Consider the following 72,089-nt stretch of genomic DNA (forward strand, 5'->3'; position numbering starts at 1 on the left):
ACTGTAGGATCTTGTAAATAACAACTTACAAAATTACATAATACATATAATGTTGTAGAAGTTCAAAAAAAGAAATAGTTGAATGGCATGGAGAGGGAGGAAAATCTTCACAGGGAGTGTGGGCTTAAGACAGACCTTTACATAGAGTAAACCTTGTGCTTACAGAGCAAACATCTGACCTGTGACCAGGGATGTGAACTCTTCCTTTGGATGCTGGAGAATAGTGACAAGTCAGCTGGGACTTTGAGAGGGAATAGAAGCTGCACACCTGGCCAAAGACCATCAACGGTCAAAACATAGAACATTTAGTGGCTTTGTTTGTTTTTCTTCTAGATGGGCATCCACAGAAGAAAGAGCATTATAAATATTAGTAAATAAAATGGAAATATTTTATCTCATAAAGAGGAAGAGAGCAAAAATGAAATGCAGCCTATAGAATGATGGAAGTGAGTTTCTCTTAAAAACTGTTTCTTTTTTTTAAATTTGTTTTTGTTGTCTGGTTGGTGATATCACAATGTAATGTGCCCATTAGAGGACAACACAAAAATAGGAAGATGGGACAAATATCATGTATGTCTCACTGCCCCCAAAGGAATTGCTTTGAACATTTCAATGAGTTTTTTCTAGGTGCCAGTTTCATTCTTATTAAACCCCAAGCAACTTGCTTCAATAAATGTTTCACATTTTTCCCTTTTCTCTTATGTTGTTTCCCCTACTCTCTCTAAACAGGATGTACAAAAAGATAAAATTATTTTGATTTGAAATATGGAATGTTAGGCTTTTAGTAACAAGATTTAAAATAATGCATGAATTTTGAAATACATGATATTGAGAAAAAATGCTCTTTCTCACCACTTATGTGATGTATGAAATGTATATTGCAGATGACTTATGGACAAAAAATATGACTAAGTGAAAAATAGATGTTGCAAATGATTGACAGGCATGGGAGTCATGAATTACAGCAAGACCTTGGTTCTTGGTATTCAGCGGAGCTGAGGGAGGGCCGTCCTCCAGGACCAGCAATATAGTTGGGTATTTAGTCAGTCACCGCCCCCCCCCCCCCCAATACCTTGTCCTGGTCTGATTATACCCTTACTACCTTGGGGCAGAGGGGCAAAAAAAGCGAAACTAGGAGGGTTAGTCTCCAAGACCTAGGTGTAGGGAAGGAGCTGCTGGATGAGTGACAGGATTTCATGAATCAACAGGTCCAACCTGATACATTTCAGAGTTACCTCATGGATAAATAACCACAAGGCATGAATGATCACTCTGCTATGCCACACATTTCCCAACTACACATTCTGTGTGCCCCAGATTGTGACACACTGTAGTAGTCACTTGGCCCTTTGTGCCTTGCTACACCTGACACACAATCCCCTTCTCACACATGTACACTTTGTTATACTTTTCTGGTATGTGTCTCTCTCCAGTTGAATGGGTTCCTACCTTTTTACCATCATGCCTACTGGGTTACTTGGCAATTTTAGACACTCAATAAATGTTGGTGGAATGAACGCAAGAATGAATGTTGTACAGGCAGCTCACTACTGAGAAAGAGGCACCAAGAAGAAATAAATTGATATAGTTACAGTTAGCCTTTGGGAAGGGAATTGCCTTAAGGTATGACAAGGGTGTTGAGCTTAGTCTGGGTGTGTCCTTGACAGGTTTATAGAGTGAGACTTAAGCATGAGGGTACATCCCACACATACTAAATGCCTAGAGTCCAGCCCAAATATAACTAAATCCGGAATTTGGGGAAAAAAAACCCAACATGTCTTAAATACTCTTCAGGTGATTCTGACCTTCATTCTTGACTAAACACCAGCATGCAAGTATCTGTTAACATGTTACTTAATTTTAAGATTTAGGCTAATTAAAGAGCAACAAAAGCTTTAGGTGTAATTAACTAATTGAGCATGATGTTTTATTTGTACAAATAAGCTAAAGGAGGTATAGATTGTAAAATAGCACTTGGCATTTCCCCACATGCCAAATTGTGAAAGTGTCATAAATGGGCACTTTATAAAATGTCTATCCTACCCTACAATGGCTTCATACTTTTCTACACAGTTTGACAGGGAAAAAAATGTGTTATTTTAACATTCCTGTCTTTTTGGAAATGAACGCACTTCTCACTTGCCATTTCTATATGTTTTTCTTACACTACTGTAGGTCTGTTATTTCAGAGATGGGGTATTCATGGGCAATGCTGAAGTTCACCTAGGTGGGTACATAGTTAGGATACCTTCAGTTTCAAGGGAAATAACTCACTTTTAAACAAAAGGGATATCTTTTGACTTGTTTCTTTATTTAGCTATTCAACAGATACTGATTGAGCACCTAGTACGCGCCGAGAATTGATGGTGCAGTGGCAAATAAGACAATCTCTGCCTTAGGACACTCAGGGAACTTGCTTCAGGCACAGTTGTTTTCTGAGGCTCAGAGAATGTTGTCAAATTCTGTCTCTCTCTTCTCTCATCTCTGTTTCTCCTTGTTCATTGGTCTTGTTCTTACCTGTTACAGAAAGATTCCCTCCGACTTGTGTGAAAGATACCCTACAACTGACAACCTCCATTCCAAAAAAAAAAGAAAAAAAAAAAAAAAGGGGGCGCCTGGGTGGCGCAGTCGGTTAACCGTCCGACTTCAGCCAGGTCACAATCTCGCGGTCCGTGAGTTCGAGCCCCGTGTCAGGGTTTGGGCTGATGGCTCAGAGCCTGTTTCCGATTCTGTGTCTCCCTCTCTCTCTGCCCCTCCCCCGTTCATGCTCTGTCTCTCTCTGTCCCAAAAATAAATAAAAAACGTTGAAAAAAAAATTAAAAAAAAAAAAAAAAAAGAGCCAGAGGATTGCACCCCACCCCAGCATTCTTGTCTCATGCTTCATGGAAGGATTCTCACTTACTGTTTTGCCTTCGTCTTTCATGTTCCTGACCCTTAATGCCAGCGTAGGAGCAGAGGTACTACGATTGGTTAGACTAGGGCCAGAGGCCAATTCCTGTGGTCAGGGGATGGGCAGAAGTCCCACAAGACCATACTGGGATGGGTGAGAGGCCATTCCCCAACATCAAAAGGGATTTTAGGCCACAAAACCAGTGTCATCCACCATACCATGATCTTATAGGGAGTAGAACATTTGAGAAGTATAAACTTTTTTCTATCATGATTTATCTCATCTCACTTAATGTTAGATTATCAAAACATTGTTTCTGAAGTGCCAGAAATTCAGTAGCTTCTGTGAAATAATTTGAAATCAATTGGGGAAGTCAAGTGTGAGTTTCCTTCCTAATCTGATGTTACCTTCACAAGGTGCATAGCACAAGATTATAAATAAAACGGTAGCCCTTTTATGATTGACTGGGGTGAGTGTCAGATATTTGAGTACAGTCACTTCCTTGAGGCAGTGGGTAGGGTCAAAGTTCAGAGGAGAGAGCTTGAAGGCAGTAGAAGAGAAGGGGCTGAATCATCTTTTTCTGGAGATCATTCTGGAAAAGTCCCAATTACTGATTTGGGTGAGAGTACAGTGGGTGGTGGTGAGGAAAAACAAAATTTTATTGTGAAGCCAAGCACTAATTTGGTAGCAAAACTTGAGAGATATCAGACAGTGAGTGTAAGAGAAGGACAGTGAGGGTTACTCTTCTGTGGAGAACGTGAGAGGGGAAACCATGAGGACATGCCAAAGAGAAATTGCAAAGAAAGATAGTGCATAGGAAAGGAAAAGTGAATAAGAAAATATGGCAGAGCTAGGATAAGAGCTAACAATTATTGCTTAGTTATCCATGCCAGGGAATGGTTCTCATGTTTTCATCACATAGTTACTAAGACTTAGAGCTGAGATTGGAACTCAGGCAGTCTGAGTCCAGTGTTTGCATTCAGAGCTATATAAAGGTGAGAGAATTCATAGAAGAACTGTAGGAGAAAGAGAACATGGCTGGCATGGATTTGTCTTATGGCCAAAGATGTCTTTAAAGGTGGTGATGACTGGATATGGAACCAAACGCAGGGAGTCATAAGTCTACAGAAACCTGCATATTCTGAAAAGGATAAAAGATGTTGGTCTGTCATAGAGTCAGACAATGACTCAGTTATTCTAACTAAGGAGGAAGATTTGTGATCAGAATGAAAATTATAGTTTGCTTGTAACAACATAGGATATTTAAAATGACTTTGTGGTGGTTTTTTAAAATACTTTTTAATATTTATTTATTTTTGAGAGACAGAAAGAGACAGAGCACGAGTAGGGTAGGGACAGAGAGAGAGAGGGAAACACAGAATCCAAAGCGGGCTCCAGGCTCCAAGCTGTCAGCACAGAGCCCGATTCAGGGCTCTAACCCACAAAACTGTGAGATCATGACCTGAGCTGAAGTCGGATGCTTAACTGACCAAGCCACCCAGGCACCCCGACTTTGTGGTGTTTTAAATGTTATTATTTAGAAATCCTGATTATAATTCATCCAGTGTCCATTTGAGTTATTCCTAAAGACAACTCTTAAAAATGGACAAACAAAATACGCAATTCAAGAATTTTAAAGAAATACCGTTACATCAGAAACACCTGAATCTAGATGGATTGCATAAAAACAGCATAACTATTTAGGATCTATAAATATTTACTAAAACCATACAAAGTTCTATGTGCTGTGCTGAGTACTATAGGACTGATGGTGATTAGGAAAGCATGGAACACCTGGCTGGCTCAGTCGGTGGAGTGTGCGACTCTAGATCTCAGGGTTGTGATTTTGAGCCCCATGTTGGGTGTAAACATTACTTAAAAATAAAAAAATTAAATTAAAAAAAAAGGAAAGCATGGTTTCTGCCCTCATAGTGCTTATGGCCTAGACTCTAGACAGCATCTGTCCATGCTACTCTGGGATTTGGCAGGGATTTTTGTGTACGAAGCACTGTATGCCCTGGTGATACTGTGATTTATAAGAAATATATATTTGATTTTTGTCTCATTTCTGGCACAAAGCTCCTAAAATCCTCAGAGTTTCCTAAGGGATGAGAGTGATAAAGATGTCTTTTTTTATATTAATGAGATGATATTGGGACTAAACCTAAGGATGTGGACTAGCTGCCAGAAGAAGCAGCCATGTGATTAGAGGTTTGGAAGTTTCAGTCCCACCCCCTGACCTCCAGGGATGAGAGGGACTGGAGGTTGAATCAATCACCAGTAATCAATGAATTAATCAGCCATGGCTATGTAATGAAGCCTCCACAAAACCCCAAAGGGATAGGATTCGTTGGTGAACTGGAATCTTTCTCATGCCACCGAGCCAGGCCCCAGACTCTGTGAGGACAGAAGCTCCTTTGCTATGGATCTTGCCCTGTGGATCACTTCACCTGGCTGTTGACTAGTATCCTTTCATATCATTTGTAGTAAACCAGTAATCTAGTGAATAAAGTAGTTTCCTGAGTTCTGTAGCCACTCTGGCCAATTAATCAAATCCAAGGGGAGGATCACAGAATCCTCTGTTCATAGCCAATAAGTCAGAAGCACAGGTAACAGCATCTGAAGTTGGGCCAGTCTTAGTCTTAGTGGGGCTGAGCCCTTAACCTCTGGAATCAATCAATGCTGTCTCTGGGTAAATACAGTCAGAATTGGATTGAAATGTAGCATACCCAGCTGGTGTTGGAGAACTGCTCGGTGGTATGGGGAAAAACCTACACATTGGAATTGGGAGCATAGCCCTTAACACATATGTTTAACATGTATGTTAACATCAATGTACTAATTCAATTTCTTTATGCAATAAAACTCATCAAGCTGTACATTAAATGTGTATCAACAAATCTAACAAAATCCAATTCATATAGCTAAAATATATCGAAAGAACGCCGGTCTTAGAGTAAGAAGGAAAAAATATAGCCTTGAGCAAATCATTTAACCACTCTGAAGAAATTCTGACTTCACTGGATTTTGATGAGATTTAGAGATAATATGTGACAGAACTTTGTAACCCATAAAGATACAGATACACATTTCAGACATTATTATTATTTTTTGTAATTTTACAGAAAATTATGTTTTTATTCTTTTAGAGAAAATTTTCAGAAAATGATATAGTTTTATGAAATGTATTTATAATTAGATATAGTGATAAAATATGCTGTGAGATAGGATGTGGAAGTAGAATGGCTCTCTATCTAAAATCTGCATCATTTAGAAGAAGAATATTTGATATTACATTCATTGTATATGTATCCTGGAAGAGGCCAGAAGACATGAATTCTCTGAAATGCCTTCTTTCCATCCCTGCAAATTTAACTGCATTCCCTTCAGTTCTACATTCTTTCCTCGTATCTCAGCCTATGAAGGGAATTTCCATCTGACTAAGTCTCTTGCCTCAAGGAAGTTATCTGATCAATTAACCAAAAAAAAAAAAAAAAAAAAAAAAAAAAAAATGAGGCAAACTTTTCTTCAACTTTATATTTTCTCTTTAGCTACAGATTTTTCTTTTTCCTTCCCTTCACAGCTAAGCTTTTCTGTAGATTTATTTCTACATGGGTTTCCCCTTTGTCCCTTCCCACTCACTAAAATCTTGAAACTACTATATGGGGCTGCTCTTGGCAAAGGCAATCAATGGCCATCTTGCCACTAGAGTCTATGTACATTTTATGTTTACCTTGCTTGATTCTTTATAGAGTTCAAGGAGGGAATGAGTTTGGGGTACCTTTGGGACACTCAAATGGAGATGTGAGTAGGTATTTACATTTGCAGACCTAGAACTAAGCACAGAAGTCTGGGCTCCTTACATTTGGGAATCTTCAGTGAACCCATAGAACGTATTAAGGAGACAGAATACCAACATTTAGGAGTTCAGCAAAAGAAATCCAGTCCATGAAGAAACTTGAGAAGGTGAGTGTGGTGGTTTTAAAATATGTCTTTGATACTATTTGATACTTTGATACTCTTCCTTTTAATAGAAGGCTCTTAATTCCTCTCCCCTTGAGTGTGGGCTGGACTTAGTGAATCTCTCCTAAAGAATGTAACTCAAGAGTTACTACGTGACTTTTGTTGCTGGGTCATGAAAAGGGTAGCTTTTACCTTGTTCCTTCAGTTTCTGAATCTCTTGTTCTGGTTGAAGCCAGTCACCATGTTGTGAGGATATTCAAACAGCCCTGTGGAGAGGCCAGTGAGTGGAGAGGCCACAGGGGGAGGAACAAACTTGGCAGCTGGAGGAGTGAGCCACATTGAAACCAGAACCTTCTGCTTCCGTCAAAACTTCAGATGATCCCAGACCCCAGTCTTCAAGGCTTCCAACTGAGACCCCAGATAACATGAGGAAACAAACCATCCCTGCTGTTCCTTATTTTAATATTAGACCAACAGAAATAATAAATAATTATTGTTGTTTCAAACCACTAAGTTTTGGGGTGATTTATTATGCAGCAATAAATAATTAATACAGAGGAGCCAGAAAGGCAGGAGAGAAATTAAGAGAGTTTGATAAGAGAATTTGAATTTTAAAAACTCCAACTGTCTAATATCCAAAATATATAGGGAAGTTATACTACTCTAAATACTAAAAAAAAATCTGATTTAAAAATGGGCAGAAGATCTGAATAGACATCTTCCCAAAGAAGACACACAGAGATGGCAAATAGAACCATGAAAAGATGCTCAACATCACTAATCATCAGGGGAATGCAAATCGAAACCACCAGGAGATATCACTTTAACACCTGTTAGGATGGCTATTATCAAAAAGACAATAAATAACAAGTGTTGGCAAGGATGTGGAGAAAAAGGCATCCTTGTGCACTGTTGGTGAGAATGTAAATTGGTGCAGCCACTGTGGAAAACAGTATGGTTTCTCAAAAAATTAAAGATAGAAATAGCATATACTCCAGTAATTTCACTACTGGGTATTTACCCAAAGAAAACAAAAACACTAATTCAAAAAGATACATGCACTCCTCTTTATTGCAGCATTGTTTACAATAACTAAGATATGAGAGCAACCTAAGTGTCCATGGTTAGATGAATGGATAAAGAAGATGTGGTATATATATTACATTATAAGGGTATATGACTCAGCCAAAAAAAGAGAATGAAATCTTGCCATTTGTGACAACATGGATAGGCCTAGAGGATATTCTGTTGCCAACTCCATAATCCTTTTTTAAATTCAATAATCAAAGATTAGTTTTGCCTTTACAATTTTTTTATACAAATAGAATTATGCAGGGCATATTATTTTGTATCTGGTTTCTTTCTTTCAGTACACTCCTAGTGAAATTCATTCAGGTCATTGCTTACATAGTAGTTCATTCCCTCTTTTTTAAAAAGAGTTTAATTGAAGTATAATTAACATACAGTGAATAGTTCATTCCTTCTTATTGTCAAGTGGTATTCCATTGTATGAATGCACCACAACCATTCTCCCTGTACTCTGATGTAAAATACACTTAGTTATTTCTTCTTGACCATAGGCAGTGACAACATCAGAATTACATGGACAAAATTATATGTAGAAAAATTTGATATCATTATAAATAACATCAAAGAGGTGGAATGCATTAGAAAATGATAGTTATCATCTCTCCAGACTCTCTATAGAATGAGAAAGTTAGAAGTCTTCTGTTGACCATAAAGAGTATACTGCCCATATAACACTTAACCTGAAAATATAAACTGCAATGAAAAAAATCACAGATGGGTCAATTTTTTGAAAAAAAAAAAAAAAAAAAAGAACCAAAAGATATACTGAAAATTAATGACAAAGAAAAAAAGAGAATAGAAAAAAATGGGAGTTTTTAAAATTTCTTGTACACATAACAAATACACATGCACACACATACATATCAGCAATACCTGTAGTCATTTTATGTAGGGGCCAATGGTACTGCATATCACACATGAGTTTTCAGTTGCTCTCTGGGGAGTATTTGATACTTTTTTTAAATCAAATCTAATAGAAACTTAAAAAAAAAGAAATAAAGGGGTGCCTGTGTGGCTCAGTCGGTAAAGCGTCTGACTCTTGATCTTGGCTCAGGTCATGATCTCAGGGTTTGTGGGTTCAAGCCTGGAATTGGGCTCTGCAACAACAGTACAGAGCCTGTTTGGGATTCTGTCTCTCCCTCTCTCTGCCCCTCCCCCACTCATGTGCTGGTGTATGTGCTTTCTCTCTCTCTCTCAAAATAAATAAATAAACTTTAAAAATCTAAGTGAATTCTTTGATATATTTAACTACACATTAAAGACACTCAATGCAGGGGCGCCTGGGTGGCTCAGTCGGTTAAGCGGCCGACTTCGGCTCAGGTCATGATCTCACGGTCCGTGGGTTCGAGCCCCGCGTCAGGCTCTGTGCTGACAGCTCAGAGCCTGGAGCCTGTTTCAGATTCTGTGTCTCCCTCTCTCTCTGCCCCTCCCCTGTTCATGCTCTGTCTCTCTCTGTCTCAAAAATAAATAAATGTTAAAAAAAAATAAAAAAAAAAATAAAGACACTCAATGCAGACCTTGGAACTGTAATAATTTTTCTATGAAATCTCTTTTGTTCTTGGTAAATCTCATCTCATGTGTTCAGATATACTTTGGTTTAAAGATTTTTTCTAGGGGCACCTGGGTGATGCAGTCGGTTAAGTGTCCTCCTCTTGATCTCAGCTCAGGTCATGATCTCACGGTTTGCAACTTTGAACCCCGCATCAGGCTCTGCGGGATGGTGCAGTACCTGCTTGGGATTCTCTCTCTCCTTCTCTCTGCCTCTCCCCTGCTTGTGTGTGCATGTGCTCTCTCTCTCCCTCAAAATAAATAAACTTAAAAAAAAAGATATTTCTAGTTGGATTTCCTAAGGACATTTTGTTAATGATACTAGTTACAAAAAGAGTTATCATCTTCCCACTTCTGAACTTCTGAGGCATAAATACTTCACAATAATGTGGAATTGGGGACACAGCAAAGATACTAAGCTTAATTTTGTAACTTTCCCCAGAGGATCAAAATAACGTGTATCAACTTCTGTCCTGCAATTTCTACTTTACACTCTGTTAGTTTTGAGTTCTAAGAGCAGCCAGGAGAGTATCTGAAGACACTTTGTTTCTACTTTGCCTTTCTTCCCAGTAATATAAATATCTGAAAAGGTTATTGCTTAACCTATAAAACAGAGACATTCAAATTTATGAATACTAAAAACACCCTGTTCATTTCTGTTAAACGATGTGATGAGCTGGAAATGGTGATTTTTCTCAGTGGAAAGGACATGTCAAATAAAGGAAGAACTTTCCTTGTTGCATTCTTAACGACCCTCTGATTCCATTGTAGCCTTGATTATTCTTTATCACTAACCTTTTGACCACTTTTCTCACCCTCTTCTTTGCTTCTACTTCCCCATATTGGTAAGTCAAAATGCCATTCTCACCACCATCATCTCATGGTTATAGACCAGGCCTCCTCAAACACAGATTCAACCAAACAGTTGGGGATTTGAGCAGGCATATGGTTCCCTGTATCGCTGTTTCCTTCACTGGAAGCTGGAAATTGAAGTCAGTGGTTGTAATCAGACTAGAAGGATTACAATTCATCTAGGCTATTATTCACTGCTGCTGGTTTCATTTGTAACTTGTCTCTGCGAAGCGATTAAAAGGAAGCCGTTATTATAAGAATTTATGTACAACTGGCTTATGAATGTAAGCCACACTGGTTCTGAAACTTGTAAGACAAACCTACAGGAATATCCTATTATTTTAACTATTCTAACTTACATCTAATTTAAAGTTTTGAAGAAGATTTTATTTCTAAGACAGCATAGCCATATGGTCAGCAAATAGAGCCTGTGTCTAGTCACAAGTTAATAATAGAAATAACAGTTTCCATTGACTATTGTATATATCATGGTGGTGAATCAAGATATTTTTGTAAAGTACTCAAATAGCCTTAGGTTCAACGCTAACAGCTAATTCCATGATGTATAAAATACTACCTATGACCATTAAACTGTTTAAAATCACAAATGAGGGACACCTGAGTGGTTGTCGGTTAAGCATCTGACTTTGGTCAGGTCATGATGTCACAGTTTGTGAGTTTGAGCCCCGCATCAGGCTCTGTGCTGACAGCTCAGAGCCTGGAACTTGCTTCGTATTCTGTGTCTCCCTCTCTGTGCCCTTCTCCCACTTGTGCTCTGTCTCTCTCTCTCTCAAAAATAAACATTAAAAATTTTTTTTAAAACATCACAAATGATTTACACAGTCCACTTGTTTGCCTGTAGGAAATAATAAAATAAGTAATCCACAAGAGTTACCATTTGGCTCCCCTCACCTCCATCCCTAACTAACTAGGTGAGTGGCTTAATAATCTGGTTACTTGATAATTTTGATATTCATTTTTTCATATTTAAAGGGGAAACTATAATTATAAGGTGGTTGTGAGGAGTAACTGGCAAGTATGTAAAGCACCTGCCATGTACTTGACATAGAGCAGGTACTGAGTAATTGGATCTATATTATTCATAACAACAAATAATTAATTCTGTGTAATCAATTAGCTTCTTAAAAAACATTTACCATGTTTATGTAGAAAAACCATGTACAGTTTTGTCATTTGGGTTGTTCTCAGGTACCTTGGTGTAACACCACCTTTTTTTTTTGGTCTGTTCTCACTAGAGATGCTAGCCGTGTAGACGTCCCAAAGTTGACAATGACCTTGCCTCAGCTCCTGAGTTCCTCTTGTGAGAGAGCACTGTTTCTACTGCTTCTGGGCTGTGTGGTGTGGATTCTGCTTTGGGGGCTACTGCCTTTATTCCTTGGATCATATTTTTCTCAGTGATCCAGAAGGAAGGTATAAGAAAGCACTGAGGTTTATAAAATAAGTATGAATATATTTTATACTTCAAAGGTGCCTTTTTTGGGACTTGACAGTTTACAAGGAGAGTTGATGATGATTAGTTTATAATTCTAAGAAAACAAAGTGGGGAGTTAGACTTTCTTTAGATTAGCTGATAGGGAGCAATCTAGGAGTAGGCTTTATCTATCCTAGCAGCATACCAACATCATTTATTTTTTTTTAATACAGCTTTCCGAATGTTACAATGACCATCCCAAAGTAGATATAAATACTCCAAAGTGGTGGGAGCATTTCTTAGCGGTTTCACTGAAATTTTCTCTAAGTGCTACTGAGTAGAGATATGCAGGAATAAGAATCATCTGTTTTATTGATTTGTTTTGTGACTTTGGGCTGGGACTGAATCTATCTTGAACATTCTTATGTTGTAGCACAGGGTAGATGCTTTAAAAATACCCCAAATGGAGGGCACCTGGGTGGCTCAGTTGGTTAAGCTACCGACTTCCACTCAGGTCATGATCTCATGGTGGGAGAGTTCAAGCCCCGCATTGGGCTCTGTGCTGACAGCTCAGAGCCTGGAGCCTGCTTCTGATTCTGTGTCTCCCCCTCTCTCTACCCCTCCCCTGCTCACGCTCTGTGTGTCAGTAATAAATAAAACATTTTTTAAAAATACCCCAAATGGAGACGGAGTTGAACTGTCCGTGACCAAGTTCCCTAGCCACTGATGTGGAAATTAGTGAAGACTGATTGGGAAGTCCATATAGATGACTGAAAGAAGTTTTAAAACCAAATGCATTCGGGAGAGTGTATTAGTCCAGCATCTCCATAAACAGTGCTTTTAAAAGCACCTACTTCAACGGGAAAAGTGCCTTTGTCAGCCAGATTGCAGAACTTACAAAGAAAGAGAAGAGCCTGTTTCTTTGTTGGAAAATAAGAACAATTTAACTTCTGGAAATGACTTCACAGCTTGGAGCCTAGCAATGCCTACTTTGGATTAAACTGCCTATTAATTAAACTCAAATGATTAAACATTCATCACCTTGCATTGCACCTCTCAGAAAATAAAAACAAAACCAAAAAAAAAAAAAAAATCCTGGGGTTTTGAGTGAGGAAAACAGTCACACCACAGACAGACACACACACACACACACACACACACATGCAGCCTGTCTAAAGTGCACAGGGTTTACAAGGCCAAGGGACCCGCGCTGACTGCCGAGGGCGATTGACAAACCCTGCTCGCGGGCCCAGCAGGCGCTGCGTCCCGGCGCGTTGGCAGTTGGCGACCCCCCTTGACTCCCCCTCTGCGGCGGGGCTCCCGGTGGCCTTTGGAGGCTCGGCGAGTCGGCTCCAAATGTTTTCCATATTTGTTCAGCCTCCGTAATTCGAATACCAGGGCAGGCTCAGCCCGCCCAGCGCCGCGCTCCGGGGCCCAGCGCGCTGCACACGCACCCACCCACCCACGCAGCGGCCATGGGCAAGGACAAGCAGCCCCGCGGCCAGCGCAGGCAGGGGGGGGCCGGCCGCGGACGCCGCCGGACCCGACGACATGGGGCCGAAGACGGGCAAAAGGGCCCCCAAGGAGTGCGGGGAGGAGGAGGCCCGGACGTGCTGCGGCTGCCGGTTCCCGCTGCTGCTCGCGCTGCTGCAGCTGGCCCTGGGCATCGCCGTGACCGTGCTGGGCTTTCTCATGGCGAGCATCAGCTCCTCCCTGCTAGTCAGAGACACTCCATTTTGGGCTGGGATCATTGTAAGCATCAAGTCTGTTTTGCCTAAGCGCGTTTGCCAAACAGGAATGTACAGCAGCATGGTCGAGTCCAGACTAACCCAACTGCATGCGCCCTTCCCCAGCTCCACTCCTCTAACTCGCGCTCTGCTTGGTGACTGGTGCCTGCCACACTTGGTGTGCCTGGGGGCAAGGCTGGGCGCGGTGAGACTCGTGCCCCTCTTCCGCTTCTTGCTCCGACGGGCCTGCCTTTGACGTTCTGGAGCTGGCGAGGCGAGTCAGAGGCTGCTTATTTTGGTTAAGTTGGACATTCTCGATAACAACAGCAGATTCACTTCGGCTTTTTCCTCATCCTGGTCCCCCGGACCCCACCCTTCTCTCTAGATAAGTAACAGAAAGCGAAGTAAGTTCATCTCGTAAAAGCAGGTTTGGAGAAAGCCTGCGTTTGGGGTTGCCACGTTGGGTCGTATTGATTTAATTACTTTTATATTTTTACATTTGAGATTTCATGAGTAAGTTTTATAAAGAAATGTTTTAAGGCAGGATCTGTGAATACAGCAAGCACAGCCTTACTCTACTGGAGTCTAAACAGGGTAAACCCAGGGGCTGGCTGCCGCAGAAGTATATTTGGGACTCTGCTAATGGATGTACTGTTCTAAGCAGAACACTGGTCAGCTGTTGTGACTGAGTGTTGGAACGCACAGCATACTTGGCTTAATTAAATGGATTCTTTGATGTGAAATGGGTGCCATTTACTGAGCACCTAGTGCTGCCTGTCCTGCAAGGGGCCTTCCGTACTTTATTTCTAATCCCCACGTCATCCTTCTGAGACACTTACTATCATTTCATTTCTCAGATGAGAAAACCGAGGGCAGACTCACCCGGAGTCACGAGTTGGCAAATCAGCCAAGTTGATTCCTTCTTGCACCAGACCACACCTGCATTTTCCTCAGTGAGCCACGCTGCCACATTTAGTTTGTGATTTTAATATTGTTAGAGTGCCTTGAGGCTTACTCAGATCTCTTTCACGTGCAGTCTTTTCTTTCATCCGTGAAACAACACTTTGAGGTGGGAACTGTTACCCTTCTTTGGACAGGAGGGAGCAGGCTAAGAGAAGCGAAGTGACAATCTCTAGGCCCAGAGATTAAAAGTGGCACAGCCAGGCGACACTAGAATGGATACTTCTGGCTCCTAGTTTCATACTGCGTCATGACTGCTATTACTGACCACAGGAACTAGAACTCATAAAACTACCCTCAAAATAATTTTGTATCAGGGACAGATGTTAAAAACACCTAATAAATATGCATCGATGCAGGTATTTCCTAATTAAGATTATTTGAACTCACAAATTCTTGCAGAGTAATTTAAAACTTCTAATTTGTGTACTACAAATTCCCATGAAATTATCATGATTGGAGTTTTCTAAATCAAGTAATTTTAAAAATAGCTTTTCACTAAGATATACTGGGTATTTTAGTCACCTAAGTGACTGTCAACCAACTCAGGGGAAAAAGTCTGTCCTTTAAGGCTAGGTGAATTAAAAGAAAGAAGGAATGAGGCTCCTTCATTCAGTGGTTTTGATGTCATTTGTAAGTGTGTTTTCTATCCTTTCTCTATTTCAACTTTAAAAAGCTCAGCACTAAAAAACCAAATTAGACGCGAAAAAAGCGTCCCTATGTTTAAGGCACGGCCATGCGAATCGTGCAATTCTGAAGTTTCATGGGCTCTTATTAGAAGCATCACATGCTCCTAATTGCCTTGGAAGCTCCCTGGGTGTGATACAAAGAACGTTGTATATGGCCAGGTCTCTGTTCTTTCCAGTTTTCCGGTTTATAATCTAGGATCCATTTGAAGTTTGCTCGTAGTGTGTAGGCCTGATGATACCTGTAATCTTAGGCTTTCTTTCAACAGAGAATCTATAGAGAAAAAAGCAGTCAGTGGAGATGCCCTGAGACAAGTTGAGGAGGGTCTCCTGGAGTTAGGCGAGGAGAAACTCTCATCCTGGCTGGGCCAGAGTCCCGGGCTCCCACAGACACCGTGCTTATGAGCCTCATCTCCCTGTGTGTGGCTGGTCACGGGCACTCGTCCAGACTTTCAGGGAAGGGAAAAGACAGGGAGGCAAAAGTGTAAACACTGCTCCTGGTACTGAGCCCCAACTTGGCCATTATTTTCTAAATAACTTGGGGCAAGTTATTTAATCTCTCTAGGCTTCCATTTCTTCATTGAAATCAGAATGGTAACAATAATTCCTACCTCTTAGGGTTGTTGTGAGAATTAAACAAGTGAATACAAGTCCTAATACTTAGAGCAGTGCTGGCTAGTGGTAAGCATTCAGGAGTGAATTAGCTCTTTTTATTAGCAATCAGAGAAGCAATCACTGGTAGTGGGAATCACTTTTCAAATTAGAAGCGGCTCTATTTTATCTCCAGTCTTGTGGAACAGTTATTTTAGACTTGCTACATTTCCTAGACCAGTTGAACCCTGAAGGAGATGTCAATTTGATTCTCAAAATTTCTCTGTTCATAGCCAAGTTACTGTGAGCAATCTTATGGTATTAGATTAGTCAGTACTTTCTAGATCTCTCTGGAGGTTTATAACAATTAACCTGGAGGAAAAAGAGCTCCTCAGGGTCATTTTCCCTAGGGATATGGAGTGACTGTGGTCTGGGATATCCTCCAGGAAATACTGAAACATTTGCACACTTTAGGATATCTGCTAGACCAAAGCAATACAGGTCAATCCCTGGGGCTGAGGCAAAGTCAAACCCACTTCTATAATTTAGGCTGCATTCAAGCAGGGCACCCAGACTGTACACCCACCCCATCAACAGCTTTAATGCTTCACTCTTCTGTTTCTCTTTATACTGGTTGCGTCTCCTCTTACCATATAGTACTTACTTCATTTTACAAAGGTTACTATCGTATTACTTTAGGATTTGGCGACTGCCATTCTCATCGTAGAATCTGGGTAGGTAAGTGAATCCATTCAGATGACTTCTCATTGACCAATGTCTGGGTAACTTGATGAATATTCAGTGAACTTCTGGTTATAAACTGAAGTCTGTCGATCTAGGGTCAGAGATTTATGTCCAGTGGAATTTTAGGAAAACAAATAGGTCATTTCTTACCTACCCATAAATGTGACTTTCCTCATCCTCCATCAGAGAGATGACTGAAGTCTTTTTACTTCAGTTACAAAAGATTCCTGTAAAGGAAAAAAATGGAATGGAGCCACTATTGAGACTATGTAACCTGTAAAAGTGCCATTCTTCTCTCAAAATTCTTTATAAATGGTTGGAGGGTTGTAAGTCACACCACAATGAGAATACAAAGTGAAACAGGGTCTTTGAGGATGAACTTGGCTAAAGGCAGGGAATCCTAGGAAATAAAAGTTTGCTCTGCATTTTATTCTACTAATGGCTTGAGTAGTTGGGTCAAATAGGCATTCAGGTGTGTTCATCATTCCAGAATCCTTATTGATAAAAAAGAAAAAAAACCACATATGCATTGAAGGGATCTAAGAACTTTGAGGCCTTTACTTAACTTCTTACTCAAATGAACATAATTTGGCTTCAGTGAAGTGTAACATATTTGAACTTTGGCTTATTTTTCTTCATTCAGTAACATTTGTTGGAGGTGTCTGCTGTGCTAGGCATTGGTCTAAAAATAATAAATCATATACCAGGAGGAGATCTCTAGAGATCCTGATGGACATGTGCCCTTATCACATCTGACAGTAATGAATACTTCCGATTAGAAAATTTAACCTACACAAATATTTTTAAAGCCCATTTACCTTTCAAAGTATTTCACTTATGGTGATTTATTTGCTTTGGCATCTCTACGCCGAAGTCAATTTAAGAGCAAACTCTTGCCTCTCATCCCCAATGGGGATGCATAGTATTTGTTAGTCTCTTGGCCCTTGTAGGGAATATTCCCAAGGAAAGTGGGAATTTGCATTATTGTGGTTTTTAGCTTTCCTCACACCTTCTCCATTGTACCCATACCACACTCAGAATAAAAACCCTGAGATATATACCACATTAATCACATTGGAAAGTTTAAGGAAAGGGCTTAAAATGGAGGGAAGAATATTTCTTTTCTTTAATGTCATTCATAAAGCTCAGCGTATGAATCTGGAATGATTAAAAGTCCTGTCAAGAATTTCAATAGCAGTTTTCATATGTTAACTTACTCTAAGGAATTCAAAATGCAGGTGTATTCAGATTTTTAAAATCTATTTTTAACCCTTGCTTAATGGAATGGAAAATTAGGTGGTTATTTATTTTAAAACAGAATAGATCCTGAAATGTACAAGTAGATATATGACATATAGCAAGTAAGGAACAGATAATATTATCCGTAATTTATAAGTAGAAAAACTGAGACATGGTGATTTGGATAAATGATTTGATCATGGTTATAGGAGAAACTGAAGGTGAGGAAGGTTTGGCATTTGGATTTTGGACAGACCCTGAAAAAAATCAAGAAACTAAAAATGGTGTCAGTTTTCCATTTAAGTATATTGACATTTGAAAAATTTAATCTGAAATTATGTTTTTAAGAAAACATTACAGGGGCGCCTGGGTGGCTCAGTCGGTTAAGCACCGACTTCAGCTCAGGTCACGATCTCACGGTCTGTGAGTTCGAGCCCCGCATCGGGCTCTGGGCTGATGGCTAGATCCTGGAGCCTGCTTCCGGTTCTGTGTCTCCCTCTCTCTCTGCCCCTCCCCATTCATGCTCTGTCTCTCTCTGTCTCAAAAATAAATAAACGTTAAAAAAAATTAAAAAAAAAAAAAAGAAAGAAACCATTACATAATAATACATTGTTTTTCACATTGGAACTTGATATGCTTCCAAGATCTAATGTTGTACCTCTGGCACCACTGGGAAATAATTTTTATTATAGCAACTGTCATAGGATTGTTAGAAACTGAGGAATGATAATTACATGGCCTAACTCTGTTTCCACTGAGTGTATATAATAAATAATGGTAGGAAAATTATCTTCTAGGTATGTGAAGTTCTCCTAGTAAGTATGAAAAATGGAATACCACTGAATTAATTTGGCAAAAGAAATTAATTTAAGTATATGAAAATAATGGAATATTTGAGAATTTGGTGACCTGTTTCCTGAAAGGATCTTAGAATAAAGAATAAGGAAGGTTAAGATTGGACAGAATCATTAGGAGAAATATATTTTCAAGGCTGCAGCTAGCCTCATACTAAGCCACACATGCGAAGGCCAAGGAGGTGCGTATTTAATGAGGAAGTTACCCTGGATCTTCTTTCTTTTTTTAAAATAAGGAGGAGAAGTGATCGGTCCTGATATTTTTAAATCCTGTAGTGTGGATATATTCAACTTAGAAATTTAACCTCTGGAAACTTTTGAGGTATCAGTCATCATTTGGTTTTATTTTTTATGGCAGAAATACTAGTGCATAGGATTTGGGGGGTAATCAAATAAAAATAAAGCAGTTTATTCTCTTTAAGTATGGCGCATGTCCATGGGACTCCTACGTAGCATATCCCTAGACACAAGACGGGTACCCATTCAGTGTTGAATTGAACTCTGTCTATACCACACTTCCCATTATCATAGTTTCTGCTTAAACTTGTGAAAACACATTTTTTAAACCATGGTTTGAGGTATGATATATAGCTGTGTTTTACAGTACCAATTTAAGTTTATTGATAACACTTTGAAGAACGATGAGGTAATAATAAGGAATGTGTTATTCCTGCATTTTGGGCTCCTAGGTTCCAGAAATATCCAGGATACACTAACTTAGCATTACTGAGATGTTTAATTCTGTGTTATAAAATAACTACAGGATTAAAAAAAGAGGAAAAAGAGGTCGTTTGACTTATTTCACATTTCTTTAAGTAGAATAAATGACGACAAATTAGGATTGACGTGGCTGAATGCTGATGTCTTCCTTATACACAGAAAGCAATGGCATAGGTTTCCCCAATTTAGTCCAAGAGTTTTGTAGTTTGCCAGTATGATAATCCACTTTGAATTTGTTCTGAGTAAGTGGATGTTTTCTAGTTTTTCTCTTGCCTTTAGCCTTGTCTGTGCATTTCTACAAAGAGTATTCTATAACTGGGTCCACCTACCAGTGTTTCACCCTAAAGGGTTAGCATCAACATTAAAGGCTCTGTGAAGAGCTCACTATACATATATCTGTGTTGCTGGAGGAAAGGAATGGAATCTAGTCATTAAACTTTAATTAGATATCATTTTGTTGCAAACTACAGTTCATTTTTAGGGCCTAGATCCTGGCAAACTAGAGAAATCCTGATCAAAAGGGCCCATCAGAATCTAGACCTGGAGGGGACCTCATGATGTCATATTTTAACTCTAGTTATTTCTCGCTGTGAATATTTAAATCCAGGTTTGTTACTATGAGTTCATAAGCTCAAGGTGAATTTTTTTTTTTTAAGTGGATGTTGGTAACAGTGTTTATAACACAAACTATATAAAAGCCTATTTCAGAGGCACATCCTCTTTCAGATGTTTTGGATGCCACCTCACATCTCAGTGTATTGAGATAAAACTTGGCAGGAGTAGCAGATGCCTGAGCAATGCAGCTCACTGGATCACCCTGGTTAATTTTAACGTTTATTTATTTCTGAGACAGAGAGAGACAGAGCATGAATGGGGGAGGGGCAGAGAGAGAGGGAGACACAGAATCGGAAGCAGGCTCCAGGCTCTGAGCCATCAGCCCAGAGCCCGACGTGGGGCTCGAACTCGCGGACCGCGAGATCGTGACCTGAGCTGAAGTCGGATGCTTAACCAACTGAGCCACCCAGGCGCCCCCACCCTGGTTAATTTTAACATTCATATGTGTATACCTACATGTATGGCAATAACCAAAACACATTGTTCTTTCTGTCTTAGTCTGCTCCAGCAGCCTCTGTTCAGGTCTCTCTTCCTGGCTTGCAGACGGCAGCTTTCTCACTGTCTGCTTCCATAAGCTTCCCTCTGTGCCTGTGCCTGTGCCTGGAGAGAGAAAAAGATCTTTCTCTCTCTCTCTCTCTCTCTCTCTCTTCCTCTTATAAGACCACCAGTCCTATTGGATTAGGACCTCACCCTTATGACTTCACGTAACCTTAAGTACTTCCTAAAAGCCCTAGCTCCAAATTCAGTCCCCTTGGGGCTTAAACATAGGAATTTGGGGAGGACATAATTCAGCGGATAGCACTTTCAGTGAAGGATCAAAGTTCATACAAGCACCTCAGTGTTTTTTAATCTCATTTGCCAGCTTATTCATAATGGCCCTATGACTTCCACTGGAACAGACAGAAGTGTGAATGTTTCTGATGAGAATTCTGAGCCAGTAAACTGCTATGTGGTGGTGCAACAGGGTGGTGTGGCTCTGTGCGCATGCCAGGAGTGAGACATATGGAGGAGGTTGTTTTTTCTGCGTTTACAGATTGCTGCTTTTGTCAAATTTCTGTAGAAGTCAAGTGCAGTAGATTCAGCCAGTGCCTACAATTCTCAGGGTAGCTTAAGCATTTCATTTGCCACCAGCTCTTTAAAGCTTAGGAATCACTGTTTAGTAAATTTCTGCCTTACTTTTCTGTCCCAGGAGTGACTCGGTAGCAGGATCTAGCGAAAAGACACCTTGGCTTCAGAGGCAAGGAAATGAGGGTGGTTGGCGGAGCATTGGTCATTGTCCTCTGATGGGCAGTGAACTCATGCTCAGTGTTTCTAGAACCCAAGGGAAGTCACCTCTCAGGTCTTTATACTATGCAGCTGTTGTTTTCATTTTTTTTTTCTTTTTTTAAAAGTTTTAAAAATGTTTATTTATTTTTGAAAGAGACAGAGACAGAGACAGAGTGTGAGCTGGGGAGAGGCAGAGAGAGAGGGAGACACAGAATCCAAAGCAGGCTCCAGGCTCTGAGCTGTCAGCACAGAGCCTGACATGGGGCTGGAACCCATGATCCATGAGATCGGCATGACCTGAGACAAGTTGGACGCTCAATCAACTGAGCCACCCAGGTGCCCCTGTTGTTTTCATTTTTGACGATCGTTCTGAAAATTACCAGATTATCAGTGTTTGTTCTATGGAACAGGTCAGAATAAAACCAGGGAGATGTTTCCACCTTGGGTCTCCTGATGTAACAGTCTAGGAGCCTGTGTCTCCTTAGTAGATCCACCCCACCCAGGGGGGATACCTTGACATACCTTCTCATAGGATCCTATGTGTCTAGCTTAGAAATCCTAAACTAAGCTCTGCTTTTCTTTATCAAGTGCTGCACAACCCAAACCATCCCAGAGGGAAAGACGAGAGTAGACTACCTCGAACTGTCCGGTATGCCTCCTTTCAATAGTTGGTCCAATCCCAGGCCCAGATGAGGAGCACACACAAGGCACGGTCCTTGTTCCGGGGCCCCCCTGCAATATCTCAGCTTTGATCTTGGAGCCTATTTGAAGTTGACACCATTCTAACCTTGCTAGAGCCACGTCCCCTGCCTCACAGCCATGGGCGTGTTCCAGCGCTGTGTTCCCTGGGTGCCGGCAAAAAGCCAGTAAGTGACTGGACACTGGAAAGCAAAGTGTTTGCTCACAAACAGCATTCTCAGATGCTGCTGAAGTTCTGGTGGGGCCTGCTTCTATTGTTGCAGAAATGAGCAGCTCTCCGCCCTGGCTGGGAGAGGCTACGAGAAACATCAAGGATGCTGTTTTAGTGGCATCCCACTTAACTGTTGTTTTGAAAGTGTTTGATTCAGCATTCATTGTAACGAGCCAGTAAAAAACCCTTTAGGATAGGTTATTATCAAGGCCTCTCTCTTGTGCGGAAGATAATGACAGGTGACAAGAAAAGAGGGGGTATTGCTAATGTGCTAACTAGACCCTGACTAGGGAGAGAATTTTGGCTGTATTACTAGGGGCAAAAAAAAAATAACACCAGCTTCTTTCTAAAGTATCAGGTGTGGCACGCCTATCAGGCCGTTAGGCTCAGGCTGAATCTTATCTCACATTTAGCTGTGCCAGGAACGCTATGAAGGAAGGAGGCCTTTTCCAAGATAAGGGAAATAGCAGTTCAGTCTTCATCATTTCTGTTGGAGAGCAGAATGAGCTGCTCACTTAGGGAGAATCCGGAGTTTCCATCCCTCTCTCAGGGAAAGGGTGGAGTGTCTAAGGCAATGAAAAAGCAGATCGGGTCTCCATAAGGTGAAGACATTGTAATTGATGGAAAATACTTTCTCCAGGACTGCATATAGATGAATGGCAGAATCCAACCATTTTACTTTACAGGTTACACGTTCACTAAGTTTATGCGTTTCTCTCCTGCAGTCAGCTAGTCAGATTCTGGAACAGAAGGATCAAACCCACGCAGGCTGGCTTTGCTTCATAGTCTTTTCGTGAACAAGTAGTTCGGGACGCCTATTAAAGCGTTTTGATCTGAGTTAAGGGCTCTGAGACCAAATAGATTTTTTTTTAGATGAACATAGGGTGACCGTAACTATTGTGTTAGAGAACCCTCAATAAATAATTCTCATTCAGTCGCCGAATCTAGTGCGTCACAAATTTTTCCACCTCGAGACCTCCCTGAGGCCTCGCTCCCCTTCTGCCTGTCCTCACACACATCACAAAAAGCTCAGTGTCTAGCTAACCCATGTTGCCATGGAAGGGAACAGGAGAAATGCTAGTGAGGCTGCAGGCTGCTTGGGGACACTGACCTCTTCATTTTGAAAAGGACAAAACACTTTACAAAGGATAAATAATATTACTATATATCACTTAATGTTACATTATAGCCTGTTTTTTTTTTTAACGTGCTCTCAATTAGAAAACCCACTTGATAATATTTTTTGGAGGTTGAACAGAATGGTCTCATTTACACTCTTGTTACAATGTTACATAATTGAATTTATATTGATTTACTGTATAATTTCTATATACTGTATCATTTCATAACTTTTTATTTATTGTACTATTTCAGATATATGAACCCAGAGATGTCAATATAGAATTATTTCTGCAATCATTTCTAAAGTGGGACCTAATTTGAGAACCTACCTAATTATGGCTGAGTAATAAAATCCAGCCTATAACTATACCACAGGAGTAGGCAAAATTCACATTTATAAGATTCCTTTCCCTTCTGAGGACTTGAAAAATCCCAGAGTGAAACAAATGAAGTATATAGGTTGTTAACTTTTCCCACAAATATGTAGCAGTTCTGTCCCTCCTGTTGATTAATGGGAGATGCTAGAACACAAACTTTGTTTCTCTTACATTCTTTGAAAATGGTTAGTTTTGCAAACGCAGGTGTATATTGAATATATTGGCAATTCATTTCTGATAAACCAAGAAAGTGAGTTAGGTGGTGGGTAAGAACAGAAACAAAAGCCTATATAAGAAAGATACTTCCTAATAAAGGCTTCACCTCTTAGGCTGCCTTGGTCTTTCCATATGCCAGGGACAGTGCCAGCAGGAGCTCAGTGTCCAGGAGAGGACACATGTACAACCAGCTACAATACAGTTTAAAAACCCTAGTGCAAGAGTGGTACCCTGATGAAGATAGCACAGTGGAGGCTGTGATGAACCCTGCCCAGAGAGGATCAGAAAAGTCAAGGAGAGGGGGTCTGAAATTGCAGAATGGGCATCAGCTTTGGAATGAAACAAATGTGGGTAGAATCCTAGCTCTATCAATTGGTAACGATTTCCAAAAATTTTTTATTTTACTCCTTATTTTCATTTTTGTGTGGGTTTAAATAAGTACAAGAGGCTCTATGCAATTCTATGATTATTTTTTAATTACAAAAACTTTCACACATATAATGGCATATAGAGTATAGTAAGACAATCACCTGCTTATACCTAGATTTATCATTTTAATATTTTCTCATTAATTGTCTTAGTTTTTTTTAAGAAATAAAACATTACAATACATTGACATCACCTGTTTGTTTTCTTAGTCATATTCTCCGACTCCACCCTCCTTCTCCTGAGTTATCTACTCTCCTGAATTTGATGTTTATCACGCCTATGTGTGTTTTCATACTTTCATATATGTATATAACCACAATCAATAATTGTGTTTTATGTTTTAAATTTTATATAAATGGTGACACGACATCATTTTTGCTTAATATTGTTTTTGAGATTAATTTATAATAGTACATAGATACCATTCATTCACTTTTGCTATGCTATATTTCATTATATGAATATACAACAATTTATTTATTCTCCTGTTGATGAGATATTAGGTTATTTTCAAAACTGATTTTTTTTTTTTGCAATTACAAAGTGTTGCAATGGACATTCTTTTCCATGGCTCCCTATGCACGTATTTCAAAGATTCTTTAGGGCACATTCCTAGGAATTGAATTATTGGATTATAAGATATAGACATCTTCAACTTACTAGCTATCACCAATCAGGGCCACAAAGCCACAAGTGTATGAATTTATACTCCCACCAGCAGTAAATTAGAATTCCCACCAATCTACAACTTGTCAACATTAGTTACTGTCAGACCATTAAAATTTTTACCTATCTTATTTGTGTGCAATATCTTGGGTTTTGTTTTGTTTTGTTTTAAGTAGGCTTCACATCCAGCATGGAGCTCACTGTGGGGCTTGAACTCATGACCATGTGATCAAGACCTGAGCTGAGATCAAGAGGTGGTTGTTCAACTGACTAAGCCACCTAGGCACCCCCATGCAATATCTTGTTTTAATTTATGTTTTTCTGATTACTACGGTAGTTGAATGTATTTTAATGTTTACTGGCCATTTTATTTGTTTTCTAGTGTTTATTTACTCAACAAATATTTTCTATGAGTTGTCTCTTACTCATTGATTTATAGAATTTCTTTTCTTTGTTATTTAACCTTTGTGTTTTAGCTACTGGCAATATCTTCTCTTTTTGGTATCATGTCTTTTATCCTTGTTTATGGTGCCTTTGTTGTGAATAAGGTTTAATTTTAACATACCTATATTTATCAATATTTTTTTATGGTATGTGCTTTGATATATGTTAAGTCTCTCTCTACTCCAGGTCACAAAGACATTTTTCTAGACTGTGTTCCAAAAATGTTGAAGGTTTGCTTTCGTATTTATATCTTTAACCTATGTGTTCTAACTTTTTTGCATGAGATGTGAGGTAGTGTCCAGTTTTTCTCATACAAGTGATTAATTGTTTCAGTACTATGTAGTGAATAATTGATCCTTTCCAAACTGAAATGCTATGGCCATTTATCATCTATCAAGTTCCCATATTAGATTGAGAATTGTGTCCGTAAGTCTCTTTAATTTCGTCATTTTATTTGTCATTCACTATGCCGATACCACAATGTTTAAATTAACAGCACTACAGTGCACCTTGTGATGAAGATGGTAGCATAAGCAGCTCACCTGTACCCATCCCCAGTCCCATCTTATTTTTCAAAATTGTCTTGGTGAGACTTAGCCACATTGTCTTCCATATACATGTCAGAACTGGCTTCTTTTGAAGTTTCAAGAAAAGTCCTTTTGGTATTTTCATTTGATTGATTCATGTACTTTCTCTACGTGAGCAAAGAATCTCTCTCCATTTACCTGATGTTCTACAGTTTAGCTACAGTGTGTCCAAATGTGGATTTTCTTTCTGTTTTTCCTGTTGGAGACTTGTTATGTTTCCTGGATCTAAGATTTTTGCGTTTTCATCAATTCTGAAAAACATTTCTGAATATTTTAAATATTTGAAAAAATTTATTTATTTATTTATTTATTTATTTATTTATTTCAAATAATCTCTCTCTCTCTCTCTCTCTCTCTCTCTCTCTCTCTAGTCTCTCCATTTGAAACTACTATTAGAGATATGTTTGGACCTCCTATTTTGTCTTCATGTTTCTTACCCTCTCTGCTGCATTTCCTGTCTATCTCCTGTTCTGTATTTTGGGTTATTCCTTCAGATCTATCTTCTAGTTCACTATTCCCCTTTTCAGTTGAGTTTAATCTACTACATAGAGTTTTTAATTCCAATGATTTTTTTTTCATTCTAGAACTTGTCTTTTGTTTTCATTGATGTTTTATTTTTTAATATATCCCTGGTGTTTTTTAAAGTGCCCTGTTCTTTATTCACGTTTTCAGTTTCTTCTTTCATGGTTTCAGTTATTTTGAGTGTGCTTTTTTGTTTTTTGTTTTTAATTTAATTTTGAGAAAGAGAGAGAGAGCACGAGTGGGGGAGAGGCAGAGAGAAGGGGGCACAGAGGATACAAAGTGGCTCCGCACTGACAGCGGTGAGCCTGATGTGGGGCTCGAACTCACGAACCTTGAGATCATGACCTCAGCTGAAGTCAGTCGCTCAACCGATTGCACCACCCAGGTGCCCCAAATGTACTTTTTCTATAGGCTTGCTTTAGTTCCATTATTTGAAATTCACAAAGTTTAATTCTTAGAGAGAGAGTGTGTATCTTTGTGTGCACACATAAACTTAATGCATACAGTGCCGGCCTTCACTAATGAATTGATTGTTTATGGGATTGCTATAGTTGGTTTGTGAGTTCATTTTCCAAGAGGCTTTCTTTATATGTAATAATTTGCGGTGGCCTATTTGAGGGTGTAACCCTTCAAGATGGTTTCTCTTTCTAGGTGTCCCAGTGCTATTATGAGCCACTTTTTTTTTCTTAACCTATTTATTATGGAAAGTTTCAAGCATACAAAAAAAGTAGATCAAATATTATAATGGACACCTGTGTTCCCATCACCCAGCTTCAATAATTATTAACTCATGATCAATCTTGCTTCATTTATATGCTCTGAAACTCCACACCCACACACCACATATTGGTTTATTTTGAAGTAAATCCCAGATATTATATCATTTCATCCATAGATACTTCATATGTAAGTCAAAAGATGAAGACTAAAAATAATCAAAATACTAATCATCCCTAACAAGTTAACAGTTTCTTAATAGAATCAAATCAGTGGTCAAATATCCACGATTAACTCATGAATGTTTCTTCAGTGTCAGAATCAGGATCCCAATAAGATCTATACATTGCAATTAGTTTATATATTTCTTATGTTTCCTTTATTCAAAGACTTACCCTTTCTCTCTCTTTTATATCATGTCTCTCTCTCTCACCCCTCCCCTTCCTCTTTCTGTCCTCCTCACAATTTTTTGTTGAAAAAAATCAAGTTTTTTTTTTTTTTCAGGACTGCTTTCATGTTACTTTCTCAAAACCTCCACCTCCACCTCCACCATCAGCCAAGACAACAGTTTTCTTGATGACCTCCAGTGCTAGTGGGTTCATTATTTTTGAGTCATGTAAGGGCATAGCCATTTGAGGGGCCCACCTTTACGCCACGGTCTTAGCTCCATCTCTTAGCCTGTGGAAGCTCAGAGCATTTTAATGTATTTCACAGCTAGAAGAGTTTCATATAAGTTAGGCTTTAATATTATGCAGAAATAAAACCTCCTGATGTTTAAAAAAGTCTTTGGATCAACTTGCAGATTTCTTAACCTCTCTCAGTCACAATTTTCTATAAGACAGAGTAGTATTTTTTACTTATTGCATTGTTTTACGGAATAAATGAGCAAATATATAAAGTAAGTAATGAACGAAACATACTCTGTCTGCGTAGAGGAGATTTTTGAGCAGGGTTTGAAGAATGAATATTACTGGATTCAAAATAATTAAAGGAGAAGTACTATACCAAGGGGGATGGAAAAGTAAAAGGGCATTTTAGGTGAAAGGCACAATTCATGTCCTAAACCTAGTTTTCATCCACAACCAACTTTATTGCTTCATGATTCTGTTGTTTGTGCTCGTTTAGTTTTTTGAGGATGTAATTGCAAAAATTCCCAGTAGTTACTATCAAATATGAATGTTAACATAGATACACAAATCTGTTAGAATACTAAAATAAGACCCAAACCAAAGGGATTCTACTTGAATGTTTCCATGATAAGTCATACATTAGGATAGTTGTTGGATTTGTCTTCTGTTTTCTCTGTGTTGATACAACACTCAGTTGTGAGATTCACTGGTCTAAAATGAGCTATTTGCAATAATCTTTAGGCAAGGTTTTTGGAACTTATGAATTGTAGCAATTTCATGCTGGCACATCTCTCAAAGATTTCCCTAGCTTTCCAGCCTTAAATTGGCAGGGACATCAAGGAAAGCACACTATATCCATAGGATTTGGGGGATTCATGCTCCCTTCATCCAGCTGCTGATCACAAATTTCAACTCCTTTTTATCAGTTCCGTCAGGATAGTTTTCTGTTATCTTACAAAGCAACAAATGAGCTACAAGTGAACATCTGCAAAGCACAATGTGTGCTGAGAAATAAGGCAGTCACTTGACAGGCACATTTTCCTTTCTGCTCTTTCTGTGCTGGCACAACAGATGTGGCTAAACTACACAGAAATGCAATTACAAGGCAGCACTGGCTAGGAAAATTAAAGATATATATATGTATATTATATACAAATATATACAATATATGTAAATATACATAATTATATATATATGTACATATATATATATTTCTTGCAATCAGATAGTTTGAAATCATTATAAAGGAAGCCACCACTTTGAATTATAAAGGATATATCCTACCATGGGAAAGATTTCAGCCTGGTATGTAACTGCTCTTTACTATTCCCTACTTCTTCACCAACCAATGAGAGCTTTTATCGCAACAGAGAAGGTGAATCTGTCTCATCACTGATGATTACATGAGCAATGATTGCCTTTAGAATGGCCTCATTACTTCTTAGAAATCTTGTTTCTACAAGTTATTTTCCAAAGAAATCTAGATTGAGCCAAGTTCTCGGTGATGAAAGGCCTGCTTTGTTTTTCAACTCAATCCATTACCACATAAATTATTTATTTTGATTCAATTTCAGTATCGTTGCACACCATATATGAAAAGTCTATACATATATTTACAGTAATTCAGACATGGACTTGTCAAGTATCAATTCCTCAGTCAAATATAATAATAAAGGGGAGAAAAAGACTGAGTGCATATTACAGATGGGCTAAACTCAGGTGTGATGGAGCAAGTGTCATTTGTCTTTAGACTCTGAAAAGAAATAATTTTCTGTGATAGAACTGGTTATCTAGAATTGCCTTTTCACAGAGAGATTTTGACCTGGATCATGACCTGAGCCAAAATCGAGTCAGACACTTAACTGACTGAGCCACCCAGGCACCCCATCTACCGAGCTTCTTTTAAAACTAATCTCTTAGGTTGTCTTTGCAAAGCAAATATTGCAAATTGTTCCCCCCAACCCCCACAGGAGGATGGGGAAATGCATCCATGACAGTGTGTGCTGTAACCCAAACTCTACCCAGGGTAAGCAGAATTTAGTCCTTGAATTACGAGAGTATTTCTTGACTAATGCTGTCCATTGACTATTTTTACTCTAAGGAAAAAACAAAAATGAAAAGCGTAAAACAGTGAAACTCTGGGTTTGGAGATTCCTAAGGCAAATGAAAAGGCATTGAATCCCTTCCTGATGTATGATGAGCCAAAGAAAATTCTCCTTAGCAAAAGTTGCTAGACATAAAAAGTTGTTGCTAGCTATAGTTTTGTTTTAAGTGGAAAAGAAGCTACTACTTCACACTTGGTTTAATAAAAACCAAGAATTTTTTTTTCAAATTTATAATAATGTTCTGGGTTTTAATGCCTGTACATTAATATTTGTAGTGTTTAGAGACAGATGGTTACAGCTTTCTCTCGCATCTTGATGTTCAATACTGCCATAAACTCTTTGGTTGATTTTGAATCTTTATATTTATATCACTTTTGGAATTTCCCATTAGTATCTGTGCACTAAGTTTGGCTAAAACAATTATACTTTATTTTTTATGTTTATTTATTTTTGAGACAGAGACAGAGTGCGAGCAGGGGAGGGGCAGAGAGAGAGAGGGAGGCACAGCATCTAAAGCAGGCTCCAGGCTCTGAGCTGTCAGCACAGAGCCCTATGTGGGGCTTGACCACACAAACCGTGAGATCATGACCTGAGCTGAAGTTGGACGCTTGACCGACTGAGCCACCCAGGTGCCCCCAATTATGCTTTTTCTTTCTTTCTTTTTTTTTAAAAGGTGATACTAATCTTGGATCTGCTTTGGACAGAAAATATTTTTAGCTGGACAGTAGTTTTTCAGAAATTAAATGCTTGTCTTTGTAAAACCATAATAGTGTAATCAGAGAAACATATGCAGCTCAGCATGGTTACCAAGACTGGAATTTCCTGGGTAGTAGAGAATAAATAGTTTTTTTTTTCAACGTTTTTTTTAATTTATTTTTGGGACAGAGAGAGACAGAGCATGAACGGGGGAGGGGCAGAGAGAGAGGGAGACACAGAATCGGAAACAGGCTCCAGGCTCCGAGCCATCAGCCCAGAGCCTGACGCGGGGCTCGAACTCACGGACCGTGAGATCGTGACCTGGCTGAAGTCGGACGCTTAACCGACTGCGCCACCCAGGCGCCCCAATAAATAGTTTTGATGCAGAAGGGAAAAGAAGCAGAAAATGAACTTTAGAACTCTTAGGTATTTGCAAACTATTTATGTCAACACTATTGGAAAGATTTTTGAAAAGTGGGCCCTTGCTATGAGAGCTAAAGTAGCCCAAGTCACTAAATGAATAGATTTATCTATTTGACACATGTATATTGACTGCTACATACGTGCTGGGTATTGTGTTACGTCTTTCACCTCTCCTGTCGCACATAATCCTTACAACAGTTTCTGAAGTGGGCATTGTTGATCATCCCACAAATGATGATGGTACGGAAGCTTGAGGAAGTTAACCTGTCCAGGACAAAAAGCTAGAATGTGGTGGAGGTGGGTTTTGAACCCAGGTCTGTCAGATCTAGAGCTAGGATATATTGCCTCTGTCTCTGTCTTTATGCACGTGGACCATTTTGCTGTAAAACTTTATATAGTTACCCTCTGTTGCCCCTTTCCTGCAGGCATGTATAGGTTATCTTTTTTGGAGCCTGTTAGGTCTTAGATAACTTAGAGCAGATACATGTTGTTGGAATAACAGACCCAGCAAGGTTCTCATAAGAGAAAGCCGTGAGTCAATCGTCTTTTTTTTAAGGGGTCAGTGGGCATTATCAGTTCAGTTTTTGAGAGGGAACATACCGCTTTGAGGACTTATCTGCATTTTGCTAATTACTAAATGTCCTGTTTATGGGAAAAAGAAGCAATGATGTTAAGTCCTATGTTCTCCATAGCTCCTCTATGACTGACATAGGATGTATCTACTAAGGCATTTGTTTATGGTCACTGTGATTTTGGTCTCTTCTATTTACTGAAGTATCTCCAGATCCTCAAAGAGTACCTGGCACGTGGTAGGTACAGAACGAATATTTGTTAAATGAACGAAATGAGATTATTTCTAAGATGTGATAGAGGGCTACATTTATATGTATTATTCATTTCAGCTCAAGTTTCAGAGTAAGTTATACTGGCACAGTTTGAGGTCCTATGAGATGGAGAAAAAACATTATCTACTGCAATTGCAGGCACATCATTCATGATCCTTAAAACAAATTATAAAGTGTTCTTTTCTCTATGTTATCCATGAAGAGGCTGAGTCTTAAAGACTGTGTCACCTTCTCCTGGCTTGGACAGTCATTTGCAATCTCAAAGACTTCTCCCCACTATGCCTCCGGAGTGGTACTTCACACCATTCAGCATGGAAGAGGAGCAGATAATGGAATGTTCTCTAAATATCTGCAGCTCTCACTTTGTTTACAGTGCTGTCCAGATTCCTCCATAGAGGTGGCCAGGCTGGGTGATGGTTAAGAGCCAGGCTCTGTACTCTGGTGCAGCCAGCAGCTCTATCTTTGCTCTGTGACCTTGAGCATAAAACCTTTTTGAGCCTTAGTTTCCTCATCTATGAAATGGGGCTGATGATAGTGACTACTTCATAGGATTTTCACGAAGACCAAATGGGATCATTTACGTAGAGTGCTTAATTTAATGCCTGGCACGTAAAAGTGCTCAAAATTAGCATTAAAATGTCTAACCATTTAGGCTTGGTAATTAGCTTTTCTTATGTAAATATAAAGATTATGGAATATATTCACCGGTATCCACTAATACAGAGTAGACTGTGTGGCAGTTGTAACCAACACAGTGTATGTGCTATCAGTTTTAAACGTGGTTAATTGGTAATTCATTTCTGAGCCCTTAAATACGCTCTAAATTTGATCTGCTCTAATAAACATATGAGTGACTTGCAATAATAATTATTATAATAATTACTGCCAGTGTTTCTCCCGTTATTTCTTAAGCATTATTGTAGGCGCCTTATTTACATTATCATTAATCTTTGAATTAACCATCAAAAGAAGGCATTGTTGTCTCTATTTCATAGATAAGGAAACTGAGGCTATGAAGAATGAGCTTTGTTCAAGATCATATAGCTACTAAAATAATAGAGTCAAGCATCAACTCTAGCCCACATTTTCCCACTGTGCAGCATTTAATTACACGTACAGTTTCCTAGTTGATTGTAACAGAACTAAAAAGCAGTTACCACTTGTTGAATGAACTGTTAATTAATGTTTCATGCTTTCAAGAGTTTTTTTCACCTTTCTTACCTCATCTGTTTAGGAGGAGTATTTTTGAGTCTGTTTACCCCAAAATGTAATTTAAAATAATAACTAATAATAATAATAATAAATGTGGGGAGGGAATAACCTCACAGTTCCACCATATTTAAGTCCTATTTAGCACCAAAAACTTTATTGTCTTTAAAAACTAATACACAGGAGGAAAAAAAAAACCACACAGTTGATTCAATGTCCCTTACATTTAGAAAGGATGGGGGGTTTCGATGAGTGAACAGTAAGGATGGATTTGTATGAGCTACTATTGACTGTTCATTTTCCCACCTGGCCAAAACTGATCAAACGACATTACCCATGGCAATTAATTTTCCTATGCCTCACTTCTTCAACAAAGTAGGGATTAAACTGTAAATTTCTAAAGGGCAAAGACCGTATCTTATTCTTCCTTATACTCCTAGTATCTACTTCAATAAAGGTTGTTGAGCTAACTTCAGTGGGGAGTAATACCTAGATTAGGACGACCATTAATAGAAAGATCTGAAAGATTACATTGTACCAGTTCTTACTCCATTTCCAGTCAGGAAATGAGTATTAGGATTGCTCTCTGGATCTCTCCCTCCCTTGCATCTTTTTATGTGATTCTGCAGGCTGGTTTCAGGGATTCCAAATAACTAGGAAAGAATAATGTGCCAAACTTTGCCCTTTAGTTACAGATGAATCCCACTTGGGAAGCAGATGCTTCTGTAAGAGAAGGGGCTGAGAGAAGGCAGAAAATGTGGTAGAGATGTAGGAGTGTGCTACAGCATTCCTGGTGGGCTTGTGACAGCTGACTGCGCCCATCTCTTCCCAACTCTGTGTTCAGTGACTTCATGTTGATAGCAATGAAGGGTTTTCCCTTCAAATTTAAGGATTCCTACGATAGAAAAGACTAAACTTCCTTATGAGAAAATTATTGTTATTATATCTCATTATTACTTATAATAAACAGCTCTTCTATAGGAAACCCCACTTGTCAGTATATCACTCTAGACCTCAAACTTTCAGATAAGCCCCAGACCAGGTGTTAGCATTTAGAAGACTGTGTTTTTAGCTTAAACTACCTGTTCTGAAAGTGTGGCTTCAGGACTAGCAGCAAAAGCAACACCAGCATTACCCAGGAATTTGTTAAAAATGCAAATTTTTGGTCTCCACTGCAGACCAATTGGATAAGAAATTCTGGGGACTGGGCCAGTTTTTACCAAGTCCTCTAAGTAATTCTGAACCACCGGCTTCGACTTTGTCTTACCATAAGGCCGTGGCAATGACAATCCAGTAAAAATGCTTAAGTTATGCTAAAATATTCTCTCCCATCCTTCTGAAGTCTTGATCCAATAAACATCTCTTAATAGATGCTCATGAAAGGTTCTTTTATATATTATTTAAATCTCGGACACACCATGTGTTAATCAACAATTCTCCTGGGTGAGACTGCATTCAGTTGACAGATTGCAATATGTTTATCATTTGTTGAAAGTGATTTCTAATATTTGACCTTAAATCCTATTAAATAGATGAAAATCCACAGAAATTCTCTTAAGAAATATCCAGAGAAATATTTACAGTTCTGCTACATCTCTTGTTGATCAATTGTCTGTGCAAACATGAGAAGAGAGTTCATCTTGTTACTATATTGACAGAATATAAAGGTGAAAGTTGATTAACTTACAGGAATAGAGTCACATTTCAGGTCCACAAATGAGAGGGTGGGGGTGGAAGGAGGAGAGAAACCTTGAAAGGCATTTGACAGGGGAAGGTTGTATTCCCCAGATAGCCCTGTCAAGCAGCTCTGTCGACAACTAAAAGAAGAAAACAAATAAATTGGATGCTGTGTGAATGTCACAAGACCAGAATATAAACACGTATGACATGGGGAGAAGTAAATACCAATAATTCACGTTCTCACAAAATGTTTTAGAGTGGGATCTTCTAGCTATGCCGGAATGAAAAGGAAAAAAAAATGATGTCTAGGTAAATCTCCAAGACACTGGTCCAGCACTCACCTTTTATTCATAATGCCAACTCTTAAAAGCACCACTGCAGGTACAATAGGGCCAAATAACAAAAACAGAAACAGTGTGTGACAGGACTCAGGACTCATCCATCTAGAAATGGATCTAACATTCAGAGAACATTTCATCTCTGTTTAACTTTCTAACCCACAAGAGAGAATGCAGCCTTCACTCTAAGCAGACAAAGAATATCTTTAGATGGAAGATGGAATTTAGCACTTCGGTTTTCTCTTTACACTAAAGAGAAAACAAATTGTAGACACGTGCATCCAAAAATTGATTTAAGATGACAGTAGTTGTCTTTTGTTCCCATTGAAAAAAAACTCATTCCAAGCTTTTCTTATTAGCATAATTCTCCATCTGTACATGAACTGACTGGACAAGTTCTTAAAGCCTCGCTGCCCTCTCTACACTACTTTCCCCGATGCTACCCCACTCTTATTTGGCTTTGTGCTCAGTGACACCACCTGTCCACCCCAGGCCTGGGTGTCTGGTCCAATGAGTGCCTTATTGAAAACCTTACATAACTGCTTTTTTCCTGTTCCATGAGGCCCACCTCACCAAATCTAATGGAAGCTCTGGCCCAGAATCCAGGAATGTTGTTCCAGATAGACCTGGCGGGTCTCTCATTAACATGAGCTCCTCCTCCCTTCCTGGGAAGTCAGAACACCCTGTCTTCCTGGAGCGTCCATGTCCTGCCAGCTCAGGAAACAAGACCCTTAGTCTGGCGTGAGAAATCTGATTACCTCCCCGTGGCCACAAAGCTTTCAGTTTTAAGTTTCGATAAATGCTACTCTTCTAAAAGGTGCTGAACACCAATAAACCCTCTGATACAGAAGTATTGTTCTAACATGCAGATCTGTAAGAAAAAGAAGTCCCCCCTCCTGGAACCCACTGAGCCCTAGCACAAGGCTAAGAAATTAAAATGTGTTGAGTTTAACCAGGTTCCATAGCAAATGTGCTATACAAAGATCTCAAAGTGAAATCCAAAAATCCAAGAGGGTAATCAGTTTCATAATATTTAGACATGTTATGAAGTAAAACCAAGATTATAAGAAGTATATTTAAGATGTTTTCTGTTCAAAAGAGTCAAAAATTCTGCATAATTGGGTAACTTGGCTCTTTTCTATTTTCACTAGACTCTTTCTGGATGGTCTAGCATTTCTAATGGCTTCAATTACTTCACATATGCTGATGACTAACAAGTGTTTATCTGCAGCTCAGACCTCCTTCCTGAGCTCTAGGCCCCTGCAGTGAGCTTTGAATCCATGTGGGCATCTTCGTTTTCCACTCCCATTCTGCTCTTCCTCTTGTATCTTGTGTCTCCTTAAATATCAACACCATCCACCTGGCAGCTCAAGTCAGGTGGCTGAGCACCTTCCTGACCCCTCCGACCCCAGCAGCCTTCACATCTGGTCTTTATTTAGGGCCCAAAGATTCGGCCTCCCTCGTGTCACTCAAACACACCCACTCTCTCTCCCCACTGCTAGCTGAGCTCAGGCACTCATCATTTCTCCATAGATGCACAATGGCCTCCTAGCTGGTCTTCCCTTCCCAGTGCATTCTTCACAGCCTGAAGGACCATTCTCAAGGGCAAAGTAGATCATACCATCCCTCCGCTTCAAACGCCCTAGAAGGAAACAAAAGTCCTTTGTGACCTACCTCCTGGCCATCTCTGTAAGCACTTCTTGTGCCTTCTCTTATCCTCTGCACTGGAGCTATGGGAGTCCTCGATGTTTACTCTGCACTTCTGCATGCCTTTGTACCTACTGGTACTTTCTTGACCCTTCCTCACATCCATCTCCTAACTAGTTTCTGCTTATCCTTCCAAATCCATCTCCCTTCAGGAAGTTTCCCCCAGTTGCCTTTGGGTTAATCACCCCTCCTGTGTATTATGGAAGATGAGGTCCTAGTACTTAGATGGTATTCTAACTTCACTGTGCTCTCTTTCCCCACTGGACTGAGAGAGAGAGCTCCTTGAAGGCTGAGACTCTATCTTTTCACCTCTCAGTTCCCAGAGCTGTGCAAAGGGTCTGGCTAGTGTATGTCCTCAAAAGAGTTCTGTCAGTTGACCATGAGAAATGCCCTAGAATGAGGTCATATGTTCCCGGGCACCTTCTTGCTGGAAACTGGCCTAATGAAAGCTACAAAGGAGTAGATACTGCTAACGTGGGAAAATTTGTTCAAGCAAGGCACAGAGGCAGATTTTTAACATGCGGGTCCAGTTAGGCCTGATTGTTGGAATGTGTCTCTCATAAAGACAAAGAGAGGAGTCTTGGCAAGTGCCAGCTTCACAAGAGCCTCTAGGGACAAAGATAGCCACGTGGGAGAGAGCCCAACCCTGTGCATGCACCTGCAAACAAACACTAACAAGGGCGTATAGGCACGTGCTTCAGGATTTAACAATCTTCACAGAAGCAAGTTGAGGAGCCTCCATCTGGTTTGTTGCCAATGAACAAAAAAGGAGGTCTTTCTTCCATTGTTTCAGTTGTGTAAATTCTTTTTTTTTTATATATATATATTTTTTCAATGTTTTTTATTTATTTTTGGGACAGAGAGAGACAGAGCATGAACGGGGGAGGGGCAGAGAGAGAGGGAGACACAGAATCGGAAACAGGCTCCAGGCTCTGAGCCATCAGCCCAGAGCCCGACGCGGGGCTCTAACTCACGGACCACGAGATCGTGACCTGGCTGAAGTCGGACGCTTAACCGACTGCGCCACCCAGGCGCCCCAGTAAATTCTTAATGTGACAATACATAGTGAGTCCCTACAGGTCTTATCAAACTTCTACCTAACTTTTAAAAATGAACTTTGAGAAAGAAGTTCATCCCTGACTTGGAAATGTCAGTCATGTTGTGGTCTACACAAATAACTTCAGTATCATTACTCTGCATCTGCCGGTCCTCTGCTGAAAAGTTGCCTCCCTGGGTCCTACCTGCTTTGTTTTCTACCCAGATCTCTCCAGCCTGTGCCATGCTCCTGTATTTTAATGCTATATCCCTGTGCTGGGAATGTTACTTACTATTAATTTATCAGCCAGTCCAAGTGATGGAAGAGCCGGCACTAAAGGAAGGTCTGGCTTTTGGCATCACGGCCCAGTAGAAACCTGAACAGCGCTCAATTTGAGAACCCACGGGGGCACAAGCAAGTTACTGATTATGTAAACAAGGAGAGACTAGGATAGAGGCATTACCCTAAAATGCTATGTTGATGTTGTAAGTAAACAGTTCTGCTACCCTGTGGTGTAAAGCTAGCCCTAGGGGTAGAAATTATTACCAAACCAGTCATTTAATGGCTTACCAGGTGACACTCAGCTACCCTTCAAACATCCGTCTCTAGGAAAACCGTGCTTAGCAGAAGATGCGCTTAGGGTTGCTTAGGGTTTCTATCCTAAAGTACAACTTAGCAACATTTTAATGTTTCCAAAATTAAGGGTGAACAGATACACTTTGATTAGAAACTCTAAATCACATTTGCAAAACTTCAGGGCACTAAAAAAGAAAATCTGGTTTGACAAAGCAGTCGAGTATCTTTTGTCTCAAAGTTGTCATTCCTCTTCCCAGCGTCCTCTCAGCCAGACACGTGCCTTTCTTTCCTTCATGGACACTCAGGCACGTGGGGATCACTTCCTATTTCTCCCTTGCCAGTGTCCTCCTATCAGCATGCAATAGCCAAGACATACAGATTCTGCTAGGACCACAACTTTCCTCTCTGTCTCTTTCCCTGACTTTGTGTCATCTCAGCTCCTGCCCACCTGATATATTAATTCTGCTTAGATTAGTAAAATAATAATCCTGATGTGGGTTGGATGCCAACCCACCCAACACCACTGCTCATTTTCCTGAAACATGATGCCTTGAATCATGTCATTTGTCTGATTAAAAATTTTCACGGGAGTCCCACTGCTTATGAAATCAATCCTGTATCCCTAGATTTTTAACTTACCTTTCTGCTCTATGTCTTGTTATTTCGACTGCGGGTAAATGTTTACTACTCTCCCCCCACAATTGTGCCATCCTACCTCTGTGCTATCGCTTGTGCTATTTCACCCAAACCACCTGGTTTGAGTGCTGGTTTCATTATTTACTAGCTTTGTGCTTCTGTTTCCTCATTTATAACATGAGGATCATAACAGCACCTGCTTCATGGGGTTTTGTGATGATTGCAGAGGAAATCCATACAAAGCCCTTAGAAGATGGCCAGCACAAAGTAAGTAGTCAGTAAATGTTAGCGGTCATCATTATTATTATCATCATCCTTTTCAAGGACCATTTCAAATCCACCTCTTTAGTGAAGTCTTTTTAAATTGCCCAACTCAATGTTGTTTTTTTCCTCTTTTTGTACTTCTCTGAATAGCATTTGACATGTAATGCCCTGCCTTAGAATAGCATGTCCACTTATCTTGGCCTAGACTGGACCGTACACTTATTGAGGCCGAGGAGGTTTTATTCATCATTGTACACGCGAAAGGACCTTGCATAGCACCTGGCACATCAAAAGGACTTAATAAATACTGGCTAAATTGAAACAAATTGATTTTACTATTTTAAAAAACTCTGTTCCTCGAGCCGAGAGAAAAATAACACATAAAGATAAGTAAATGAAATGAGCACCTGGATAACAAGGATGTTATTGGTGAAAGACACTGACATTGATGTCATTAGAATGCACGACTTGCCCTGATAACATCCTTCCGTCCATGTTCTCCATTGCAGGTCTGCCTAGTGGCGTATCTTGGTTTGTTTATGCTTTGTGTCTCATATCAAGTTGACGAACGGACATGTATCCAGTTTGTTATGAAAGTAAGTTGTTATTTTTTTCTCTTTTATCGTCACGTGGGGAAAAAAACACAAGTACAAAATAAAAGAATGATTTTTAAAGGGTTGCATATCAGATTATACTAGAAGTTGCATTTTTAGGCAGGCCAAAAAAATGTTTTAGGAGGGCATTCATCCAGACCCCAAAGGTAATGCTGGTCTTTTTTTTAAAGTCTTAATTTCCATGCACTAAGTTGGCATAGATCACATAAAGTCTGTCCTTCAATGCCCTTACAAAGAATTTTGAAAATTCATCAGTTCAGCAAAACACTTGGCCAGGGAAAAGGTGTCTCTGTTACTGCCCACTTCCATATCTTGGGGTTTTTTAGAATATTTTAATAGGGAAGCAGTCTAAGTGTATTTCCTCTTGTAGGTGGGATCACTGAGACAAAAAAAGTACATTGGGTGCATCCAAATGATCTGTGCCAAGAGCCTGAGGGTATTGGGGGGGGGGAGGTAGGTGGGTAGGATACGCATGGTTTAACGTGTGTGTGTGTGTATGTGTGTGTGTGTGTGTCTTTCACGTGCATGTGATTTTTTTCTCCATTAAAGACAGTGCATTCGGTCGGAGCCCATTCAAGTACACAGCATTTTCACTGCACAGTAGAATCTAGTCCAAAGGGAAACATAGACACACCCTTTTAGAGTTCAGGGAGATAAAAACCCAACCCAGCAATCAGAGCTAGGAGAAATCAAATTCCTACATTTTCTTTCAACCACTTGTAGCAGACAACAAAATGTTTTCTGTAATATTCGTTTGTTGGGTATTTTTTTTTTTGGTCCACTCACACTGTTTACTTTTTCTTCATAACCAAGCACATAACAGTTAGATACTTCTTTGTTCACAAGAAGCATAATGCATAAGAGTAAGTCAATTCTATTATTTAGAAATTACAAAGAGGCAGAAAAGATGTTTTTTATTCTAGTATGGTTGAAGTGGTTGACATAAAAAAGCAAAGTGCTTATATTATATGTAAATATATTTAAATCATGTTGTAAAAGGGTAATAATGGAATAAAAGTGCTCACATTATATTAACTAGTCAAAAAAAAGCTGGCTACACAAAATCTATGGTGTGATCCTACAGAAATAAAAAAAAAATAGCTCTCAGTGCATAGAAAAAATGGTTATCTGTGAGTAGTGGGAGGATAGCTGCATTTTGTAGTTTCTTCTTTAATTCTGAAATGTTCTCCAATAGTTAGACATAACTTTTCTAATTAAAAACATAATGGGGGTATCTGGGTGGCTCAGTCGGTTAAGTGCCCAACTTCCGCTCAGGTCATGATCTCACAGTTGGTGATTTCAAGCCCCACATCAGGCTCTGTGCTGATAGTGCAGAGCCTGCTTGGAATTCTCTCTCCCTCTTTTTCTGCCCCTCCCCTGCTCTCTCTCTCTCTCTCAAAAAATAAATAAGTAAACTTAAAAAAAATAATGGATTCTTTAAAAAAAAAAACCCGACAGAATTTGGTGGATATACCTACATTTGGAAATTTTAATTTTTCTGTCTGAGGGTGTTCCTTAAAGAAGGCCAGAGAGAGCAGACATCAGTCCATGTTTACTGTTTTTGTAGAGGTCTCACTAAATACAATAAGGCTTAGTGATGAATTAAAAAAAACAAAAAACAAAAAACAAAAAAAACCCTGGAAGCCTAATAAGAAATGGCCTGTTAAATTACAGGGACCTCTTTCACTAGGTAAAAAGTGCTCTACACTACGTTCATCAGCTTATGTGAAATGCCCTCGTTTCCCCTCCAGATGACCCAGCAGAGGCCCCCAAAGCCACCTCAACATCTGCACTTGAAATAAGGAGCAAGGGCAAAAATAAAATAAAAAAGTCACTGCCAATGTCAGCCAGGTTGAGAATTCCCCACTAGGAAGATCTCATTAGCCACCTTTTTTTTTTTTTTTTCCACCTGTGACAGACATTGACAAATACGGAGGCACTTTTCTCTTCTCCTGAATGTGACCTTTAGTGATGCTTGCTGCCAGCTCTCTAAGGTGCCCGCTACGTTATCTTCAGGTCTAAAATGAGCTTCAGTCAATCTCCAGGTTTTCCAAAGGCACAACAGGTTACAGCAGACTTTCGTTGTGTTTCCACACCATTGGATGGGGGGTGGGGGGGGAGGAACGAAATGGATCTTCATGATGTGTTTCTCACTTAGCCTTATGGCATTTTAGTGCCTGCATATACCCTGGCCTAAGCTTTGTTGAAGATTTTTTCTCTCCTGTTGGAAGACCCAGATGGCCAGGGCAACCAGTCAGGGGGGTGCTAACTGCGTCTCTCTGCAGCCTGAGCACGCGCGCGCGCACACACACACACACACACACACACACACTCCCTCCCTTTTTCTTGGAGACAATAGCCACGGGACTTGTCTTTTCATCTGAGGCTAGCGCAGTCCGCTCTCTGGCAGGCCCGCGACACCACCGGCGCATTCTTTCTTTCTCCCGGGGCTCTGCCCGCGGCCTTGGCGGGCCATTCGGCCTCCGATTGGGCCGCCTGCCTTTCCCCGTGGCCCTGTTTTCTCGGGGCTCACCTTGGTTATTTGCAGAAACGTGTCCGGTTCATGTGCTTGCAAACACTCCCGGGCACATTCCCCAGGAGGGCATTTAAGGCGCACTCGCCTGGTGCCCACAGCCAGGAGGCCCCAGGGCTGCTGCTGCCGCCCCCTCCTGCGCGGCGAGCGGCAGCCGGGCCTCACCACCCCTGCCACCCGGGAAGGTAATTAAATCGAAGCCGAACCGCCCTCCTTCCAAAGTCACCGAGCGTTGAAGCCGCAGCCGGGTACCAATTAGAGGCAGCGAGCGAGCGGAGCCGCGCCTGGGCGCCGCTGTTACATAAGCTCCGGGGGCCTCGGCTCCCCCGCCCGCTGCCGAGCGCCAGACACACGGGCTGACACCGGCAAGACAAATGCGTCCCGAGCCAGGCTTTTATCAAGATATATTTGCTCGCATTCCCAAGGTCATCGTAAACACTTTCATTGATAGTTTATTCGTGCCGCGTAGGTAAAACAAGCCACTTGATTTTAAATTACAGATTCTAACCCAGAAGCTTGTTGCTGTCAGATGGATTAAAAGCCAGTGAAGGGGGGGAGGGGGAGCGGTTGGGGAAATGCTACAGCGTTGCAGATGTAGCCCGCAGGCCTGGGGGATCAAGTATACATTTATGTCTTAGCATGGATACGAAATTTGATTCTGTGGTTCACTCCTGTTTACTTGGCCTGATGCTTTCACAGAGTGGGAGATGCAGGATCACAATGTGTGAGCTATGCATCAACGAAAGTGTATTCATATTCAAGGAGCTAAGGGGCAAGGCTTTTGTTTGGGCTCCCAGCATATTTAAGTTGCTCACTTAAAATTGAGCAATCCCTGTGTCTGTGTAAATGTTTACATCTTTTCTACAAGCCAAGCCTGCATTGTTACTCCCACATGACAGAGAATAAGACAAAGCCCGTAAAGTTGATACCCTAAGAGTCTTGAGAACTGGCAGCTCTTTCCATCTCTAGTAATTTGTTTATTGATTTCACAAATACTTAAACAGTGCTGCTATGTACTAGAGGCAGCTCTAAGCCCTTTACAGATATCAACTCTTTTGATCCTTATAATAAGCCTATGACCATAGGGCTATTATGATCATCATTCCAAGTTTAAAGGTGAAGTAACATAGGTGTGCAGGGGAATGATCAATTTGCTCCAGGCCCACAGCTAAGAAGGGGAGAATCAGGCTTGAAAGCAGGCAGTCTGGCTCCCCTATTTATGCTCATAACCATCACTCGGCTGTACACTTGTTAAATGTCTTGAGCAAATCTTCCAATATCTAAGCCAAAAGGAGATCTTTTAAAAATAGGCAAACTTTTGGGGTACATGGGTGGCTCAGTTGATTGGCTTTGATTAAGCCCTTTGATTTCGGCTCAGGTCATGGTCTCGTAGTTCGTGGGTTCAAGCCTCACTTCCAGCTCTGTGCTGACAGCTCAGAGCGTGGAGCCTGCTTCGGATTGTGTCTCCCTCTCTCTCTGTGTCTTCTCTGCTTGTGCTCTTTCTTTCTCTCTCAAAAACAGAATAAACATTTTTAGAAAAACAGGCAAAATTCTCATTTCAGCAAATGGGTTTTCGTGATTGTGTGAGAGAATAATATTTTTGCAGCCATTCGAATTACTTACAGACTGAAGGAGGGATTATTGTCATTGCCTCAAGATAGTGTCCCAATGAATGTTATAGAAATCTGCTAAGGATGTGTGTGTGTGTTGGAGGTGGGAGGGTTATTACAAGACTTCCTCAGTTCCAGCCATTGATGGCAATAAAATGTGCAGAGAAAACTCCAATTGGGGCCATTCTGCTAAGCAGATGACTCTCAGGTGGGAAATTACCCCTTTAATTTGGGCCTTCCCTCCTGGTAAAGTCACCAATGTACCCATGTTCCCAAAGCAAATAGCTCCCAGGTCCATGCTGCCTGCACTGGAAACACAGTTACAGTGGGTACACATGTACAGCACCACCAGCACGATTTAATTTGGCTCTTGGTATCAGGAGTTTGAAGTCAATCGTCAGGCCTGAATATTTCATAACAACCCAGAATATTTCAAATATTCTGCTCCAATGTTCCCACAAAAATAAAAACTCCTACATTTTAGCCTAAGCACTATAGTTTTTGCAGGAAATATGGCCACAAAAATTTAGGTGATGTGTTCAATTTCACAAATTAAATATTTCCTTTTTAAATGTTTTAATGGTGCCCCTTGTATTTATCTGCTTCCCTTCCTCCAAGGGAGGACTAAACACATTGAATAGAAGTTATCCTTGTTGGAGCACTTGGGTGTCTCAGTCGGTTAAACGTCTGACTTTGACTCAGGTCATGATCCCTCAGTTCATGGGTTCGAGCCCCACTACATCAGGCTCTGTGCTGAGAGCTCAGAGCCTGGAGCCTGCTTTGGATTCTGTGTCTCCTTCTCTCTGCCCCTCACCCCCCTCATGTGCTCTCTCTCTCTCTCTCTCTCTCTCAAGAATAAATAAACATTTAAAAAAACCCTGAAAATTACAATAAAAGAAAGTTATCCTTGTTATGTCCCTGAGATATAAGATGTTTCAATAAACTGTTTCATGGATGAAAAAACTTGAGTTCCATCTGGCAATTCTTCAAGAGATTTGAAAAAGATTAGTGTATGCGTTTATGATATCTTTGATGAAGACATGCAAAGAATCCATGCACTCTTTGGCTTTGCAGCCATGTTAAGACAAAGTGGCTTTAACCAGTTCCACTCTCTTCCTGTGCCCTTAGTCAAGCTTTCAAGCAAACTAGACACATGGATAGGGCACCAACACACACACACACACACACACACACACACCACATTCAAGAAGAAAAAAATACATTTTTAAGTATTCTATATTTAAGACTTGAAAACACTTGAAATTGTCACCATGTGGAGAATAACTCATTTGGAGGACTTTTGTACACATATTTTATAATCTTGGCTATATGTTTTTATTTTAAACTACATATCATTGGAAGTAGAGAGAGTGCATAATCTTTTCGGAGCTGCTTTAATCTAGCCCTGGACATGAGTAGAACTAATCTTACTTTGGGGAGTTCACATTCATGAGAACTGCCCTACACACAACATTGGACTATGGTAATGTACATCTCACATTAGGAACTTGGTTCAGTACATTAGTCCCGACAGTTGGGGACTCCGTTCCTCATCTAGAGCCCCAGTAGGTGGAACCAGAAACATTTCCAGTAGGTGAGTACAATCCCAAGAACATTTCTTGTCATATAAAATGGTTTATATTGTGACTGTGTCAACAAGCACTCACAATTTTTGATCAACATATTTCAAGTGTAGGCTAAATGTCTTGTTCGGGGATTCCATGGTTCTTTAGCAGCAGAGTTGGAACTTGAACCAGACTTTTCCATCACAAGGCTATCAACACAGGCCAACGTGTTCAGAGCCTCGGCAGCTGAGGAGCCATTTAGAGTTAATTTTTGTACTCAGGAACTAGATGGTTAGAGGTGGACTTGGGTTGACACTTGTAGGTGAGGAAGCTGACATCAAGTCGTCTACCTTCTGGAACCATAATTTTTTTTTCTAGCAACCTCTTACTGGGGCTCCTGGCATTTCTGGACACAGGTTGGCAACCACTGTATTGACCACGGTCATTTTTATTAACCTGTGTTGCTAGTTGATCGATCACTGCCAATTTTGGCCAATACAGTGTTTTCATTGCCTTCTAGCCTTTCATTTACCTTCTAGCCTTTCTGCAATCTTCATATGAGCAGCTTTTGAGGTCAAAACAATCATGGCATGTCTTTCAGGGATGGCTCTCATGTTTGGGATTCATCTAAAGTTTGCTACATCCATATACAAGTATCCACCATCAAGCTAATATTGTTGGCTTGGTGTATGCAAAGCACTCCGCATCCATATGGCAAATAAAAATACGATCAGGGCTTACGGATTGCTTCACTAACAAATCGACATGGAACCATTCCTAAGTCACGAGTACTCCGTTACTGAAAAGACAACAGTCCCATCCTTCAGGGAACTTCCTGCCAGAGAAGAAAAAGACCAGCTTTTATTAATGAGTTTTGTCAATAGTCACCCGCTGTGCTTTGTAACTGGAAAGGTTTTCTTCTGCTTTCTTGCAGCTCTTGTACTTTCTGCTGAGTGCCCTGGGCTTGATGGTCTGCGTGTTGGCCGTGGCCTTCGCTGCCCACCACTATTCGCAGCTCACACAGTTTACCTGTGGAACAGCACTCGATGCCTGTCAGTGCAAACTGCCCTCCTTGGAGCCGCTCAGCAGGACCTTTGTGTACAGGGATGTGACTGACTGTACCAGCATCACCGGCACGTTCAAACTGTTCTTACTCATCCAAATGATTCTTAACTTGGTCTGCGGCCTTGTGTGCTTGGTGGCCTGTTTTGTCATGTGGAAACACAGGTACCAGGTCTTTTACGTGGGTGTCCGAGTGTGCTCCCTAACAGCTTCCGAAGGCCAGCAGCAAAAGGTCTAACATACTCGCTCAAAGGCGGGAGAGAAAACAGCACACTGACTAGCTGGGGTCAAAAAAGGAAAAGGAAAAAGAGAAAGAAGAGGAAGAAAGGAAGAAAAAAAAAACTTTTGACAATAACTAATATTCACTGTTGTAAATGAATATTTTTCTATTTTTCAGGAAATAAGAGCATTTCTTCAGGTTTCTATAGTATTTTTAAAAATTCTTACAGGGAAAATAAGATCCAAATTGACTTTAAGACATTAAAAGAACACTGAACGGGGAAGGAATGGCATACATTTATTTTTGCAGGTTGGAGTTTATTTCTTAGTACAGATTACCCCCACCCCCGCTTTCTGAACATAGAGCATTCCCATGAAAACTTCCGTGAACCGAAATGGGGTAAAGCAAAGACACTGTTTTGTAGAAGCAGAAATCTTCAGATTTCTTTTGGTTGGCGAAAATGGGTGCTAATGTAGATATTTCCTAAAGCAAAACGGCATAGAGCAAACTTTCGGATAGCGGGGAATACCTGTACTCATTTTATCCATTATTTATATAATCCTCTTTCCTGTTCAGTTTATAGTGTGCATTGGCATTTCAGGACCACTTGCTAAATTTTGCAGTCGTTTCCAGAACTTCCCACCTCCCCCCATTCCTTTCACTATGCCTTGTAGAAAGGGGGGAGAGCTGAGCAACTAGGTTGACTCTCTGGATTCTCCCTGGTTAGAGATGTCTTCAAGGCATGAAACAGCTTCAAGGGTCAGAGTAGAAAAGGAAGAGACTTTGCAAAGGCTAAATAATTATCAGCACCTGGGCTGGGGTGGAGGCCTTTTCTCTTCAGCTCCCTTAGTTTGGCTCTGTAAGTAGATCACTTACTAAATACTTTGGATGATTGTCTGCTTCTCAATAATTGAAAGTTGGTGGTAGTTGTATTCTTAATGATGTAGAAGGCTTAAAAATAATTACATTATGCTTCTATTCTACCATCTAAAACAAATCATTAAAACTAATTTCTACCTAATTGTTAATTATAATTATGCTCAGAAGCCTACTTAATGAGCCCTGTCTGTACTTATGTAGCACCATCGGCATTAGGAGAAATTACTCTCACAAGAGAGGAGGCTTAAAGATTCTTTCTTCTGAAAGCCAAGCTTTACAAAGGAGAAGAAAAAAATTTCTTTATTAATAGCTCAGGTTAAAAATATTCATTTAAACAAAAACAAGAGCATTTGTAATGGGAAATGTTTATACAAATAGCACATTTGTGATACGTTATAAAGTATCTCTCTTGGCAGCTAAGTACTTTTGAGGAAGACTGGGTAATGCCTAAGTGTTCCATTCACAAAAGTGCATCTGATATGCAATCTTATTATTGATATTTGTATCCAGTCAACCTAGAGACTTAAACTAATGTCTTGATGTCCTTATTTGAGCATATGCCCATTGACTTGGAAGGTAATTTTTATTTTGTTTTGTTTTTAAGTTACTGTGACTTAAAAAAGCACAGGCACGCTGGGGTGGGAGTCTTTTCTCTCTTACTTGGTTCTGAACAATACCAATATTTTAAGGAAGGAGCTCAGAATGCAAATGCATGCAGCATAAATGTTATCAAGATCTTTCTCTCTTAGCATGCTCTATTGAAATCAGAAATTCAAGATAATAATTGAGATGAATTTGCCTCTCCACATTGCCTTTTGATATACTCTGCTAGTCATGAAATTCTACCCTAAAAGAAAATCATTTTCTTGTTTGCCTTAGAAAGTAGTTGAACAATTCCATTGGTTGTGACGATAGTGTCAATTTCTACACAATATAAATATCCAAATAAAAGGAAAAACATTAAGTCAGTTAGTTGGAGAATTGTAAAAAGCTTTTATGTCCTCCAGATAAAACACCTGATTAACAGATGTTAAAACCTTTTTTTTTAATGTATTGACTTGCTTAAAAAATGGCCTTCCTACACACCAGCTCAGGCCAAGAACTCACACTTAGTAGATAAGACTCTGGAGCAGAGGTTGGATTACACGCAAAAACTATATCGAGAGAACACCAAGCATCCAGATGATGACCTAAAAAAAAAAAACAATAGCTGAATCCATTCTGATTTGGACAGTTTTTGACATAAAGAAGAAAATGACAGAGAATCTGAAATATTGTAGGCTGTTCTGTAAAGAGAGAGAAACTGATGATTTAATGCTAATTGCTATGAATCAGGCACCACTAGAAGCACACCCTGAATTCCTTTTTATAGCAAACACTACTGGTTTTATATTAGAAAATTAAAAGTCTACACATCACTAAGGTGCTCAATGTTTTACAAACAATTCACAGGGTATTTCACATGGTAGAATAACTTTAGTTTATGTGTTTCTTTTTCTAAATAATGCAACCAGAAAAGGATGAGACAATAAGTTTGATAATAATCAGGATATATATATATATATATATCCTGATTTATATATTTTATAAATTTATATATATATATATATATATATATATATAAAATTATGTATGTAATTAAATCATTCTTAAATCTCCAAAGGAAAAAAATAATCATAAGTGAAAGAAGGAACAAATAAATAAAGAAGGAAAGAAACCAAGAAAAGATTCCTGTGCTGTGAACTCACTGAGTATTGATACATGTAAGAATTGTGTTGCATGAATAACAAACTGCTTTACGCTGGATTTAAAGTATTTTGAGGTTGTGTTTTGCAAATATTGAAGTTACAATAACCGGCAACAGAAAAGGAACAGAGACACAGCTTTACACTTAGCAAAATGTTACATTTAAAATCTGACAAGGAGCCAAGATGGTGACTGTCTCTTCTAAACCATAAAACAGTAAGATTTGCGCAATCCTCCTCCTCTTCCACCTCCTTCAGGAGAATTAAATGAATCAAGACTTTGGAAAGAGTGGAAACTGCCGGGACTTGGCAGTACTTGAAATAGGAGGAATACAGCAGCCTAAATGTACAGACTTTGTAACCAAGCCCACCCGATCGGTCTGTGCCTTCACGTGACCACCATCTGTGCCTCCCTCGCTCTGTCCAAATTTGTGGAGGCAGCTCCTTGGAGCCAAGCCTAAAAATATAGCTACACCAGGCCCTAGAAACTGTAGTCAAGTAACAGGCCTGACTTTTTTCCCCTCTTTGAATTAAACGTCTGTCTATATGATCTCTTTGGAGGGGTTTCCAGCTGCAATAGCCATGTGTTCTGACAGCGAGAGCCCATTATGTGTGTGTTTTCTATTCATGGGCAGGACATCAGAATCTCTTAATATTCTTGTACTTCTCCTCTTGCATGCATTGTATCTGGAATATGTTTATAGATTTTTAGTAAAAGGTGGGGTAGAGGTTATCCAAGGAAGATTCTGAAGGACAACAGTGGAGCAGTTACTTAACCAGAAACAAACTGAGAAGTTGCCCTGAAAACCAATCCTATCCTGTCACGAAACAAACCTTCACATTTTCTAGTAATTACCTCTCAACTATTGCCATGGAGCCGTTAATTTCTGTAAATCATGCTGACTATCAGTTTTTACTATACTCAGAAAACTCTGTCATGTTTTTAGATGTACACTGAGTATGCAGGACAGTGTTAAAAAGAGCTGATGGCCAAATATACTGACTTGTGGTGGAAACATTTGTTTCGATGAAGACTCAGTGTTTCAGCCTGGGCAATGAATACCTTAATTCTTTTCTTCTGATTTTCTCGATTATCTTCTTGATTATCTCAAATGATTATCCCCTTCAGAAATATCGGTCTGCATTTTGGTGTTGTGATTTCATTTTCCTGCCATTGATGAAATAGTGAATAGAAAACAAAGTGCTTTCTCAAGGTATGAAGTGGTGATTTTTAAAGGAGATGCGTATGTGCAGATTTTCTTTGTTAATAAAATTTTCATAATCTCTGAAAACACCGTGTTTGGATGTGCTTTGCAGTACGTTACACGTGAACTTGTGTACAGAAAAACCTCTCAGGTTAGTGTTTACTTCCAAAATTAGGTTTTGGAATAGATGAGGACTAATACTCATTTTGACTCCTTTATTCAGGGACTGTCTCTATTTTGGTACCTGCACCCACTGTGGAAGTCAAGGTTATAAATGCTCCCCAGGCCTGAGCTGAAAAAAGATCTTGCAAAAAGTACTTGGAATGCTGATTCTTAATTTATATCTATTAATGTCAAGTAAAGCTTGGCCTAGAGAAAGGAACACACGTTTGAGTGCTGCACATTCAATCATATCCTACATTTAATTATATGGAAAAACACACGGCCTAATTCCATTTCAAATCTGAATGCAGGGACTCCTTATGAACTCTGAGGCAATTTAAATAGTTGATTATACTGTAAAATGTGGTGGTTCCTTCTGTTTAATTTAGTTAGAAAGGCTTGTAGAATGTGAAAAGAAAGGAATAATGACTTAGCATACACTCTCTGAGGTGGATTTCCTATCCTTAATGTTAGGGCTGCAGGTCCCAGGGGGTGGAAATCTGACTGCCACTTTCTGGCTGTGTGACTTTAGACACACCATTTCATGTTTAGCTTCCCCATTCGTACAGTGGAGAAAAACATAACCGCCTCACAGTATCATGGGGAAGGTTACACGAAATAGCACTTAGCAAAGTAACTGGCTCCAAGAGGCTTAGTAGACATTTGGATTCTTCCATCCTTAGTTGGGTTCTGCAAGCCTGTGATGCTTCTCATCGATGCAGCCTCCAGTCCCCACATCCAATTGGAAAAATGGCTCTGCTTTGCTAACCCCTTTGGTGACTCCCTCTTTTATAAACCAGGAACATTATCAAAGGAGCCTCCAGCAGAAATTCTGCTTTTTTTTTTATTAGGCTCCACGCCCAGTGTGGACTCATGACCCTGAAATCAAGACCTGAGATGAGATCAAGAGTTGGATGCTGAACTGACTGAGCCACCAAGGCACCTCAGAAATTCCACTTTTAAAATAAGATAGCACCAACTCTTATTGATGATAGTGCACAGAATTATGGGCTGGCGGGATCCCTATTTGTTGGTTTATGCATCTGGATGTTTCCCAATTGTGGCCATCTTTTCTCGGTTCCTTCCTTCAGGAAGACCTAGAAGCTGAGGCATTTCTTCTGATTTTCATGTCACTTTGAATTATTTTGATAGAAGTGTGTTTAACCCCAACATTTTCAAATGAAGCTTCATTGAGCTCTGGTACATTATCAGTCCCCTGTATTTTAGGTTGTGATGTACAACCCCTCATTTATTTAAAAACCAACCACCAACCACCTTTGATATGCTTCACTCTGTGGGTCGCTGATTCTCATTCAAGAATCATAAAAACGTCTAGTTTTGAGCGTAGTCAGCAAATACCAACCGGAGCTTCATTCTCCATATTGGATATGAAAACACTCATATAAATCTTTAAATTTGTGGCAAGTTATTGAAATTATATGGCCAGAAATCTACTTTTTCCATTGATAGAGTCTATCTATCTTTATAGCTCATAATAAGTTATTATATTTATATTAAATTATTTTTTTTGTTTGACAGACTCATCTTTATGAAGTACAGGATTAATATTGGCTATTTTACTTTTAAAATTCAGACTGTAAGCAAATAAAAATGAAACTAATGTATGGGGGTGCCATCTTGAAGACAGCAACTCATTCTTTCATTTCTTTCCAACAAATATTTATCTATGTTTCTTGATCCCTTCCAAAGCATAGGATCTGAGAGGAAATCTCTTTTGTTGTTGTTTGGGAGGGTCACGAGAAAGATCCTTTAATCAGAGGCACACGGGACATATGCTCATCTGTTATTCTTGGGAAAAAGCAGATACAGGGCCATGATCCAGATTTCCACAGAGACATGAAGCCTTGTGTTCAACAAGGCGCTCTGACTGGGGCAGGAGGGATGTGGAGGCCTGGAGAGTCTTCTGTGGCACACCCTGCCCCTTCAACCCGGAAGTCGGCTGGAGAAGAAGGTGAGCCTCCCTGCTGCTGGCAGGAACTGTGGAGGAGGCTTGGCTAATGCCTGATGAGGGAGCTGGACGAGGAGATATCTGTGGGCAGTTTGGGGGTCTCTGAACCTGGAGATTTAGGACTATGTCTCTCTCTAGATGGGGTGCCCTGCATCTTCTTTCTACCCAGCCGCCTTTTCTCAGAAGCCCACACTGTGTTGTCTCTGCCCGGCCAGGTACGATTGTAGAGGGCAAGACGGTGACTCGCAAGGACCACAGGGGGCTGTGGCCAGAGAAGATGACTGCCATCTCGTGCAATCCACTCCCAACTGGTCTCCCTACATCTTCCTACGCATGTTTTAATGGACTGTTGGTGACCCAGTCACCAAGAGGCTTGCAAGTGGTGTGCTGGCCACAGTGAATTAGCAGAGATACAGGAAATAGAGTCCGAAAATTATGTGACTAAAGTTGTCAATCGCCTCAGTGGATCATTTTTAATTCTCTTTCACTCAGGATAGCATTCATGTACTCTTACAAAATAACCAATGATCCATCAGGTATCCTTATGGGCACGAGTAGACTTTTAAGTATTTATTAATTTTTTTTTCTCAATTGCAACAAAAGTGACTATACAATTGAAAAGAGAGAGAAATTGTTTTAATATACAGAAGCTTAGGACCACGGACGCTGAACATAGCTATTAAACTAACGGCTGGGAACATGCACTCAGGCAAATGCAGGGAGGAATGATACCATAAGTATGTTTGGGGTCTGGATGAAGTGACCACAAGTGAAACCCTGGATTCCAGTTGGCCTCGCCTGGGTTAGAGTAGGAGCAGCCATCTTGGTGCGACCCTCACACCCACCCACCATCAGATATTAAAATTGCTTTGGACAGGGTTGCCTGGGTTGCTCACTCAGTTAAGCGTGTGACTTTGGCTCAGGTCATCATCTCACGGTTTGTGAGTTCGAGCCCTGCGACAGGCTGTGTGCTGACAGCTCAGAGCCTGGAGCCTGCTTTGGATTCTGTGTCTCCCTCTCTCTCTCTCCGCCCTTCTCCTACTGGCACTTTGTCTGTCTCTCTCTTTCAAAAATGAGTAAACATTTAAAAAAATTTTTTAAATAAAATTGCTTTGGACAGTTGGGGATAAAATGACCAACAAGGTCATTCTCTACTCTTCCAGAGAAGAGACTGCTGCCCCTCCCCCACCTCATCCTATAGCTTTCCCCCTCCCATCCCCTGTCCCATTTCTATGACACTCAATTGACTCAGGTATCCTAACTCAAATGCCCGGGGGTTAAAACCTTAAAATACAGAGATCCCTATAAATATTGTTTTCATTTGAATAGGATATTCCTAAAGATCAGGAAGCTTCAGTTCCAGATAAATGAGGCATGATGCCAGGGCAGGGAGACCTGCCCAGTAGTCTTTCAAACTCAGCCATGTAGGTAGCCACCTACTCTGTCTGACCAGCAGCATCATAGTTGCAGAGCTGGTGGGACTTGGAGAACATTTCCCATTAGCCTCGGCTCTGGCTGTGGCTTGGGAACCTGTGTGGGTCTGCAGCTGAACAGGCCGCTGGTTACAGCTGAGCAAATCTCTGCTCAAACTAGTTTCAGGGAAGCTTCCAGAAGTCTAAGGGAAGAGGTTTTCCTCCCACAATTTCAGAGGGCATTTTACTGTGGAAGGCACAATGAGTGGGAAAAAAAAAAGGGTAAGAATTCATGCAGAACCTCTTTGCCCCCAGTGCCCAGCTCCCTGAGCATTACTTGTGACAACTCACCAGGGTTGACTGACTTTTTGCAGACCCCCAGGCTTCTCTATTCATCCCACACAGAACACCCTCAGAGACTTGGCTTGGCTTCACATTGCTGCCCAGAAGAGGACGTGTCAGGCAATAAGCAATAAAAACGTTCATTTCTTGTTGAAAAAGTCCCAAATTATAACTAAACAGGGTGATTTTTTTTTTTTTTTTTTTTTTTAATTTCCAAAATGTGCTTTTCCCCTAGAGTCCTTGAGCACAGACTCGTGGTTTTGTCTCTCCTGGGTTTTACAGTCTATCTGCCTCAAGCCAAGAGACTTGGCTCTGCTCCCCCTGAGTCAGAGTCTCGGCTGGTAGCTGAACCCAGGAAGCTCTGGCCCCACATCTCTCCCTGGAACCACCAGACCACACAGCCTCCTGTGCTCAGTCCTTTGGCTGGGTATCCTGCCTCCTCTTTGTTTGGAAAGAGATGTCTTACGTAACCGTACAACCTACTAAATGCTCCATTGTCTTCCACTTGGGAGAGCTCAAAATAACCCATTAGTGACTTACAACTTATCACAAAGATAGAATCTATTACCCACATCCTCACGGCCCCCATGGAGCAAGCCTCACCTATCTTACTTAGATCAATCATCAACAACGAGACTTAACGACTCTTGTCTTTGGGGGAACGCTAAGTTCAGCGCAAGGTACAGGAAACACAAAGCCTTGTTTATCTATAGGTCACAGTGCTTTGCTCGAGCACCACGTGAAAGTCATTTGTAATTCAAGATTGAGACAGGCATAAACAATTCTGATCTGATGATCTTTTTACTAATCTGATTTTGATAAACAGCTGATGAAAGTGGAAGGTGTCTGGTCACCAGAGGAGAGATACTCAGGCAGGGAAATCAGTTTCTCTTACCTCACCGGGCAGGGATTTATTTCGAGGCTCCTGTTAACAGTCCACAATGCCAAGAACTGTGATCACCACCCTGGACTGCAGGAGCCTTCTAAGCAGTATACAGAAACCCACTGGGTAAGGTCTTCTCCTCTGTCTTTATTTTCTATGAATCTCTGATTAGCCCAGTTGGGAATTCTAGTAATTACTTAAGCTGGCACCTCTAGAAAAAAATATACCTCTTAGGATTCAATTAAAAATGAAAAGAACCTCTGTCTGCATGGTGTTGCCAAGGAGTTTTCACTGTATAAGGCAGGGGTGTAGACAAGGATGAATAAAACACTCTGCATTAGGTGACATTTCCATCTGGTTTTGCTGCCAGAGCAGCTCTGGGGAGAGAAGCTGGAGAGAGTTGGGGGCCAGCCTTCTCCAGCCTACTCTCTTCCCCATGGATCTCTCCGTCTTTGAAGGATCCCTAAAGACTCTTACTTATTTCTTTCTGCAGCAGACATTTTTTTTTTTTCATCTGGGACCAGCTATGTGATTAGTTTCAGGTGGAGGCACATTTCTTTCCCTGCTCAGTGACATGTGAGTCTTCAGCAAAGCTTTCAGAAAGGGACCCTGAACTTGCTGAAGTGCAGCCATCTCCATCCGCCATGTGGAGCATACCTGAGTAGCATGGAGAGAAAAGGTGAGAGCCCATCTCCCCTTGCTATGGCTGCCCCTGCCACGTCCCTTAAGGCCTCAGTATCGCGTACCAATCTGCCAAGTTCCATGCACGGATCTCAGAACAGCAGCAGCCAAACTGGCATGTAAGAAATTTTGCTACGCTGAGTTTTGTGGCACATGTGGCTCATGTCTCATCCTGTCCAGCTCACTGATTTAGAAAAAGCTGAAAGTACAAGGGAGCTTCCATTCTGTTCAAGAGTGATTTCTACAAGGAGCTCTAAAGCCCAAGCTTCTTGCAGAAGCTGCTTGCTTACATTACAGGACAAGGTATGGGAAACCACTCCAGCTTTGAAATAATAAGAATAAGAATAAATCTTTGGTATACCATTTCCAGGAAACAAGGTGGAGTTCAAGTCCATCTCAAATGAAAAAACTGGAAAGTTTCCATTTTATCTGAATACAATATGCATTCAAAAATGGGCAGGGACTCTTTATACTGTAAGAACAACATAGCTCATGAAAGTGTTATTACAAATCCATTTTTCTTTTAAATGCTAACTTGCTATGTAGGAAAGATTTAGAATAGACATTAAAGAGAAATTCCTAATGACAAATGTGTAAAGTATGGAGAAATTACCAATTTGTAGAATCCCTATCTCAATAGAATATTAAACAATTTTATCTAAAGGTTATTAATAAAATAGTACACAACTCTTTTCCTAGAATGGCTTCATTCAAACCCAACCTAAAAGCTATAAGAAAAAGAATTCTTCCAACTGGAATTCATGGGGACTTACCAAACCAACAGACTTCTAATTGTGTTGCTGTCTTTTCTAACATGTCCCTTTGCCTCTTCTATGTCTAGAAATACTTCTGGCTTAAGAATTTTGGAGACAGAGTCAAAAATAGGGAAGTTAAGGGAATGTAGAAAGTCAAATTGAAATATCAATTATCACTTCAAGTTAGCAATAAAAATAAAATTTAAATTAAAATTATTTAATAATGGACTACATATCTTAAGCACACACATGAAAATATTATGTAAAAACACAGTCCTCTTTAATTGGACTTGGGAAATCTCTGAATGATATTTTAAGGACTCTTTGAATTCAGTGTCGATATATATATTTGAGAGTCCATATATTATGGCCTATAAAAGTCTGGTTTTGGAACCATACTTGAATCTTGAATTCTAATATGGCCTTGGGCAAACAACCTACTCTTTCTGTGCCTTCCTGTCTTAGTTTCTTTGTCTGAAGGATAATCATAGGGTATTTGTGAACAGTGAATGAATAAATGGATGGTTATCTGTAATGGATTTAGAAGAGTTCCTATGATCAATGCTATGTAAGTGGTTGGTTTTGAGTATAAACTGTCAGCAAATTAAAATTCAGTGGCATATCAGGAAACCAGGAAAACTGGTAGCCTCTAAAATTTCTAGAGTGAAGCACTTTGAAGAAACACACAAATTAATAGTCTTTGTATTCTAAAGCCTAAGTACAAAACAGCAATCCCTCTGCCTCATGTAAACATGGGAAGTACGATACAGATAATTTTCTTGTATTTGTTCCTCTACCATGATCTCTACTCAGTTGACAAACTGGAGCAGGGCGTCAAAGTCCTGGTATCTGGGAGCCCTGAGGCTCACTGAACTGGGCCAGAGTAAGTCTTTTAAGGGCCCAGAACCATCCTGTGGGCCTCTTCCCTACTCTCATTGATGTGGGTGACTCCAGGTTGTAGCAATTACTTCACGTAGCCTTTAAGGGAGTGAGAAAGTAACAAAGAGGTTTGAGTAGTGGACAAGGCACACTGGGAAAGGCAAACCCACCATTTCTGCTTTGGAGACCCTGGCAGTTTATGAATTGTTTTTGCAGATACATTATGACTTCAAATCTAGCTGGTAGAGTCATTTTCTTCCTACCATCCACGAGCTGAACCCTTGCCCAGTGCAAGCGACTCAGGCTCCATGTAGGGGTTGGATTTTGGCAAAGTCCTGGTAGGGACCTCTGTGTGAAAATAAAGTGGTTGATAGCAAATTGGGATCCTTGAATTTTATGGATCCATGTCCAAATAGCAAAGGTCAGTACTGGTATCCAAGAGAAAAAGTTTGCAGAAGACTTTTCAAAGCTGCTCTCACCAGGCCCACACTGCCTGGGCCAGAGGCCCCTTGGGCTGGCCCCAGAAGTGGGCTCAAAATGCAAGCCTCCTCTGTCCAAACCTAAATGCAGAGTTCTATAAATTGACATCTTGGGTACTCTGAAGAGCTAAGATAGATGAGATTTAGATTCACAGCATGCCTGTGAATTAAAAATAGAAATTAAATACAGGCATGAGCAAACTATCCTGTTGGAAGAGAGGTGACTTTCTTGCCTTAAGGCGAAATGTAATGGGATCTCATCTGACCAGGAGCAGACACTCCAAGCCACATCCATTGCTTTGACAGTCGTAGAACTCTGACGTCAAAAGAGAGACGTGGCCCACACCACACTTAACTCCAAACCACCTCCCCTTCTGCCCCAAGTTTATTCTCTTCCTCTGCTTTTTTTTTTTCATGCTGAGAAAGAAACACTGCAAGGACATGGGGGGGAGGGGGCACTGGGGGAGGAGGAGGGACCAAGGAGACATTAGCATAAAAGCCTTTGGATATCTGCCTGCAGAGCTTTGTATTCTTTCCTCCTATAACACAAAAGCAGTTCTGGATGAAAAAGAGTCAGAAGGTCAGAGTGACTAAACACATTATGTACTTCAAGGCAAGCACCAGGGTTGCGTGGAAACCTGGGATTTACTGAAGCTTCCTTACTCTTTTGTAAGAGGAATTAAGCGTCGGGGGGGTTTTTGAGTGAAATTATTAGATTTTTAAATGTTTTTTAGAGATCATATTTCTCTTCCGCCCTCAGATTATACTCCCATCCACGCTCGATGTCTGTGCATTTGCCTCCAAATGCAGTCATGGGCCTTGACATACAGCAAAAGGGAGAAATGTTCTTCTGCTCTTAAGTTTTAAATTCTGAGTCTTGTTATTTACAGTGAAAAGTTATTTATTACATTTGCTTTAGTTATAAGGAAAATATAAAAAGGGGAAAAATGTTTTACAATCTCTTTTAGTTTACTCCTAAACTTTTCCCTTAATATTTATTTCTCATCTTAAAGTCATTGTATTAGAGCTGGAAGGAATCCTTATCCAACTCCCTTATTTTATAAAAGAACAAACAGGCCAGATGAGGGTCAACTGAGTCCAGATGAGGGTCAGTGACTTGTTTAAGGTCATGTGACTCCGTTTCTCTCTCTCTCTCTCTCTCTCTCTCTCTTTTTCCTTTTTAGTGTAAATGTTTGGCTTTAAACTGGCACAAGCTTTTATTCCTAATTTCTTTCTTTACTCTGCCATATAAATTGAAATATTTTACTGTTTGGGATCTGCAATTACACACACTCTTATTTCAACAAGTTGAAAATCCCTGCTCACTCTTCTTATGGAGGCTAGGAAAGGTGTGGGGCAGGGCACAAACCCCACATTCATATTGCTAGTGTGTTCCAGGACATTTCTTCTATGCTTCTTTAGAATAAAATTAAATAAAATAAAATAAAAAGAAATTAAACAAAGTTTACTCATCCTCTCTCAACCTCAGTGACCCTGAAGGAATGGAAATAATAGAATGAAAAAGGTGGTTCACAGTGACCCAAGAGTTTGAAGAAGAGTAAGTATAAGTGTGAGTAAGAAACACTGAGGGGATGGCCAAAGTAGCCTCTTTTTTTGAGAGCCTGCCTATGGTGGTGGTTGTATGACATTGGTGACTGGAATCCCCGAGGGAGCTTCCCGTCTAGCTTGGTTAAAAACAGGCTCTGGAAACAATCAGATTACCTGGGGTACCAGTCTAGGTTTTGCTACCATTTACTAGCTATAGACTCTTGGACAAATTCCTTAACTTTGTTCACAAAAGGAGAGTACTATGACTTCATATCTGTAATGTGCTGGAAAAAGGGCCTGGAACATTCTAAGGCCATAATCTATGCTTATTGTTATTATGTATTACCAAACCTGCTTCCAAGCCCATCTGAAAATCTGGGCCAAAGATAGAAGAGGAGGGGAATTGTTTTATTATGTTTGACCAGGTACTAGGGAGAACAACACAGTTATGGCTTGAGTTGACAGTGGAAAATCCTTTTTCCTATACCTAAACCCAGCTTAGGTGTATGGTTATTAATGCATACATTCAAATGGTTATTAATGCATACTATCAAAATAGAGAGCAGTTCCTAGAATGCGCTTTTTTAGAGAGCTTTCTGGTAGCCTTCACCAGATTAAAGTCTGGTGTCTGGCTGCTCTAATCAGCCTCTCTCTAAGTGGTAGGAACCAGGTTTTCCTGTTGTAGCACCCGATCTGCAGCAGGAACCACAGTCCCACCCAACCCACGTCTTCAAATGCAGGATGACTTACAGACTCTGTTCCAAATGCTCCTATCCCCAATAAGCATTGGAGGATCCTTTCTGGTCACTTTCCTGTGCCTTGGGTGATGTCCATTTCAAAGCTGGATTTGTCTTTGGGGGAGATACATCCTAGTGCTTTTAAAGAGCAGCAGGACTTGAGAGCCAGCCTTTCTGGCTGCATGAAAATTTCAGGGTAGAAGTAATGAGACAGACATTTCTTCATCAGATCATTAATCTTTCCAATGTTGTGTCAATCCTTTTGTCTTTTTTTAAAAAGTTTATTTATTTTGAGAGAGAGTGCACGTGAACATGCGCGCATGTGTGCATGAGGAAGGAACAGAGAGAGAGGGAGACAGAGGATCCCAAACAGGCTCTGTGCTGTCAGCGCAGAGCCTGACAGGGGGCTCCATCTCACAAACGGTGAGATCATGACCAGAGCTGAAATCAGGAGTCATATGCTTAACCTACTGAGCCACACAGGCACCCCAATCTTTTTGCCTTTAGTAGGGTTGCAGTGGACCACTCAGGAGGTATCACATAATTACCAGCACTCAAGGGAAAAGTAGAGAGGGATTTTGAAGAGAATTTCCAACGGCAATTAATTAACCTGATACTGATAAATTCTGAAGGCCATAGTAATCTGGAAAGAAAAACAGTGATCTGGGAGTCTCTGACAATGCTAATGGAATCATGCTGCACAAAAACTTTCCCCTGCTTCCGGATTTTTTTTATCTGCGTCTTTTGTCCAACCACCAACACTACAGGCAACACAGACACAATGACTGGGGAATCTGGCGAATTTCGTAAGTCCTTCCAAAGCACTCAGGAATCATTCCTTCTCATTGCATTTCAGGGAGGAATCAAATATGCAAGCTTAAAGCTAAAAACATGGGACTTGGCGTCTGTAGGTAAAACAGGAATAAGCACCATGACCTTGGTCATGTCACCAGAACAATTAGAAATAGTCTTCACCTGCCCAATTTGAGAAAAGGACTCGACTCCCACTTATCTTCTGCGCAGTGAGAGGCTAATGGGAAACGAGCTGTGGGGAAGGCTTCCATGGCCTCGGAGTAGGCTCCTCTGCTCGGTGCGATGCCCTTGGCAACACAACAGAAGGCTGCGGGGGCTGGGGGAGGCCAGACTGAGAAGAAAAGAATGGCATGAAATACGATGCAGCTGCTGAACTTTCTTTTCATTAACTTTAAATTATATCAGTTTTTAGACTTTTGGAAACTTACTGAAAGGGGGAAAAAAAGAAGACAATCTGTCTGCTTTTTTTTTTTTTTTTTTTAATTTTTTTTTTTTTCAACATTTTTAATTTATTTTTGGGACAGAGAGAGACAGAGCATGAATGGGGGAGGGGCAGAGAGAGAGGGAAACACAGAATCGGAAACAGGCTCCAGGCTCCGAGCCATCAGCCCAGAGCCTGACGCGGGGCTCGAACTCACGGACCGCAAGATCGTGACCTGGCTGAAGTCGGACGCTTAACCGACTGCGCCACCCAGGCGCCCCTGTCTGCTTTTAACCTAACTTGAATTGAGCAATAATAAAAGTAATTTAGCCAAGGGCAGAAAGACAGGACCACTGCTGTCCCTGCTCCCCCTCTTCCAATCCCCTTTAGCTAGAAGTTTCCATTTCAGCTCTCCCCGTCTAAGACAAGGAATACACAGCTCCAGAAAGGAGGCTGTCCCTGCAGCTGTCTCCTCTGCCTGGCCTTACAAGAGTGACTCAGCAAAGCAGCCCCTTCCAGGGCGGGAACAGGGCAGGGCATTTGTTAAAAGGCTGTAGAAGTGCGTACCATCTTTCCAGCTTGCTTATTCATGCTGTCCCGAAGCTATTAGAAATGGCCATAGCACCTGGATCATTAAATTATTTATGTACTCCATATTGCAAGAGTCTTTTGGGGAAGAAGTGACCAAGAAGAGAGACCAGCTGAGATTGGTGTGAGTGGGTGGGCATATATTGGGTGGAGGGGCAGGTATTAACATTCACCTCCAAATCCCCCAGTGTTCAAGATCCTAGCACTCTAAGCCCTTCCCTGATGTTCGCCATGAGATACCTTTTGTTATAACTGGAGCCGTGAATGTTCTGAGCTTCTCCAGAACACCTGTACCTCTTGGCCACAGGATAAAAAACAAGGAAGTGAAGAAGGGAAGGGAATGGAAAAAATTCAATACTCCAATGCACATTTATCCAATACCTACTTTGTGATAGTCCTCGTTTTAGGAGCTGGATGTATAGGGATCAGTAAATCTTACATTCATGTGGGAGAAACAGACAATGAAAGTATAAGTACATGAACAGAACATTTTAGGTAGTGGTGAGTATTCTAAAGAATAGTCTTATTGGAGAGAGTGAAGGGGCAGGGTGATACTGGGATGATAAGGGAAGTCATCTTTTGGGACATGCCATTTGATCTGGGACCTCAGTAATGGAAGCAGCGAGGCATGCAATGACCTGGGTAAAAAGCCAGTCAGAAGTGACAGCAAGGATTGATGCCCAGGGATAAAGTTAGGTGATCAGGAGAACAGAGAGAAGACAAAGACAACTTAATAATGGCATTGGAGGGACAGGCTGTGACCAGATAGGTAAGCTGGGGTCAGATCACAGAGTGGCTTGTAGGCCACAGGAAGAGTTCGGGAGCCACTGGAGTGTTTGTAAACAGTGGAGTGACATGATGTTTACCCCGTTTCCCATTTCCATATACATAGGTACTTACAAACACAGGGAAGGTATGTGGCTAGGGTGGAAATTGAGTTTGGGTTGTGAAAATATTCTACATTTTTATAATTGTATGCCACTTCAGATTTGATATTTAGAAGGGCAATTTCAGGGGGGTCTGCATGGTTCAGTTGAGTAGGCATCTGACCATTGATCTCAGCTCAGATCATGATCTCATGGTTTGTGGGATTAAGCCCCACATCAGGCTCTGCACTGACAGCTCAGAGCCTGCTTGGGATTCTCTTTCCCTCTCTCTCTGTGCCCCTCTCCCACTGATGCATGCACCCTCTCTCTTCCTCAAAATAAATAAATAAATTAAAAAACAAAAAGAAGGATGAACAATGTCAGCAATGCAAAAGGAAGGGCTAGGTTGGAAAATAAGGCAAGTGTTTTCTTAAAGCCCTTTTATGAAATTAATACCCAAAATGAAACAGCATCATCCACACAGGTCATGCTGGACATTGACCTTTCAAAGCCAACTAACTCTTAAGACATTTTGAATTAACTAGAACAGAGACAGAGCAGGGAAGAGAAAGCTGGTTATCTTTCTCACTAAGTCTGCAGGACTTACCCATTAGAGAAGGCGTGACTTGGTTTAAGAAACCAATAACCAGGGGCACCTGGGTGGCTCAGTCGGTTAAGCATCCAACTTCGGCTTAGGTCATGGTCTCACAGTTTGTGGGTTTGAGCCCCACGTCAGGCTCTGTGCTGACAGCTCAGAGCCTGGAGCCTGCTTCAGATTCTATGTGTCTTTCTCTGCCCCTCCCCCGCTCATGCTCTCTGTCTCAAAAATTAAAAAAAAATTTAAAAAAACATTAAAAAATGTTAAAGAAACCAATAACCGGTAGTTTACAAGTGCGTGGTTTATCCATATTTGCACAGAGTACCAGGTCTCCCTCTGAGATCCAGACAAGAACCTTCAGTTTTAGCCACTTGTTTAACCACGATGGTCTCTCTTTGTTCCAGGACATTGGAACCGCCCTGGAAGATCCAGTCAATGAAAGAGCTTGGACAAATAAATGTTTTGGGGTGTTGACCTATGAAGCTCCTTCAAATATTCCTTTTCTATTTGGCTTACATTTTCTTTCTTTCTTTCTTTCTTTCTTTCTTTCTTTCCTTCTTTCCTTTCAAGAATTTTAAGAACAGGAAAGGAAAATATGAGGGAAAGGGGACATAATTTTTATTATGAACTCTGTGATTATGTCTAACATGGCTAAAATTACATAATATTATTTTTGTAAAAGGATGGAGTTTTAAACACCTAGTGATTAGAGGCATTCTTCAGACTACAAGTAAACAGAGACTGCATACCCACAAAATATGTACAAAAGTGAAACAAATACCTTTTTTTTAAACAAAGTTAACGTCTGTAGAAAATTGATGGACTTGAGCAGAGTAGCTACTAACAAAGAATAAATGAAAACATAAGTTACATGTAGATATGTTTTTATTCAGCTCATCATATTTATCCCCTGGTGACTTAAAGACATAATGGAAGACAAAATGTTTAAAAAGAGTAAAAAAACCAGAGGTCAAATACTAAATAAGATGGAGTATATATAAAATAGTAAGAGAAGCTACTATAATTAAGCAAACTACATAACTCTGAAAAATGTGGATACTTTCTGCCATCCAGTTTTACTTTGATAGTGATTCCAGAGCCCTAAATCAATTAGATTTAAACATTTTATTTTTACCTCAGAGACAGTTCCTTCATTTGAATAGACACTGGGAAGTTAGCTCAGTGACTAAAAATCTAAAGAATGAAAGTATGAGAGACCGAATATTGACTCCCAAGGATATCCACATTCTAATTCCTGGATCCTGTGAATGTCACTTTATACAGCAAAAAAGGTCTTTGCAGATATGTTTAAATGAAGAATTTTGAGATGGGGAGGTTATCCTGGGTTATCTGGGCAGACCCTAATTTAATCACATTTTTCTCATAAGAGTGACAGAGGGATATTGACACAGAAGAGGAGAAAGCAGCGTGACCACTGAGGCAGAGAACGGTGTGAAGGGGGGCCACAAGCCAAGGAATGCCAGTGGTCAGTAGAGCTGGAAGAGGCAAAGAATAGGTTTCTTCCTTGAGCGTCAGGAGGAATGCGGCCTTAGTGACACCTTGGTTTTGATGTGGTGAAACAGATTTCAGACCAAGGCTTCCGACCTTCAAAAAATGTAAATGGGTATTGTTAAGACAGCCGTGGAAAACTAATATACCAACCAAGCAAGATAAGGATATAGTCACCCTTACTATTTCCTTAATACCACCTCTGTTTTCCTGAATTGCGGTTTTTATCAACCGTGCATTTACTTTCACATTTTCAAGGTTAATGATGTTTATATTCTGTTCTATCCCAGTACTAGAGGCGTCGTATGAGAATGGGGTCTGTAGCAGGTTGGGCACATTTGAACCTGGTCCTACTTAACATCAGCATATTAAGTTTGGGTAAGTAATCTCTCTATACCTGAATCCTCATCCATACTATAGAGACAGAAAAATGGCGCCCACCTCAGTGTTGTGGAGAATAAACAAGTCAGTGCGTGTTAAGTGCTTACGAGTGTGATCAGCACATCATCATCCTCTTCATCAGCATTCAAGAAGTACTGCTATTTTTATTACTATGTTTACATTTTTGTGATTTGAATATATTTATTCTAAAAATTGAAAACCAACAAATTGCATTTACATAAGTAGGACTAAGTATTGTTCACAGCAGTGCCAAATTGTGTGTTAGTGTGAAATATCCTTATCTGCAGGCCCCGTGTGATAACTTCTGGACTATTTGAAGGAAAATGTTCCTAGCATCAAGGTCAGTTTCTCAAAATTTGTCATATTTTACTTTACTTTGTATTGGACAATGGCTTTCTTATTCATTTTCTCATCTTTGATAAAAAATTATTTTTCACAATACCTCAAAATGACCCAGTATTTTAATAAGTCAAAAAATTTGATAAAAATCTACTTTCTCTTCAGGGGTATTTCTCAGCTCTAATCTGGACTACTTCTTAAAGCTGTGAAATAATGGTCCAACTGGGGTTTTATGGTAAATACTTGAACACTTTTTTTTTTCTATTTGTCAGTAAAAATAAACCAAAAATAGCACATAAAATACATTTTCCTGGAAAATTCTGTTGGTATGACAATCACATATTGGTAGTGGTTGCATGAGGCAGAGGGTCATCTTTGAAATCAGACACTCCTGAAGCCTAATCCTACCTAAACCACGTCCTTTTTGTGGGAGTTGAGGCAAATGGTGAACTTTTCAGAGCCCTGGTGTCCTCATCTTCGGAATGATGACAACAGTACATTGCTGATAATTCTGTACATGACAGATTAAATGACGTAATCAGTGTCGAGCTCTACCTGTTACACGGTAAACTTTTACTAAATGGGAGCTATAAGCACTCTCAACAATAGCCAAATTATGGAAAGAGCCTAAATGTCCATCAACTGATGAATGGATAAAGAAATTGTGGTTTATACACACAATGGAGTACTACGTGGCAATGAGAAAGAATGAAATATGGCATTTTGTAGCAACGTGGATGGAACTGGAGAGTGTGATGCTAAGTGAAATAAGCCATACAGAGAAAGAGATACCATATGTTTTCACTCTTATGTGGATCCTGAGAAACTTAACAGAAACCCATGGGGGAGGGGAAGGAAAAAAAAAAAGAGGTTAGAGTGGGAGAGAGCCAAAACATAAGAGACTGTTAAAAACTGAGAACAAACTGAGGGTTGATAGGGGGTGGGAGGGAGGGGAGGGTGGGTGATGGGTATTGAGGAGGGCATCTTTTGGGATGAGCACTGGGTGTTGTATGGAAACCAATCTGACAATAAACTTCATATATTGAAAAATAAAATAAAATAAATGGGAGCTATAATCATTATTAGTCAAGAACTATAGCTAATCACCCTCTTAGCACTTAACTCATTTGAAGAAAATTATTTTTTAACTTATAAATTCTGGAATATAAAACAGTAATAAAAAGCATGTAAAATGTAAATGTCCAGTTTAATCATTAACAAAAAAGTGTTTCACAGATAACAAACACAGATTTTTAAAAAATGCATCGCCAGAATCCAAAAGCCCTCATTCTCCTTTCCCCTTCTACTTCTCCTCCTTCAAAAATGTTCCCTTCCCCTACACGGGTAACTGCTATTTAATTTTAATTTTCAATTTTCTTAATTTATATGGCAAACACTTCCCCCTTTGTTCTTTTAGATTTACCACCTAAAGAGAGCTACCTCTGGCAAGCCTTCGATACCTTATAAGTTGCCCAAGAAAGTTTGCTACATTGATTGCATATTTATTGAGAGATATAGTGTGCAGAAACTGTACAGAAACTAATAAAGTATTATACTATTTACTCTCTAGCAGCTTGCAGTGATGAAAAATAAAGCCATGCTCCCAGCTCCCAGCTTTCTTAATGCCCTTTGTTCCACTTTTCTATTGAGTCTAACAATATTTACTAGAAACAAAAGTAATGCTAGCGGTTGCCCTTGTTAGAATAGTTTTCAGGGGCGCCTGGTGGCTCAGTTGGATGAGCGTCCGACTTTGGCTTAGGTCACAATCTCACAGTTCGTGGGTTCAAGCCCCGTGTCGGGGTCTGTGCTGATGGCTCAAAGCCTGGATCCTGCTTCCCATTCTATGTCTCCCCCCACCGCCCACCCCGTTTGTTTTCTCTCTCTCAAAAATAAACATTAAAAACATTTTTTTAAAATTGTTTTCAAAGACAACTCTGTACCCACTCCCATAACAGGAAAAAAAGGGAAAATGGGAAGGGGCTTAATATTTATTGAGTACCTGCTCCATGCCTAGCGATGTGCTAAAGATTTTCCACTGTACTTATTAATTGTTACACCAATATAATATGATAGATATTATTAATTCTATTTGAGTTGTAAGGAAGTTGAGGCAACAGCTAAGAGTCAGGACAATATAATGTTAAAAATGGAAAATGAAGAGACTTCCATGTCACTTCATCAGGAAAATATAATATGTAAATGCACCTAATAATAGAGTCTCAAACTGCATGAAATAAAATTTGATAAAATTGAAAAAAAGATTAGACAACTCAATAACCAAGGTTGGAGATTTCAAAACCTTATTCTCAATAATTGATAGAAGTAGTAGACAAGAGGCACCTGGGTGGCTCAGTTGGTTAAACATCCGACTCTGGCTCAGGTAAAGATCTCCTTGGGGCGCCTGGGTGGCCCAGTTGGTTGGGCAACCGACTTCAGCTCAGGTCATGATCTCACGGTTCGTGGGTTCGAGCCCCGCGTCAGGCTCTGTGCTAACAGCTCAGAGCCTGGAGCCTGTTTCAGATTCTGTGTCTCACCCTGTCTCTGCCCCTCCCCTGCTCATGCTCTGTGTCTCTCTGTCTCTCAATAATAAATAAACATTTTTAAAAAATTTTAAAAAAAGATCTCGTTGTTTTGTGAGTTCGAGCCCTGCATTGGGCTTTCTGCAGTCAGTGCAGAGGCTGCTTTGGGCTGTCCTCCTCTCTGCCCTTCCTCCACTCATGCTCTCTCTCTCTCTCTCTATATATATATATATATATGTATGTATATACATACATATATATCAAAAATGAATAAACATTAAAAAAAGAAATACTAGACAAAAAATTAGCAAGAATATGGAAGACTTGACAACACTATCAACCAACTCAACCCAACTTACATATGAAGACATTCTGCCCAACAACTGCACAATGTACATTCTTTCAAGCACACATGGTTAGATCAGGATCATCCATATGCTGGAACCTAAAACAAGTCTCAATACCTTTGAAAGGGTTAAGGTCATACAAAGTATGCTCTCCAACAGAACTAGAAATCAATAACAAAGAGAAATCTGGAAAATTCCCAAATATTGGGAAATTTAAAAATGCAATTCGAAAATTAGAAAATAGTTTAATTGAATGAAAGTAAAATATAACACATCAAAATTTAAGAAGCTACTAATTTAGCTAATGTAGTGTTTTGAGGGGAATTTAAATACGTATATTAGAAAAGAAGAAAGGCTTCAAATCAATAACCTAAGCTTTCACTTTAAGAAATTAGGAAAAGAACCACAAAAGGCCCCGAATAGCCAAAGTAATTTTGAAGAAGACCAAAGCAGGAGGCATCACAATCCCAGACTTTAGCCTCTACTACAAAGCTGTCATCATCAAGACAGCATGGTATTGGCACAAAAACAGACACATAGACCAATGGAATAGAATAGAAACCCCAGAACTAGACCCACAAACGTATGGCCAACTCATCTTTGACAAAGCAGGAAAGAACATCCAATGGAAAAAAGACAGTCTCTTTAACAAATGGTGCTGGGAGAACTGGACAGCAACATGCAGAAGGTTGAAACTAGACCACTTTCTCACACCATTCACAAAAATAAACTCAAAATGGATAAAGGACCTGAATGTGAGACAGGAAACCATCAAAACTTTAGAGGAGAAAGCAGGAAAAGACCTCTCTGATCTCAGCCATAGCAATCGCTTACTCGACACATCCCCAAAGGCAAGGGAATTAAAAGCAAAAGTGAATTACTGGGACCTTATGAAGATAAAAAGCTTCTGCACAGCAAAGGAAACAACCAACAAAACTAAAAGGCAACCAATGGAATGGGAAAAGATATTTGCAAATGACATATCGGACAAAGGGCTAGTATCCAAAATCTATAAAGAGCTCACCAAACTCCACACTCGAAAGACAAATAACCCAGTGAAGAAATGGGCAGAAAACATGAATAGACACTTCTCTAAAGAAGACATCCGGATGGCCAACAGGCACATGAAAAGATGTTCAACGTCGCTCCTTATCAGGGAAATACAAATCAAAACCACACTCAGATATCACCTCACGCCAGAGTGGCCAAAATGAACAAATCAGGAGACTATAGATGCTAGAGAGGATGTGGAGAAACGGGAACCCTCTTGGACTGTTGGTGGGAATGCAAATTGGTGCAGCCACTCTGGAAAGCAGTGTGGAGGTTCCTCAGAAAATTAAAAATAGACCTACCCTATGACCCAGCAATAGCAGTGCTAGGAATTTATCCAAGGGATACAGGAGTACTGATGCATAGGGGCACTTGTACCCCAATGTTTATAGCAGCACTCTCAACAATAGCCAAATTATGGAAAGAGCCTAAATGTCCATCAACTGATGAATGGATAAAGAAATTGTGGTTTATATACACAATGGAATACTATGTGGCAATGAGAAAGAATGAAATATGGCCTTTTGTAGCAACGTGGATGGAACTGGAGAGTGTGATGCTAAGTGAAATAAGCCATACAGAGAAAGACAGATACCATATGGTTTCACTCTTATGTGGATCCTGAGAAACTTAACAGAAGACCATGGGGGAAGGGAAGGAAAAAAAAAAAAAAAAAGAGGTTAGAGTGGGAGAGAGCCAAAGCATAAGAGACTGTTAAAAACTGAGAACAAACTGAGGGTTGATGGGGGGTGGGAGGGAGGGGAGGGTGGGTGACGGGTATTGAGGAGGGCACCTTTTGGGATGAGCACTGAGTGTTGTATGGAAACCAATTTGACAATAAATTTCATATATTAAAAATAAATAAATAAATAAATAAATAAATAAAATAAATTAGGAAAAGAAAAGTGAGCAAAACCCCAAATAAATAGAAAAATGTAAGTAATAAATATTAGAGTAGAAGTCCATGAATAAAAAAAATACAAGGACAATAGAGAGAAGCAATGGAAACAATTTATTTTTATTTTTTTAATGTTTATCTTTATTTTTGAGACAGAGAGAGACAGAGCATGAGCGGGGGAGAGGCAGAGAGAGAGAGAGAGACAGAATCCGAAGCAGGCTCCAGGCTCTGGGCTGTCAGCACAGCCTGACGCGGGGCTCGAACTCGTCAACTGGGAGATCATGACCTGAGCTGAAGTCAGACGCTCAACAAACTGAGCCACTCAGATGCCCCTGGAAACAATTTTTTTTTAATGATCAGGAAAGTTGACAAACATTTATGGAGACTGGTGAAGGCAAAAAGAGAGAAGACGCAAATTACCAAAATTGGGATGAAATGGAGGATGTCACTACTAACCCCCTGGAAACTGAGAAGGGTTATAAGGGAATATTGTGAATATCTGTATGCCAATAACTTAGACAGCTTAGATGAGATAAACAAATTCCTAGAAAGTCACAAATTTCCAAAATTGACTCAGGAAGAAATAGAAAATTGGAACAGATCTATAACAAATAAAAAAATGAAATTAGTAATTAATAATCTTCCCACACAGGCAAGCCCAGGCCAGAGAGTTTCACTGGTGAATTCTATCTAATATGTACAGAAATAATAGCAGTTTTTCACAAAATCTTTCAGAAAGTAGAGGAAGGAATACTCCCGGTTCATTTTACGAGTATTACCAGTATTACCCTGATACCAAAGTCAAAGACATCAAAAGAAAACTTCAGACCAATAATAACCTCCATGAGCACAAATGTAATCATCATTAACACTATTTTAGCATATTGAATCCAGTAATATATACAATTAAGATAAAGTAGGATTTAGCCTAAGAATGTAAAGTTGGGGTTAAGATCTGAAAATAAACCTAAAATACAAACAGCCCCTGATCATCTCAACGGATACAGAAAAAGCATCTGACAAAACATGACATCCATTCATGATTAAAAGCTCTTAACAAATTAAGAACCTAATTTTTTCAATCTGTGGATGTGGTGATGCTTGCTATATCTCTTAATTTACTATAATCATTTAATTGTGTATTTACAG

The 72,089-nt window shown here is 40.1% G+C and overlaps 1 protein-coding gene across 1 annotated transcript; it reads left to right on the forward strand.

Moving 5' to 3' along the window:
- The first annotated feature begins 13,234 nt into the window (after positions 1–13,234).
- Positions 13,235–51,080, forward strand: SSPN (sarcospan). The gene is given in 4 exon segments (XM_049627222.1): positions 13,235–13,288; positions 13,290–13,526; positions 39,820–39,906; positions 46,567–51,080. Coding segments are annotated over 4 exon segments (729 nt in total). The 5' UTR covers positions 13,235–13,249; the 3' UTR covers positions 46,933–51,080.
- Positions 51,081–72,089: the final 21,009 nt, after the last annotated feature.

This window comes from Panthera uncia, chromosome B4 (genome assembly GCF_023721935.1).
Source record: "Panthera uncia isolate 11264 chromosome B4, Puncia_PCG_1.0, whole genome shotgun sequence".
NCBI lineage: Eukaryota > Metazoa > Chordata > Mammalia > Carnivora > Felidae > Panthera > Panthera uncia.